Raw genomic sequence first — 72,089 nt, forward strand, 5'->3', positions numbered from 1 at the left:
CCTACAACACCGCCGGAACTCGAGTTATTCTTCTGAACCCAAACACTGTGAACATCACAGCCACTGACATCACTCGTGTGGTGCGATGACTCGCTTCTTCCACGTCTCTCCTCTACTGGAAAAATCGCAAACATTTGGCTTGTACAGAACACCACGATGTTGATGAATGGAATCCTCTCCTCTATTCTTTTTTAAAAATACTATTTGGCCCTGAAATCTCTAGATACAGTTATGAGATAATTTCTCATATGATACGGAAAATGTTTACATTAATTTTTAAGATTTTCATCGGAATGAAAATTAAATTAAAATGAATTTTAAAATTAATTGAATTGAAAAATTAATTCAGGGGTCACAGACCTCCTGAATGGGTCTGGCGCTTCTCGGGGTGTTTGTAGACCCCAGTTTGAAAACTTCTGGATTTGCGGTTCCGCCTTTCCTGTGAGAAGCTCTCTAACTGCTTCCCTCTGGCCCGCCTTGTCTCAGCTCCTCTCATGCCCTGTGGGGCTGAGGTCGCTGAAGGTGGAAGGTGCCAGGTCCAGGCTCTGCTCGTGCTTGTTTTGCTCCTCCTGGGTGGAGCCAGGCGCCCTTTACATGTGCAATTCAACCAAAACACCAAGAGCTGTTTAACCACCCAAGGGAATGCCCCCTGCCCCGCTGGGCGCCCCAGCTGTCTGTGGAGTGTCCCCACGTCTCCGGGCTGCGACCCGCCTAGGGAGGGGCCTCTGCCACACAACTGATCCTGGCCGGGGACTGGCTGCTGCTAACTGTGCCTCCACCAGAGGAAAAAATAAAAGCTAGCGACTCACACAACCGGAATAGCGACGGGAGACGTATTTAAAAACAGAAACACCTGCTTCAGAATTGCGACAGGAAATGAGATTTCAGAAATGCCACAAGGAAGCCGGTGAGGCAGCGGCCCCTCCCTCGTATTTCCCCTGCTTTTTGCGTCAGCCGGGGCCTGCCCCCAGGGAAAGCCCGGCCTCCAGCCCCAGGCCCGCCCTGTGGCCCCGCGTGGTGGCCACCGGGGCTGGTGCCTGGCCGTGGGGTCAGGGCTGAGCGTGGCCTGCCTGGTGCTGTCCAGCAGCCGGTCCTGCCAGGGTGGCCTCGGCGAGACTCCACACTCGGGTGCGAACCTCGCGGTGTAACAGAAACTCAGGGAGCCGGTCATGGAGGGAAGGCGGATGGACGGTCCCCTGAGACCGCCCCCCCCCACCCCGGGCCCAGCCTTCCTTGGTGGACTGTACAGTTCCTGGCAGGTCCTCTTGACTGAGGACGTCTCTTGAGAGGCCTCCACCGGCTTTTAGGGGAAGGGGAGGGGTGCTGTGTTCATTCCGGGGCAGAGGTCTCCAAAGTGGGGTACACACATCCCAGAGGATGTGGAAAATGATCTGTGGGGTCAAGGAAAGAAAATAGTCCATCTATTTAATGTTTTACTTCAAAAATGAAAGAGAAAGTTATGCAACGTTATTAATGCTGAATGCTGACGACTCTGGCACCCTGGATTGTCATGTGGGGGGCCCCAGAGAGAGAGGAGTGTTTGTGGGAGGGGGGAGTTGGGTATTGCAGCACCCTGCAACTTACATGAGCCCAGTGAACGGAACTGAGAGATTCCATTACCTGTTTTCAAGTAAACTAACTCCTACAAAAAGGACAAGTGGCTTTAAAACATTGTTGAAAAGGAACCTTGGACTGAAGATACCACTAATATGGAAGTAGCAATGAGCAGCCCAGAATGGCAGAGCTGACCCTTCTCCCGGCCCTACTCTGAGCTGGTTGTCAGCCACGTTATGAGGTAGAAACAGTAGTGCTTTAAGCAGATCTGACACAGAGTTGGCCAAAATTGAAATTATCTGAAAGACTAAATGAAATATGACTTTACGTCCATAATCATGCATGTTGAATGACGCCTGAAGTGCATATTGCGCCACGAGATAGTAACATTTAAAATTTTAACTTCATCTTTATCTCATTCTTTTAAATCTTTTTTTTTGGATGTTTTAAATTGTACATAATATAACAATACATTCATGCTCTGCATGACGACGTTTCAGTCAATGATGGACCGCATATGCGACGGTGGTCCTGTAAGATTAGTACCATAGAGCCTAGTTGTGGAGTAGGCTGTACCATCTAGGTGTGTGTAAGTACAGTCTACGATGTTCGCACAGTGATGAAATCACCTAGCGACGCATTTCTCAGAACACATCTCTGTTGTTGAGTGACACATGACTGTAATGCATAGATATAATTTATAAAATAAGATAAATAATCAGAACTTGTGTGGATGTATGAACAGCTTTTTGTCCCCTGGTAAGGGTGGGCAACACCAAAACTTGAGCACGGCTGATCTAGTGCTGCGGTTCTCAAATTTTAGGTGCCTCAGACTCTCCGGGAGGCTTGTTAAAACACAGGTCACTGGGCCCCCCGCCCCAGAGTAGCTGATTCTGGAGTTCTGGGATGGTAGGTGAGAACTTGCACTTCTAACAGGTTCCCAGGTAATGCTGATGCTGCTGATCCGGGGCCAGCAGGTCTATAGAAATGACCACAGTCTGAGGGGAAGAAGCTGAAGATGAGTGAGGCCCACCTCTGCCACACGTCAACCTTCTTCTCAGTGAAGACAATGGTCCCCCTGAAGACCAAAGATATCCCTCCCAACCTGCTACCCTGCCTGGAGGTTGCCCTCAGAGATGGACTCCTAAGCCTTAGGCCTGGCTTTGCAACCACCTCTACAAAGGGAGGAACTAGAAACAGCGCTAAGGAATAGGGCAGGAGTGGTAAGATCAGGGATAGGAGGAGTAGGGGCTTTTAGTCCACCTACTGGCCTCACCCTGAGGACACAGGGCTTGCAACGCTCAGGCTTTGCTATCAGAGAGATCAGATGGACTCCCTGTATTAGTTTTTGACCTCAAAACTTCAATAAGGTAACATATGTGCAACAGGGAAAAAATATTATTATTTTTCATTCTCTTCCTACCTTCTAAGAAGCGTAAGTGTTGGCAGCTGAAGACTCTTGTCCGCTGGGCTCAGTGGAGTGGTGGGTATGTAAGTGTGGAGGAGCTGAACTGCCCTGCGAGGGAAGGGGCGCGTGGCAGGAGCTGGGCGGGTTGGAGACTGCTGGGAGAGGGAAGGAGGAGGAAGCTGTGGTCAGCACCGGGGAGACACGAGAAGCAGCTGAGAGCGGTGGGGGGCTGGGCCACATACTGCCTGCCTCTCTGTCCCCTACACGTCATCACCATCTAGGCCAGGGATGGGAGGCTGAGTCCAGCGTCCCACATCCGGTGCACAGGCCTGGTGCAGAGGTCCTGGGCCTTCCCCATCTCCCTCTGCCCTCCAGCTCCCTCCCACACGTATTCACATCCTGTTTTCATTTTTTTTAATATGCATTTTTATAGGGGACTCTTGAAAGCCAGAAGCAGTGACACATCAAGGGATGTAGTTTCAATGGCAAGATTTCCAGCACAGGCAGGGCAGGAGAGAGTCAGTGTCCCTTATATTGGGCCCCAATCACATCCATATACATGTAGGCCACTTACTTCTGAGGGAAGGCCTACTGTGATATCAGTTTTCTGCACCTGCCTATGTTGGCTGCCAATGAAAAATGTTAGAATTCCAGCCCCAGGCGTGCAGCCTGCAGGGAGGAGGGAACAAGCCATATGCACCTCCTGCCTGGCCCCCACCACAGCCTGTGCCAGGTGTGAACCTGCTGAGGCAGGAGTGGGGGGCCCCTGGGCTCCCTCCTTCCTCAGCACTCCTTCTCATGGGGCCCAAGCTTTGTCTTTAGGGTTAATTATGGAGCCTCCTTTTACCCACGACTTAGAGCCCATAAAGGGCTGTGAGAACTGTGGAGACAGGCTGTGGAGCCTGTGAGACCTGGGTCCAAATCCTCGCCCCACCACGAGCCTCAGTTCCTTGCTCCGTAAAGTGGGGTGATGAGGGTGCTGACTGCGGACGGTCACAAGGATGAAGTTAATGTGTGCGGAGTGCCAGGCCTCTGCATGCTCCCCTGCATCCTTGCTATGTACTAATGCAATTTGACTAAATTCCAAAATCCCCTGGGGGTTCCTCCACTGAAAGCTAAACTTGGAGAATGTAACCCTGGTGTTCCTGGGGCATCCGAAGGTAAGAGACACTTATCATTCATTCATCCATGCAACAAATAACCATTGAATGCTGATTGCATGTCAGACAACAAACTAAAAAAAAAAAAAGAACAGATAGTGATAAAAGCCTTTCCGAAAGCCTCCCTGGGAAGGCTATCCATGCAGAAGGGCCTCAGGGCTCTGGTGGGCCTCCCTGGAGATGGTGCTACTGGGCGGGGCAGGCAGCTGGCACTGCCAGTGGATGGAAGCCCATTTCCACCCCCAGGCCAAAGAAGCAGCCGCAGAACCACAGAGGGTTGCCAGGCCTGAGGGCCCACAATGACACAGAGGGGAGGCTGAGGCTGGAGGGGCTGGCCCAGCCTGCTCCTTGCTCTGGGTGGGTGTGAGGCTGCTGGTCCCCGGAGAGCCCTTCTCTGTGCACCTACCCCCTCAAGTCGTCCTGGTGCGCTGGAAGCTTCTGAGTCAGGGCTTTGGCATCAGACCCAGATGCAAACCCTTCTCCCCTGCTCTGCCTTGGGAAAGTCATTTTAGTGCTCTGAGACTGTTTTTCCATCCTTAAAATGGTGATAACTACATTTTCTTATTCACTCCGCTCAGGAGAACCATACGAGATAATAAGAGGAGCTGCTTTCAGGATGATGACATCTTACACCCACTGTCTACCACGTGGCAGATCAGTGTCCGTCTACAGAGGCAGCCTCCTCCTCAGATGGGCTTTCATATTTTAAAAACAACAAAGCAACACCAAAACCCCTTAAATGTAACAGCAGCATAGAGCAGTCTGACCTTTCTGCCTCGTTATGGTGAAGCAAGGATCCTCGCAGCTCCATGTGGAGAGAGGAAAAAGGAGCCAAATATTGGTGCAGCTGTGCGCCAGAGGGGGGAATAGCTGGCTCACCCTCCGCCGGCCAGTGGACAGCAGCGTAAAGACACAGTGGGTGCCTCAGATGCAGTGGCTGTACAGATGGCCCAGTGGGCAGCTATATCCTTCTATATGGGTCCAGGAGACTCAACGGCTGGACTGCAGACGGCAGTGAGCTGTGTGCACCCCCGACCTCCCTGCCTGCTCACTCAGTTTCCCCACCAATCCTTTCATCAGAAACTTTACACGCAAAGCACCTTAGAGAGGAGTCTGGCCCTTGGCCTGTTTTTGTGTGGCCTATGAGCTAAGAATGGTTCTCACACTTTTAAATGCTGTGAAATTCTTCTCGAAAGAATAATAATATTTTGTGATGTGAAAATCATATGAAATTCAAATGTCAGTGTCCATAAATAGTGATTTGTTCACTTGTTACGTAGTCTACGGCTACTTTCATTCTACAATGGCAGAGTTGAGTAGTTAACAACAGAGACTGTACAGCCTGCAAGACCTAAAATATTTATTACCTGCAGAAAATATTTATATGTGCAGGAAAAGTTTGCCGATCCCTGACTTAGAGAAACCTTCCTTCCAGGAGCATTTGTGCTTTAATTCACACTCCTGCCTTAAACAAAGAGATGAAGCTCTAATGGTGGAATTTAGGGATCTATCTATGACAGGTGGCTTCCTCTGGTCGACCTTTCCAGGGGAGAGTGTGGGGAAAATTAGAGCCAGGTAAAAAAGACACAGCAGGATGGAAAATAGAAGACTGGAGTTTCTAATTCCAGCTTCAACTAACTAATAATTATGTGATTTTGAGCAAAAAGGCTTTTCAAGTGCTGGTGCTTTTCTCATCCATTCAAGATCTGCCTTCTTGACCTCAGACAGGAAGATAACAGCTGTGAAATGCTTTGAGACCTAAAGGGTCTCAAATGCAAAGATCAGCCAATTCTAGAGCATCCTGAAAATGTTCATTTCTTCCTTCCAAGGCAAAGTGGCCATAGGTGTGGCGACCCTATTCTCACCCCGAGTCAAGATCCCGGTTTGACAACAAGTCTATTATAGATCCTTGGCATTTGTGCAATTGACATTTCAGTCATTCCCAAGCCACCCAGCAGGTCCCTGACCAGTGTATCTGTCATTTTGCTGAGGCACAGATCTAAGCTACTCACCTGCTACTGTGTGAACCTAGTGGATGGCCCAGCATCCTCATCCCGGGACAGCTTACTGTTCTCTCCTCATTATAACACATGTAGTAACTAATAAAGTGATTAAAAACTTCCTTTGTAAATAAATGCTCTGTATTCATAATGCAGGCTGTCTCAAAGACCCCAGGGGATTATTCATGAGGGACATGGGTCTCCAGTAAAGTAATTATTTGCAGTCAGGAGAGTCTGGCCTGTGGCAGGCATTTCTAGACTCTATCTAACATGCTTTTAAGAACCCCAGAAAGTGGTTTCCTTTTATGGCAGTCTCAGTTTCCGATTCCTAGAAATAGCTGATTCCAATGGCACCTGATGACCACAAGTCACCTGAGGGGGCCTGAGGCCAGGGATGGATGACAACTACCTTTTATTTGGACACCAAAGCACACTGCAGCCTGAATTGCAACCACACCTTGCCATGGTCCCAGAGCATGCAACAGAATTTGCACTTGGTGTGTTTATTTCCATTCCACTAAGGGAACACGTGCGCTCTTAAAAATGCAAAGCCACACCCGAATCCATGCCAAAGACACTTGCGACAAATTGCATCACCTGGATTTTTTGTTTATGATAGCTAGCTCATGTTGGCAGTGCCAATTGGCCAGTTGTGTGCTATTTTAAATCCTTCCTGCTCCTTTTCTCATTTGTGACCAGGGCACACAAAGCTGCCCAGAAAGAAGGAATTCAACCAGCATTAGAAGAATGCACTGAAGTCCCATTTCCTAAACCCCAGGGGGAGATCTGAGCGAGAGGGGAGGACTCAGGTGGCTGAAGACAGGGTCCTTTTCATGTATCTGTTTCCCCAGGCCAAACACTGGGCTCAGCAGACAAACGTTAGCGGGAGGAAACAACGGAGGGTGGCTGAGTAGCAAGGAGAGGCCTGGGAAGGGGCGTGGGCACGAGGGGGTGGAAGCACTTCCTGAGGATTCATCCTGGCACAGAGTTTTCAGCTGCCACCCCCAGAGCCCCATCCCTCTGCCTGGCCAGGTCCAATCGGCCCTGGCAGAAAGGGCTGCGGGAGGGGCCAGTCATCACCCTGTCCTTACCAGAACCCCCATCCCAGGCCAGAAACCTTATCAAGCCAAGCTGCTCTCATCATTGGACCCTCCAGTCAAGTATCTGGACTTCTGGGCTGAAGGTCACCTTTTTTCTTTGATGTCTCTCCCTGGTCAGTCCCTGAAAAAAATACATTCTTTCCTTCTCTCTGTCTCTTCCCCTTTTCTGAAATGGCACACGGATCCCACTCTAAACCCACACAGGGTTTGGGCTGGCTGGGCTGGCTGCCCTGCGTGCTGACACCTCCATGTGGCCAGCCCCCTGCCTGGCTTCATTTGGAAGCAGACGACTATACCGCTGGCTCGCGTCCCCGCCCTGAAAGACTATTCCTCAGGTCATACTGACACATCTAGTCAGGATGGGGGTTTTCTGCAGGCCCACGTCCCTTGTCCCTTGTAAGGCCTCCAGGATGTCAAAGCACAGAGTGTGTCGTGGGGGTGATGGGAGGGGAGGCAGCAGTGTGGGATCAAGTCTACCCAGAAATATGCTCAGTAAGGTAGAATAACAGATACACTAATCTTCAGGAGAGTCTGATTACTCTGAACACCATGGAACAGGCGGGTATTTTTTATGAATGAAATATTTCACACCCAGGGGACTCTGTTTTACCATAGGTAACGTAAGCTGTGAATTCAGAGAGCTTTAAACGCTGAAACCGTTCTGAGAAAAGTTGAGTTCCAGGTTGGCACTGTGGGAGGTTGTTCCAACCAAGTGGGCAGCGTGGGCTCAGCTTCCTCCATCCTTGTTCTGGCATCAGAGCCTCCTGGTTTCCAGTTCCAGCAACCTCGCTGAGCCTCATTTCCCCCTCATCTGCAAAACAGGGTAAGTGTTCTGCCTCACAGGACTGGCGGAAGGTCAAAAATAATCACATCTGGAACTCGTTCTGGAAGGAATAAAAAGAAAGCGAGGCTTTTAAGTGAGAGTGTCAGAAGCCCCCAAGTGTGAGGATGCTGCAGGAGCAGCAGATTCTCTCCCTGGCTTGGGCCTCAGGACCCGCTGCCCTACTGTCAGGGTTTCCCCCATCGGTGCTGTCTTTCCTGGTCAAAGTAGAATGTTACTCACATGGAACTTCTGTTCGTCTTTTACAAGCAACTGCAACTGTGCAGCCTATGAAGTCCCTCAAGGACCTGACCGTGGGGAAGTTCACGTGCCTATTCAAATGCAAAAGGGTTCCCAGAAGCCCAAGGAAGATCCTCAACTGCTGTGAGGCTGGAGGATTTCCTCATGAAATCCAGCATGAAGGGTTCTTAAAGATCTAGATCCCACCGGCCTCAAACAAAAGCAATACCACCAGAGGGTCTGCGATATGGGATAAACATCTCCCAGGCGCATTGATTTTACTCTTGGAAGGTAAGCAGAGAGTTATTTAAGATATTTCAATATCAAATATGGATGTTCAGAAAATGCAAATTGTTCATTGATCAAGATTAAATACAAGGCTTCGAAGAAATTCCGGGCTTGCAGCTTAAAGCAGCAGTCCGGAAGTCTGGCCTTGGACTCCACCGCACCTCCTCACCACACACGGCCTCGCCTGGCCCACCCTACGACACCAACTGAGTCAGGATCTCAAGGGCAAGGTCCAGCATCAGGGCTCCTAGAAAGGCTCCCAGGTGACTCTAAAGTTCAGAGGGAATTAAGCAGCGCGGGCTCAAGGGTGTTTTGCTCTTGAAACTCAGGGTAGGAGGTGGAAGGGTCTGGAGTGCACACCCTCAGCACTGGTTTCTGGTCCCTTTGTAGATGAGGTAGTGATTTCTTCAAGATCTGAGTGACATAGTGACAGATCCATGGAGATTTGCTGGATCAAACCAGTGTTAACATGAAGCCCTGGAGGATGGGGAAGTCGGCCGGGGTTATCTCCAAATGGCCCTTGCTCTACGCAGCGTGCTGAGACACTGGGTACAGACTGGACACCGAGGACCAAGCACTCGCACTTAAGGTGTCTCTTTCCATCTTTTGATAATGGGGAGTAAACTATCTAAGGATGTTTCTCAAAGCCCTGTGAAAGTAAGACAGCATCCCCCCGCCCCTCCTGGGGCCTGGAGGTGATGCTTCTGAAGACCTCCGGTTCCTTCATGGAACCAGGGTCAAATGGGAAAACCACAGAAAAATGAGACTTCCAGAAAGATGCAGATGTCTTGTTTTCAAATAAAACCTTGGTACCCAGAACATGGATTCTTAGGCAGCTTAATTCTTCAGTTTGTTCCACAAAAAACATAATATCTTTCACCAAATAGATTCTGAAGCAACTTGATGGAGCTGCCAGCCTCAGGGACAGTCTGTCCCAGGTGGCGAGTGCAGCAGAGGCAGGGTCTAGTTAGATATAAAGCATGCCCCCGGGGCACAGTGGCCTGGCTCCTGGCAGCAGAGCCATCTCGACAGTCCCTGGAAGTGCAAGAGACAACTTTGTAAAGGGGGCCTGGGCCTCAGGAATACTGACTGTGGCATTGCAATTGGAAGGCAAGCTGCTCGAGGGCAAGGGAGCAGTGCAGAGCAGGGGGTGAAGATCACGGGCACGAGAATCCCACAGACCAGGGCGGAATGCCAGTTGTACCCCTCACTGTGTGACCTTGGGCAAGTTCACTCATCTTAGATGGTCTTCTCACTGTAAAAGAAGGGGGTACCACTTCCTTCACTGAGTTTAAGGATGAAGTGCAACTGTATATAAAACATTTAGCAGCATGCTTAACTCAAGTACTCAGAAGTGGTGGTTATTTCAGCCATTGAACATTTTTCTGTCATTTGCCCAAAGAATGTCTAGTACCTGGGACTTGCTCAAGTTGACTGGCTAAATGAGGGCTAGTCAGTTGTCTTCCACAGCAGTGGTTCTCATTAGGGGGGGCAATTTTGCCCCCCAGGGTACACTTGGCAATGTCTGAAGACACTTTGGATTGTCACAACCAGGTGTGTGTGTACAACTGACATCTAGTAGGTGGAAGACACGGATGCTAAAACATCCTACAATGACAAGACAGCCCCCCGCCACCCCAATTATCCAGCCCCAAACGTCAGTAGTGCTGAGGATGAGAATCCCTGATGTAAAGGAGAAGCTTCGATCAGCCCACTCAGATCGGGGGGCAGGGAAGCAAGCAGGCTTGTAAGTCTGGGATCTGGCAGCAAATGAAAACTGTCAACATTCCTGGAAGAGGAATCTTCCTCTCAATTAGGACACCTTTAGCAGTTATAACTCACAGGGTTAAGTTACAGAAATTGGATTCAGAATTAAGACTCATAGGTCAGTGGACTGATTTAAATAGCTTTCTGGTAAGACGTGAAAAAGCAATAGAAATTAGAGGGTCAGAATGGAAAAGCAGCTGGAGGTTGAAATGTGGTCCATGAAAAAGAGCATCACATAGTGGTCCAATAGATGAGGTCCGTCCCCCATTTTTAATTTTCTTTCTAGGATAAGGCAAACTACATACTAAGAGACTATAACCACCAAGTAAAGGGAAGTTTCCATGATTCTGTAAAGACTAATTCTCCAGAAAGCCAACAAAGTTATCCAGCTGGGCCAGTATCTGCTCATGCTATGGCCTCAAAGACGAAATTAAAAACCTAAGTGATAATCCTGACTGGACCACAGTTTCAGCCAATTCTGACACTGCATTTGCTTGGCAGAGCACTTTAGTGCCTAGCATGAGTCCAGAAATCAATTCTGAAACAAGAATTGGTGTCTTAATCTAGGCCAAGTCCTTCACGGACATGATAGTTTGAGAATATAAATTAACCCTATTATATTAAGAAGTGCTATTGAAATCTTTTGATTGGCATGCCCAGGAATGAGAACCACCAAGTTAAATGAAAACATGCTCACACCTGAGTTGTAAGCAACTCATGAGACATTTTCTATGAAATCTTTCTGAAAACATTTTTAGATTTGGGGATTTTTATTTTTACCTTAAGCCAGTTACTTAAACTCTTAAGCTTCAGCTTTTTTTCTCTGCAAAATGGAGATAATAGTCCCTACACCTCTAGAGCTGTGGCGAAGAGTAAATAAGATTATGCACCTGAGCTCACTTTGTACTAACTGGGTCACCCAACTGAAGGTTGTGTTCTAAAACCTAACGGCTTTTTACTTTTACTTTACATTGCTCTTTAGCAGCACTTCAATAGTATTTTTTTCAGGGTCATGCTGGGTTTTAAAAAGAACCACAACAAGAAAGATGCTACCTAGGAAAGCAAATTATTTATTTCACAGCATCTCCAGGTTTTAGCTTCTTACTTGAAATTCATACAGTCCCTACAGGTAATTATTTCCATTTTACAAATAAGGAAAATGAAACTAGAAGTACATAATCTGCAAAATATGGGATACGATGTCTTCTGAAGACAGAGAATAAGGGAACTTGAATTGAAACAGAGTCCAAAGCTGGAAATTAAGCTATGTAGGCCTAGCCCAGGAGCAGTTTCCAAGAGGAAATGACCAGAAAAGCATGGGAAATGACTGAAAAATCAGATATACTCTGAAAGGTGGCACACTCCATTCCCTTCAGTGCTCTACTTGGATTTAAAGACTCAGAGAAGACAGACTTGGAGACCAACTGACTCCATCTGTTACCTGAAGGGTTTACCTAAGGGTATCCAAATGGTGGTGATGGTGGAAAGGACAGCAGAAGGATGCTATTCCTGGGGAAAGTTTTAAAAAAGACAGGGGGCAAGACCTGAAGGGAGGTCACTGAAAAAGTTGAGGAAATGGAATAGAATATCAAGAAAGGCTTGCCTACTAGTAAAGAAAGTAAAAGATCAGTTTTGTAATCCTTGACCATAAATACAATCTTTGACATGAAAATATATTTTCCAAAAAGTAGTAGGAACTACCTGCTTGGGAAGAGAAAACAAGATATGATCCTGACTCAAGAGTCCTCACCACAAGCTTCTAGCCATAAGAATAAGATCTCATTGGTTTTCATGTGGTTCAAGAAAAGCCACTGGGAACAGGCCAGGAAAATTAGACACTTTTGGAGTTCGCTTTCTCAACATCAAATGAGATGGTGGCTCTCAGAATATGAATTCTGAGAACCTTCATCCATCAACTGGAATGACTAACCTAGGAAGATCTGTCTAGCCTCCAGATACTGGAACTTCTAGAATTAAAAAGAAACATCCTAAGGAATACCATTGGGTGACTTTATAAATGTGCAAAGTTCCCAAGAAGTACAAATTCTGTATGTACAGAATAAAAGGAAAGTTGCTATTTAATCCAAACACAACCAAGAGCCCATTCATGGTCCATTCTTGGTTTTTATCAATAGCCAGATACAGAAAAAAAAGTCCTTAACTGAGGTAGTAGACTGTTTTAAGCAAGTAGCTTTAAGAGCTGCTACACAATTATTTTCACACATACACAATTCTTAAAATTATTTCCAGCAAGTTCTTGTAGACTCCACTAACAAGAAGAAATGAAGCAGCCCATCTCTCCATTTTTTCTCTGTGGTTTAAATAGTCTTAATTTCAGAAAATTTTACTCCATGAATGATGCTCAGTAATGAATTCTTAATAATAATAGACATGGCTATTTCTTGTTAACTCTTATCATATATTTTTTTTTAATTTTATTTATTTTTCCCTCAAAGCCCCAGTAGATAGTTGTGTGTTGTAGTTGCACATCCTTCTAGCTGCTGTATGTGGGACGCGGCCTCAGCATGGCCGGAGAAGCGATGTGTCAGTGCGCGCCCGGGATGCGAAGCCGGGCCGCCAGCAGCGGAGTGCGCGCCCTTAAGCGCTAAGCCACGGGGCCAGCCCTATCATATTCTTTTAATTGTCACCTAATAGTGAGCCTCAAAAACTTTAAATCTAGGTATTTTACAAATGTTTAGCATTAGCAAAATCCATAAGCTATCAAGTATTCCCTCAATCCTTTTCGAAATCTTAGCTTTCTAGTTTTAGATTTATCTCTCAAGTACAATGCCTAGGTCCCACACTTCAGCACTTTACATCTGTGATTCAAGTAGACTTGAAACAACTCCCCCATGTAAGTCTCTTCTTATGACGCCTTGGTAATTCCCCTGAAATTGCTGGAACAGATGATATCACAAGTTCCACTGTGTTTGTTTTTGATCTTTGGGAATGACACGGAACAGACATAAGCCTTGGTGCTTTAAGATAGAGAAATATCTACAATTTATTTTCCAGTTTTAAACAGTTACTACATTCTTATAGTTCCCGGGTCATATTAAAAAAACCCTCAAATTTTCATTTTGAATTGAGGCTAACTATTGTCGACTTATCCAAGAACATTCTAATTTAACAGAACCTCCATGACTGTCTCTGGAACATAGGTCATCTCTCTATTTTGAGGTTTTGTACAACCTTTGAGATGGCGAGACTGACTTTTCCCATCTTGATCTTCAATATTAATATATGCAGTAAATTATGCATAACACCGCTAGAAGCTTTGGGTAAACATTAAATGTTGCTGGTAGGCATTGAACAAAGATTTATATAATCTTGTCCCTCATTCACTGTCTCTTCTTAAATTAGGAAGCTTCTTATTACTAAGCCAGTTCTTTTCAGTTTGTTGTGTATTCAGCTGAATATCACAGCTCAAGACTTTCATATTTAAAAAGGTGTTTATGCACACACTCTTGCAAAGATTAAAGATTTATAATTTTAAACACAAACGCAGCAGGAACTCATTAGGCAATCAGGTTACAAACATCTCCATTTTTCATGAGACCTCTAAAAAACACCCCGAGGGCCTAGGAATGTGTAGTTTCTAGTCAGCTGTTTTTTTCTTTTGCCTTCCAATCCCCATCTCTGATCAATGAACTCTATTTACCATTTAAAATATGTAACCACTTATCCACCCTAAGGAAGTTCTCTTGCACTGGTGTACAAATGCTACCTTTAAAATATAAAGCAGATAAACATTAATATGGAGGCAGCATAGAAAAATCCTAAAATGGCAGGAAAATTTAACATTCTTTCACAATTTTCCATTATTTCACATGGTCAGCTGGTCACTTAATGAGAAGAATTACTCTGAGATCACAAGTAGGAAGATATAGCAGTTTAAAGAGATCAACTATTCTTAATCTTTATTAAATGGATCCCCTTATTAGGTTTCTCAATGTCCTGCCCTATATATCATCAGTGCTCCACTGCCCACAGGTACTTAAATCACTAATAGAAAATGCTTCAAGTATGGAATAGCCAGAAAACAGAGTATTACTGTAACCAGCAAATTATGCTGTGGAAGCAGAGACATGGAAAAGATGTTCACAACATACTACAAACATCCCTAACCCCCATTACTTATGAAAAGGTTTGGAATGAGAGAAGTAGAAGTTTAAGGGAGGAGGGAATACGTAGCAGATTGACAACGAGTGTCTGTTTTTAAGCTAAGAGATCCACTAATAAGGAACAACTTGAAGTGTAATAACATATCTGTACTTATTTTCTAAACCTAATTATTCTAGCCTTCTTCACTCTTGCTGAAAACCTACTTTGCAAGGGAATTCTTTTGATAAAATCCTTTATAGAAAGAATTACATATCATTACAATTCCTAAGCTGTCTAGCCAAACCGAATGTTTTCAGTTTAGCATCTATCCTCCAAGGTTATGAAAACGGACTAATATCAAGTCTTTCTCAATAGGTTTGCCTAATTCTTGATTATTCACATTGCAGATTATCCAGTGTGGTGTGGTGATTCCCTGGTAACACAGGTCTCCAGGGTTCTTGCAGCCTCTCTCACCCAATACTTCCATAAACAAGAAAAGTAACGCAGGCACTCGAGGAAAGTAGATCCAGACTAAAAACTTGGATAAGTGCTTATTAGTTTTGCTAACATTAGTTTCAGACAAAGTTTAGGCTTTCTCTGGCAAGGAAAGCCTCCAAAGTAGATTATTTTCAAGGTCCTCTGAAAGATCTTGACCTGTTAGGTAAAAGTTAAGAAATTCATATTTGCTGGTCATTCAAGCTATGCTGGAATTGTATAAACACTGTAACATACCTAAATAACGTATACTTCTGGAGGCTAATTCTAAAATTAGCAAAATAATTCTAGAGCAATGATGTTTTCCATCATGAAATCTATACACTCCAATCTTCTAAGATTGCCTAAGAATTTGACCAAAACCTACAATAAAAAGACTTACTATGACTGTGTAATACCTCTAAGTACTAAGAATTTGTTTCTTTAAAACAATCTTAGGAATGTGTTTATTCTTGCTTATTAACAAATGGCAACAATTTATTCCAATCAGATCAAATACATTTCATTAATGGAGTAATATTTTTATCAACCACAAAACCTTTCAGAAGGTACTTAGCAACTGAAAGTTAAAAACTTGTACCTTCATATTAGAAAAAAATTAGTTTTACAGATTTGGTGATAAAAATCTGTAACAAAAGATAGAAACTGAGTAGAATCTAAGTTGGATTCAGGATTTTAGTTAACGTTAATGTATAAAAAGTCACTCACTATTTTATTTACAATTAGGTTAATAGTGATTGTGGTCAACTACGCAAACATGCAACTGAACAATCTAGCAACTAAACAATCTAAAACTATCTATCTAAATCTCTAATTTTACCATAATGTACCACTCATTTAAAGAAAAATCTAAATTCAGATAGAAGCATAAGTGACACATTCAACACTAAGAACACACCTAAAAAAAAATCACTACCAGAAAGAACACAGGTAGCTGGCTGGGGAGAGGGAAAACTTTGTAAAAGGAAATTTTCAATTCTGGTAAACAGCTATCTTCGAGTCTAAACTAATGATTACATGAAAAACACCAAGGAGAATACATTCAAGTTAATGGAAACAAGTCTTTATTAAGTAACTTTTAATATCAGAAAAATAAAACTCTTATAATTCTCTTTACAGCAAATATATAATATCAGTGCTTTGGCCATCTTAAGTTAAAGGCCCTTTATCATAAAATATATGGTTTTAAACTTTACTCAAATTGAATTTATAATCCCTATGACTTCCCTACATATACATAACAAAAGAGTGTAGTAAAATTAGCAAATACTAAACTATATTGATAATTTATCATTCTTAGTTTGTGGTTTTTAGAAACAGTACACGCACCTAATATATGTCGATTCCTTGGCTTATTAGTTGCAGTGTACAATGCAACAAAATACAAAATACATGCTTGGTGAACATTCGTTCGTATCTACAAGACGGCAGCTAAAGATTAGGTTTCAATACTGACATTTAACTATCCTACAAGCAATTAGCATTACATCATAATATGCCATCAAGGCAATTTTTTATACTGAAAAAATCAAAATAAAAACCGTTATTTGTAAACTTTTATACGAAATGTAACTCTTCAAGTGGAAATAAAAAATAAAATTTGTCTATTTACTATTCAATACACATAGGATTTCAATTTTGTTATACTGAGAAAAAAAGCTCTTTTGTGTTGGGAAAATAACGCTTCAAAAAATAATTAGTAGAAAAACCCACCAATATAATGTTTTGTCCTTTCAATGCCAGCATAGATTTGGGAACATACTGAGGATGAAGTGATCGACATCCACAAGTGAAATGTAAAAGCGTATCTTAAAGAAATCTTTCCTTGTGATTGGAAATAGTTTTGAAATGAAGTAAACTGATTGGAGGTCGTCACAGCTGCTTTTGTGAATTACGCTAAGGGCGTTATTATCCCTGTCTCCCCCCTCCCCTAAATTACTAAAAAATAAAAATATATTCATAATGTGCAAGACAAATATGGATTGAACATAAAATGTTTCACATTTTGAACTATAGTCTAAAAATTAATCAATAGCTTGATCAGACTAATGAATGGAATGTTCGCATCCTCAATTATTAGCCAATATAGGTGCATCCCAAAGCCTTTCCTGAAATGGGAAGACCCAGGAGGCCATTTCCACATTCACCGAGGGAGGCAATGGGTAGGAATTCACAATGGACAACACTGCATTCCTGATCCACTGATCATACCAGCCGTGAGCACTGTGGGCGAGATGAAGGTCAATGTAGCAGTTTTTGTCCCAAATTATAACCAGTGATTGAGTAAACTGCCATCAGCCCTGTTATTACCAATAAGTAATCACAATGCATTAAAAAGTTACTTGCAATCCTGCAGAATTAGGCATAAGTTGTTGTAAAATAAAAAACAAACAAACCTGTTTTGTCAAAACTGGCAGTGTAAAGAAGGCAGCACTGGAAGTGTCTGAATCATCTGTAATGCCAAGTACCCTCCATAAACTCTTAATGTGGTTAGGCTTTGGGACCCATTGTTTTGAAATCTTAGACGTATACACTTTTCTCATAGGCTCACACAGCCTATGATTATCTTCACTCAGCCGAGTTGAACTTCAGCTTTAGCAATTCTTATACAAGCTATGTCTCTGGGTCTACAGGATAGTATTAATAATTCAAACCAAACTAATAGACAAGAGACCACTTAGGTTTAGTGTTACCATAGCAGCCTTTTATAAGTTTACTAACAACTTTAGCCTAATCCCAATAAAGCCTGATAACAGTCATAAGAATTCATTAGGAAGTTTACTGGGGGTACCATTATACCCATGCCTTTATGAGTCCATATAGAGATATAGTATTTATGTATATATATATATAGTTAAGAGTGAATTTGGATTGCCTGAGTAACAGCTGTCTGGCAAACGGGACATGATGGCGTTCTCTTTTCACAGATCTTGTTGGCACATTCCATGCAGAAGAGGTTGTGGCCACATGGAACTAGGGCAGCAATAACTTCATTCTCAAAGCAAATCACACAGTCGTGCTTTCGTCTTGATTCTGGAGGTGAGCTAGAGGTGGAACCACCATTGGAAGAGGAGTAACTATTGGTACCATTAGAAAAAGCAGGGATGTATATTGGAAGGCCAACATGGTTGCCTGTACTAGGTGGGTCGCTCCTAACCCTCCGAGCAAGTGGGTGTTCAATGCTCTCAGGAAATGTAGGAGACAGACGAGGAGTAGATGGCTGACTTCCTCTACGCTGAGTCTTCATGTTACTAGAAGGATCACTCCCAAAGCCAGAGAGTGGGTTAACTGGTTCAAAGGGAGTCCAGATAGTTTGAGTGGATGTTGGTAAAGAGTCAAAGGCAGGAGAATCAACTGCAAGATCTTCTGAGCCTACAGATGGTAGTGTATCTCCAAACCAAAAGTTTCCTGTGCTAAATGGGCTTGTTGGACTAAAGTCAGCCAGCCTATTGCTTCCGAAGTAGGAATCTGTGGAACCACTTCCCAGAGAACTGGAACTATCATTTCGATAATTGGATATCATTCTTGCGCGGCTAGGAGGAACTGGATTGGAGGAGAGCCACGCAGAGCCAAGAGTGCCACCTTCAAAGCTAACATCGGTACCGTTGTAATGGAAATCATTCTCTTCATTGAGCTCAATATAGTTTCCCGTACGCATGGCAATATGCATTTCTATTTCTTCTCTTGCTCGGTCAACATTTTCAGGCATCCCTGTCACTTCAAAGACAGGCTCCTTATCTCTGCTCGGAGTTACTATGTATGTGTGGGTCTGCTGCTGTATTCTTTTTATAGTTGCTCCTTTGGGTCCAACTACCAATCCTACCACACGATAGGGGACCCTGACTTGAACGGTGGTTTGACCAGGCAGATTAGGACTACATGACAACCCTCCCAGGGCAGGGCCATTTTTGTTTCGAGATGCACGAATCATGGAGAAGTGCTCTGCAGCTGAGAGGATTTCTCTTTTGGCCATGGCAACATCTTCTTTCCGTCCAGTGACAACAAAAATGGGCTCTTCACCACGAACGGGTGTCTTGATGTACGTGTTTGTCTTGGCTCTCAGTGCTTTAATTTTACAACCTGTTAGAAAGAAAATATTTCATAAGAATCAACATCTACTTCAACAATATTTATAAAGACAAATCACAAAAAGCTCCTTTCAAGCTAAACAGTTTGCTCCTGGGCAGTTTTTTTTTTTTTTCTTTAAGTTTTAGAGTTTTTCCTTTGTCATTAAAAACTTATCACTAGATGATGATAAAGCTTTCCTGATCCACTAGTGCTCCTAGATCCTGAGGTATACGTGTCTGGTGGTCTTTCATTTGGGAAGGGGTGGCACCTCTACTGGGAGGTCTTAACTCAGAAGTCAGGCTTATTGTTTTCTTCCTCTCATTATTAGTCATTGCAAATGATGCCTTAAGTATTCTATATAGGCAAGCTCTACAATGAGTGGGTCTGACTTTCAGAACACCAATAGTTTACTACCTTGCAGAGTGGTGGTGGCAAAGAAAAACCATTAATGTACAAGTGAGACATTATATCTAGTGTCTCATTTAACATACACATTTCCTCTGTAAAACTCAATAGATGACAACAGCAAAACACTCATGGCTAGTAGGTCATCTCACTTCTGCTCCCATTGAGTTGTTTTAGGCTTACTAAAAATCAGTTGTGTTTATATCTGTTTATGCTAGTTGTACTCATACATTAACTAAATTAACTATTACATAAACCAGTGAAATACGAAGCAAAACGATGTACTTGTATGAAAGTTAAGTTGGTTATTTTTGAAAATTTCAATAAAGACGAGTACCTTAAAGAAAAAAAGATACTGTAGAACTATGTATGGGTGAGACAACTGTAAAAGCCAGGAGTAAACACCTAAAATAGAATGACTTTGCACACTTACTGTAAAGTTCTTGCTAAATTCAAAAGAACCATATTGGAAATTGTATGAAACATGGGCACTGGATGTGGTTTTATTGAAGAAGGACTACTCTGACTGGCAGACCCATTCTTAAATAAAAGGCTTTGGCCCCAAATCCTAAGTATATTTAAGTTAAAATAAAATATCTACGACACATATGCATAACTATACATAATTCTCTAATCAACTTTTTGAGTAATCATCCATTATCAGCGCCAACTGTGTAAGATTAGAGGGCTTCAAACTGTAACTTAAAATGTCAAATATACAACTAAGGCATAAAACTCTGGGGTTATACTTTTCAAAGATCTTAATATGAAGCTTGCCAGAACAGATGTGTTCTCACAAATGTATCATGCTATTCCTAGTTCCTCAAAATAAAGAAATTAGGTGCTGTTGAAGATACATGTCACGATTTGGGCAGGTCTTTTTCTTAAACTTTCCCTTCTTTTTTTTTGCCCCCAATAAACTCATAATGTACAAAAACTAAGTCCTTATATATATCATTTCTAATGTGCATAACTACAATAGCCACCCCCCACCATCAAATAGGTCTCCTTGTCTCTAGTGAAGCCTCATTCCAATCCATTCTCTATATTCATTTTAGTCAAATGATGCTTTCTAAATAAAGCACAGATCACACGATCACTTCTTTGCATAAAGTGCTTTAATGGCTCCCTTTACCATAAAGATAAAGTCCAAACAATATGGCACTCAAGGCCCCTCTTTACCTGGTACCTGATCACTTCTATAGGTCTCTCTCTACCACCCTCCTTTTCCCTTCCTCACCTGTTAAACTCTGCAGTATGCTTCCACCATACTAAACTCCCATCCATGCTCCCTTGCTTCCATGACTAGAATGTTCCTTTGTCCTTGCCTTTTTACTCCCAGCTCTGCTTGCATAACTCCTGCTAGCCCTTCAGATTTTAGTTTAGATGACTCATTCTCTAACCAAGCTTCCTCTCCCTCAGGACTAGTTTGTGTTCTTCCAGAACATTCCCAAAGCACTGGGTGGTTGACGCGAAATATCTGCTATGGGATGGCCATACAACATTTGTTGTAACAGAGATCACTGCTTTTTATATAAGAACACTGGGCCTTTCTTATACATATTGCTTTGCATCTAAGCTTTTTCTTGCTGAGCTTTTCAAGACTTTCATATTCTGGCCCCATACTGCTAATCCAACCTTGTTGAAGGGAGTTAATTATGCTAACTTCAATTACAGCATATTCAACATATTCGACCTACCGTTGAACTTTTGAATCTTAACCACAAACGAAGATCCTGTTCCCCCTTCTAACAAACTGTGGAACTTATAAAGAAATGGCTGCCTTCTCACTGCTGGATTCTCGGTACCTATCATGAAAAACTTTCAGTCAGGTTTAGTCTAACCTGAAGGCTATATTCATTTGAGAAGACTGGGGTGGGGTGGGGGACGGGGGACGGAAACCAGCTAAAAGCAAAACTGCAAGGAAAGCACTTAGTACAGTAACTGGATGAGGTAAGAAGGGCGGGGGGGGGGGTACGGGGGGGTTGTGTGGCTTGGGGGCTATCAAGAAATTACTACAATGAGTCCAATTTATGCTACTGTAAAACATGAAAGTTTTCATTTTGTGCTACTGTAAGTTTACAATGAACTACAAGAAGATTAAACTGATAGTGTAACTTTTGAATATATGAAAATTCTATACCTGCTTTTGCTCCATAATAGAAAGTGAATTGGGAAACCAGAGCAATAAAGCTTTGATAACTGCTTATCATTTATACAGGCTGAATCTCCAGGAGACTCCCCCATTCAGCACAGTAGGTGTTGCTTGGGGCTGAGAACTGAGATTACTTTCCATTGGCCAATATGTGACTGAAGGATAGCCGTCTAAGAAATTCTGAAAGGGGTGATGTGAACGCATAACTGTTCATACTATACACTCAGGGGAGTTTTTGTTGTTATACAAGAGTTTACACTCTGGGCTAACAAGAAGGCAAAAAGGCAACCTACCAGAATCACATTCCCAACAAAGAGGGTCCTGATCATCCCGCAGAAAAATACTGGGCAATTTCTATTAAGGATAAAGGGAGAACTAGCCTTAGGGTCTAGGGTCGGCCCCTCTCAACTCTTACTAATATTGACCATTAGAAAGTTGAATTAAGAAACTTGTCTAAATAAATACTTCTGAGACTATAAGCAACTGTCACTTGCACCTTAGTAGAATACTATGTGTTTAATATCTAGTAAGTATATTAACCAAGAAAACATGCTTAAAGGTACACAGAACACTACCTGGCCTATGGTTAGTACTAATAAGTAGGTGTTTAATATATGGCTCATTAGGAAGATAGAAGATGAACATTTTGAGCATGGACCACCTCTGAGACAGGGGTCTAAGACAGGCCTACCCTACCCAAATGGGTCACGTGCTTAGGTTTTGCAGCTCAGGGGAAAGAAGTAACAGGAAGATAGCAAAGCAAACCCCTTTTAAGCCAGTGCCAACAAAAACAGAAGAAAATATTCCTTCCCTCTCCCAAATTTTATAAAAAGTTTTAACACAGTAGCCTAAACTCAGATTAGGACTATAGGAAACCTCATCAATCATAATATTGTTTCTATAGAAACCTACATATATTCTGAGTTCCAAACAACCAACACATGATTTCTAGAACATATATACATTCTAAAGTTGAAGACAATTTGAATAGGCAGAGTTCTAAATAGGTTACACAAGCTGAAGGAGAAAAAGCAAACTGATTTTATTATTTTGCAGGTGGAGGACGTAAAAAGCTTCTTACAGTATTTTAGATTGAGTTTCTATCTGAAAATTCAAAGATATTTAAAAACTCATGGAAGAATTTATCATCTTAGAGGGGCACAAAATTCAAAACCATAAAAGTACTGATAAGTTAGACTGCACTTTTTTAAAAAAATTGCTGCATGGCAAAAGTCACCAAAAAGCAAGGTAAAAAAAATTAATTATTTATAGCTCATATCACAAATGGCTAATTTCTCTCTATACACACTCATACACTCACCCTATAAATCAAAACACCAAAACAATAGAAAAAGAGGTAAGAAACAGTTCACAGAAAAGGAAATATGTAAGTGGCTCTGAATATGAAAATTCCCATTTTCATGTGAAATCAGGTATCATTTCCTACCTATAAGACTGTCAAATATGAAAAACAAATATCAAAAACAGTGCAAGTAAGAATGGGGCAAAGGACCGTCAATTTAGCTGCTGAGAGTATCAACTGCCTGAAGGCAGGTTAACACAATTATCTATGAAAATTACAACTGCACGTATCCTTCTGCCCCTACAACTCCACTTGTAGAACTGATTCTGTAAAATACTTGCAAAGGTGCAAAATAGCCTTTGTATTATATTACCTACTTATTGTATTAGTATGAGGCTAGTACAGCTATATAATGGAATACTATGCAGTCATAAAACTGGTTGATTTGGGGGGACAGGGTAGGAGGGAGACAATTTTCCTTGTACACTCATTTTTTTAAAAATAAATTTTGAGCCCTACAAATGCATTATTTTTCAAAGAAACATAATTAAATTAGAAAATTAAAAAAAATTAAATATAAAGAAATGATACATTTTACTAGACTTAGCATGTCAATTAGACTTTTGACCAGTATTGAGATTATTTTAAATTGTATGAACAGTAGGGCAAATGACTTCATAACCTCAAAGCTGAACAAGGCTTTTTAATTTTAAGAGGTAAGGACTAACAATTGTTTTCTTATAGCTACAGATAAAAACCAACATATGGCAAGCTGTACACCATAGAGGTTAAGAACTAGGAGAGCACCAACAACTTTCATAGTTACAATTTTATTTTGATTTGGAAGTAAATTCCTCAAATAAATAAAGTCTCCAACTTACTTCCCTGGTGTAGGAGCCCATTTCCCCTTTCTATATCACTGTGGCTGCAGTGGCATTTCACCTTAAAACCCTCTAGCTACAGCCAGAATTCTGGTCCTCTCACTCCTGGTATAGTAAAGGGCCTGTCTTACTTCCCCAGGGTAAAGAGAGCCTTCCCTACCAGCTGCCTCAGCAATTAGAAGGGAGAGGTCCTCTGTTGCTGGGAGGAGTTGGAAGGAGGAATAGGAATTGAAACAATTGTATCTTTAGTGTGTCTCAAACCATGGGTTGCTACTTCAATTTAAAGGGTTGCAATCAGCATTAAAAAAAAAAAAAAAGAGGGCCGGCCCGGTGGCTTAGCAGTTCAGTGTGCACGCTCTGCTACTGGTGGCCAGGGTTCGGATCCCGGGCGCGCACCAACGCACCGCTTCTCCGGCCATGCTGAGGCCGCGTCCCACATACAGCAACTAGAAGGATGTGCAACTATGACATACAACTATCTACTGGGGCTTTGGGGAAAAAAAAAAAAAAGGAGGAGGATTGGCAATAGATGTTAGCTCAGAGCCGGCCTTCCTCAGCAAAAAGAGGAGGATTAGCACGGATGTTAGCTCAGGGCTGATGTTCCTCACACACACACAAAAAAACCTATAAAAAAAAAAAAAGAATTCAATGTCTTCTAAATGTTTCAGTGATGTGCACAATGGGTTGCAATATAAAATGTTCTTTCGGGCCAGCTTAGTGGCTTAGCAGTTAAGTTCCCGTGTTCTGCTTCAGTGGCCCGGGGTTCGCCCATTTGGATCCTGGGCGCGGATCTACTCACTGCTCATCAAGCCATGCTGAGGCGGTGTCCCACAAAGAAGAGCTACATTTCTACAACTATGTACTCCGGCTTTGCAGGGGGGAAAAAAAAAAGGAGGAAGACTGGCAACAGATGTTAGGGCAGGGCCAATCTTCCTCAGAAAAAAAAAATTCTTTTGCTGAGGGGATCACAGAAATTTAAAACCACTAGACTAGATCATCTTTAAGGCCACTTTTTAATTCCCTGAAACATGTGGAATGATGTACTTATAACAAAAGAACCAGATGTAGAATTACAGTCTGCAATGTAGATGTAATTATGGTCCAAATCATTCACCTTAAAATAGGAAGATTATCCAGATTATCTGGGTGGGCCTGACCTAATCATGAGTCCTTTAAAAGTTTTCTCCAGCTGGTCTCAGAAGTAGCAGTCAGAGAGAGATGCTCTGCCTAGTCTGCAAGAAAGCAAACAATCCATGTTGTGAACAGCCTATGAAGACCTCATGGCTAGAAACTGCAGGTGGCCTCTAGGAGCTGGGAGCTAGAAGGAAAATGGAGGCCTCAATCCAGAAATCTTTTTCTGTTCCTTAATATTGCTTATTATCTGCTTTAGTTTTCTAAAGCTGCCATAACAAGTTACCACATACAGTGGCTTCAATGTTACAAATTTTTTTTTTATAGTTCTGTAGGTTCATAAGTCTGAAAGGTTCTCAACAGGGCTACAATCAAGGTGTTGGCAGGGCTGTGTTCCTTTCTGCAAGCTCCAGAGAAGGATCTATTTTCCTTGCTCATTCAGGTTATTGGCAGAATCAAGTAGCTTACAGTATAGGACTGAGCTCACTGCTTCCTTGCTGGCTGTCAGCTGAGGGCCATTCCCAGCTTCTAGAGGCCATCCACATTCCCTGGCTTGTGGCTCCCTTCCTCTATCTTCAGAGCCAGCAATGGAGGCTGACTCCTTCAAATCTCTCCCCTTCTCATATCTCTAACCCAGCTGAGGATGGGTGTCTGCTTTTAAGGGCTCATGTGATTACAGTGGGCCCACCCGGATGATCTCAGACAACCTTCCCATCTCAAGGTCCATACTTCACATACATTTTCAGTTTCCAGAGGATTTGAGCATAGGCACAGTTAGAGGAAGGAAGTTTATTCTGCCTACCACATTACTATTTTCCTTTCCTCCAATTACTTTCCCTTTCTTCTAAGTCACTGGCTTTTGAACCAAGGAAAGTATTTGGCTCATGAAAATTTTAAACCCTATTGGGGGGTGGGCACAAGGGGTAAAGAGGTGCATTTATATGTTGACTGATAAATAATAATGTACAACTGAAATCTCACAATGTTCTAAACTATTATGACATCAATTAAAAAAAAAAAATTTAAACCCTAACCCAGGGATAGTATCCCAAAGCCCAGGGCAGTGGCTCGACTTAGAAGGATCAGGAAAAGTTTGGAGACTGCAGGCATCGAAATAGGGTGAAGGGATAGAGCTAAAATTCAAAACATGTAGAAAGAAACGTATAAGCTGGGGTGTTGGGAAGGACAGGGTGTTTATGTCAGGAGGTGAGTGATTTGGCAGGAGATGTACAAGTAAAAGCCGGCCTCCACTTGTCCTAAGGGCTTTGCCCTGGTGTTCCTAGCTAAACTTCTCCTTCTCTGGCTCAAGAACATTCACCAATTGTGACGTAAAGGATCAGCCTAATCCTTGAACTTACTTATTCAAATATTAAACTCCCTATAAAGGTGCAGGTGCTAACTCCAGGTGATAAAAAAGAACTATCATAACTTCTGCTCTCAAGGAGCTCACAGTCTAGAGAGGAAATAGTCATGCAAACAATATTGATATAATTGCTTTAATGAAAATAGACATACAAAGCAGTGGGAGCATAGAAAAAAAAAGATGACTGTATTGCTTACAGTAAAGGAAAGAAGGCATCAAAGGCATTTGAACTTAGGCTGGAAGAAAGTGGTTTTGCCAGGTGAGGAGAGCTGAGGGAACTACAAGTGCCAAAGCAGGAAATCAAGAGTACAAGACGGCAGTCAGGAGACAATACCGGCTCAGGACTGTGGGAGCTGCAGGAGGGCACTGTGGGAGCTGCAGGAGACCTGGAGGGCAGAAGGGCAGCGGAAAAGGCTAGATGGGGAGGTGGACGTCTTCAATGTCAGGCAAGGGAGTTTCAACTCTATCTTGCGGGTGCAAAGAATTTGTTTTCTTTTTTAAAGAAAGAAGCCCTGAATTTTATGTGAAGTGTTGCTGATTTTTGACAAAGAGGATTTTGTTTCCCAGAAATTAAATTCATTGTATTTTCCATTCACTTCATAAATTAGCTACATATATATTACAAGGTGATTTAAGAAAGCCAAAACCCTTACAAACAAACACCAAAACTGCATTATGTCTGTATTTTCACTTTGTGTCATCCTTGGGGTATACCTTTCTTCAAAACTTCCCCCAAACAGTTTTGTTTTGAAGGAGAAAGGATCTTACTGGGAAATGAGTGTACACACACACACACACACACACACACACACAAATACACACACTTGAATGAAAATGAGGAGCGGGAGTGAAACTCCTTGAGTAGCTCTTTTTACCTTCAAGAAATTGGGAAATCTTTGGTCTGATATCAAGATCCTTCCCCCTGGCACCCTACCCCTCTCCCCACTAAGTGGCCATTAACCTACCTTCTCCCAGACTTTATCATCTAAACATGCCTTGTTCCTGTTCTATCTCTGCTCCGATATTTCCCTGAATAACCCAGAAAACCCTCCTACTATGTCCCCTCCCCTCCTACATCTTCTGAGTAACAAACACGGTCATTTGGAAAAGATGAGATTGTATGTGTGAAAGGCTCTATGAACTCAAGACTAATTCAAACATAGGTATGACTCTTATTATCACAGCTCCCACACCTGAATCTTCCAAGGTCCGGTTTAAAGGAAATAATGTTAAGGAGCCAAAAACTGATTACCCGCAGGCCTGGGTTCGAATCTACCCTCAGTTACTTGTGGTTTCAATGTTAGTCAGGTCATTCACCCTCTAGGTCCTCTCCAATACTAATATTCTTTGACCAAGTCCCTCTTCTCCTAGGAAATACAAGTCACCTCTTCTTTCTGAAGTCTAAAAAGCACAATCAAATACCACCATATTTCATATACATATATCTATTCTGACTTTCCTCAAGGAAAGGCAGGTTGAGCAATGGTCAGGAACACAAGACTTTGGACAGATCACCACTAACCAGCTTTGTTAATTTTTTTTTTTTTTAATTTTATTTATTTATTTTTCCCCCAAAGCCCCAGTAGATAGTTGTATGTCATAGCTGCACATCCTTCTAGTTGCTGTATGTGGGACGTGGCCTCAGCATGGCTGGAGAAGCGGTGCGTTGGTGCGCGCCTGGGATCTGAACCCTGGGCCGCCAGCAGCGGAGCGCACACACTTAACCGCTAAGCCATGGGGCCGGCCCCAGCTTTGTTAATTTTAACAGGCCACTAAACCTCTATCTCTCCTTCATAGGCACAGAACTATAATTAAAGATACTTCACTCACTTGGTTGTTGCAAGGATTAAATGAAATCATGTATTAAAAACGCTTTTTACAAAAGCAGAAAGACAAACACCATAAGATCTCACTCATATGTGGAATATAAACCAACACATGGACAGAGAAAACTGTATTGTGGTTACCAGGGGCAATGGGGGTCGGGGGTGGGCACAAGGAGTGAAGGGAGACATGTATATGGTGATTGACAAACAAAAATGTACAACCAAAATTTCACAATGTTATAAACTATTAAGACATCAATAAAATATGCTTATTACAATGCCTGTTATTCAAGTAGGTACTTAGTAAAGGATAGCTTTTTTGATTATCCAATACCCCTCACCCCCCTGCCACCACTACTTCAAGTATTTCATGAGTAAACTGAACCAACAGGCTTAGCTTTCAAATAATAAAAATTTATAGCACAATTTTCAGTTTTCCAAACTTTCCTGGATACATTCTCATTTAATCATCAAATAGAGTGCTTTAGGAAGGGCAGTGAAGAGCTTAACTGAATTGCTCAAGATCTCCCAGTTGGAAAGTCAGATCTCAAACCCAAGTTGTCTTAATTCCGCACGTCTTTCACTATTCCACACTATTTTTCTCTAAAAGCATTAGAGGAACACAATATTTCATATGTTTCATGACATATTAGAATTTAATGAGGGGGGGTCATGTTATTGAATGATTTTATATAAAATAAGGTCCTTTTCCTCTTGGAATAGTCTAGACAGACTACCCAAAGCTCCTTTAACTTTACAAGGACTCAATTTCAGTACTATATCTTCAAAGACTGATGAATATCAGCTAAATCCCAATAAGGGAGTGTTTCTTATGCACACAACTTAATCCAACATTTAAATAAATTGTTTAGATTAGTAATGCAATGTATTCCTAAATGCACAATGTAGAAATAATAGCTTTCCTTTCTAGGGTTCAAGTGCCCTTCTTGTAGCCCTTCTAAGTCAAAATTCTCTGAAATTTTTTGTTAAGAATACTGTCTCACTATGACAGCACTTCAAGCAGCTTCATTTATGTGATTTTAGTTTTGCTTATTACCAGTATTCATATGGGCATCTAATGCCTTAAATCAAGTAGGATCTACTTCCCCTAAGACCAAAGCTCCAAACAACTTGAGGTTGACTGGCACCTTAGGTAAAGAGTTAGGGATAAAGGCAAGAGGGAAGAAAACCCCAATTACCACAATATAGAACCTAAAAGGAGAAACAATAAAATGGCAAGTTTCTAATCCAACAATTCAGTTCAATAAAATAAACAGCAAGTATCTACTTTGTTTCAGGTACTTGGACATCAAGGATGCAAAGATGACTAAGATTCAGTCTGCCCTGCTGACTTGTATCAACTTCAAGCAAAGAAAGGATCTGGTGTCTACCAATGTTCATGTACAGATATTGATCTGTCTTTTTCTCTTCTTATACTGTTGGTTATGGTGGTGTTCAAATCTTCTATATCCTTGCTGATTTTTTGTCTGCTTGTTCTACTAACTGAGATAGGAGCGCTGAAGTCTCCAATTTTATTAGCTTGAGACCCTGGGTAAGTTACTTATATCTTCATAAATCTGTTTCCTTATCTGTATGGTAGAAATAAGAATGGACCAAATGAGATGATACACTGCCTGAAACACTTAAATGTTTGTTATTATTTTTAAAAAATCAAATGAATCAACTTTCTATAGGAAGTTAAAAACATTTAAAGAATTTATCTCCAAAAGGTAAAACTTATATTTAGGTTGTGAAAAGCATGTTAAGATGTTACCAACTTTACAAAACTGGGAGGAGATATGTTGAAGTCAATCTAACTAAAATTTGAAACCTGGTTTCCTTTGCACGATTTTAGGGACTCTTTTTAGAGAAGAATTAGAATATAGGAACTACAAGAGATAATCTAGTGCAATCTCATTTTATACACGAAGAAAACTGAAGCCTAGAATTGCCCAAAGTTATAAACTAATGACTCCTAAATACACCATTTGCTCAACCTTCCCTATTCTCCTAGTTAGTTCTTAGGAGTGGAGAATTCCCTGCATGTACAAGATATTTTTACAAATAGAGGTTAAACTAAATCTAAAATCCCCCCTCCTTTTTCACTTAGTTTAGACAAGAGGATTGAAATACTTAATAAAAAGGCTCATATTTGGCCTTTCACTAAAGCCACAACACCCAGAAGAGGGTGTAAATTAGAGATGAAGGCAGAACAATTTTCCTAACTGGGGATTTTTAAATTAGGTTCATGTCCTTTAGAGGACGTTAATAGAAACCTGAGAATTATCTCTGTTTGGGTACCATATAATGGAATCAGATTCATTAGTAAATAATTCTCTTCCAGGGGCCCACCCACTGACGTAGTGGTTAAGTGTTCGCGCTCTGCTTCAGCGGCCCAGGGGTTGCAGGTTCGGATCCCGGGCACAAACCGACGCACCGCTTGTCAAGCCATGCTGTGGCGGCGTCCCATATAAAGTAGAGGAAGATGGGCACAGATGTTAGCCCAGGGCCAATCTTCCTCGGCAAAAAGAGGAGGATCGGCATCCGATGTTAGCTCAGGGCTGATCCTCCTCACAAAAATAAAAAATTCTCTTCCAGACTAGCTTAGCTCTTTACCAGCAAATACATTTCAAAAGCTCTGATTTGAGATAAATTTTAAGACATACTGTAAATTTCCGAAAATATAATGTAGAGCTTTTAGTTAGCGGTATGCCCTAGGAAAAACTTACTAAAATGACAATTTTTCATTTCAACTAGCATTTGCCAGAGTACAAATCGAGCAGTAAAACAATTTATAAACTTTACCCTACCTCATATATAATTTATTATCTCTATACTTTCCATTGTACAGTGAATTTATACTAATGACATCTCCTCAAACTTGATCCTCACAACAAATGGGGGGTGGGGAAGGGGCTGGGAAGAACAAGTGGATGGAACAGGTTTTTTCCCCACAAGAAACTGAGACTCTGTAAGGTTAAGAGATTTGTCCAAGGTCACAGGCAACAAATGGTGAAATCAGGTCTCTAACAAGTTTTCTAACTCCAAGTTCAATGTCCTTTCCTGCAGTATACTAAATGGCACTGGTAGAAAGGCAGAAGATACGCCAAAGGGGAGGGGAGAATGGTACAGAGAGGGAGACAGTAATAAAAAGGTCAGCCCGAAGTGCAAATATTTTACAGTGGTAACTGTTCGGGGAGATTTTCTAGTTGTTTGACACTATTCCCTCTCCAACCCCCACTTGTTGTGAGATGAAACTTCCAACCATATTGAAGACCAATTACTTTATGCTAATCTTAAACCACATCTGCAGTGTTTATTAAAGAGTTTTCTTCATTATTTTAAGGACTAGTCTCATTATTCCAGATACAACTTTACTTGTGGTCAAATCAGGCTTTCCTGCATACAATGAATCGAAGTTTCTGCTTACTGGACGAAGGCAACAAACCACGCCCACATAAGTTGTTCTGAAATCCCAAACACTGGCATGAAAGAGGTCCTAGAGTTATGCAGTGTAACTTAAAATTCTCAAAATCAGTCATGGAATGAAGTCTCGAACTATTCAAACAGCAATAGGCTGTGCATACATTCAATTTAGTATATAGTTGGGTTTGGTAATACTAATATTAGAAAATTATTTTAAAGGCTTAAGTATTAGATTTAATCTTTATAAATGTCTAGTACATGGTACCTAATGGTAGCATGGGAAAAAAGTTAAAAGTAAATCCACAAATTATGGTATATAAGCCATTTGGAAAGCATTAAGATGCAGTTTAATAAAAAACACATCACTTTAGAATCACCTGAAGATCAATGGGGTTTTAAAATAGATTATCCATAATCTATTTGGAATTTCCTAAAGGAGTTTTTAAACTGCAATTACACTTACCTATTTAGTATCTTATGAATATTATTATCTATTTTTTTCATTTGGAGTTTAACTTTAAATTACAAATTCTACATAGCATAAATTACATTTAAAAAAATTCTGTAACACTTCCATGGATTATAAAACATTACTGTGATAGTCATCATGGCTATTCACTAATATTCTGGCTCTCTCCTGTGGGCACATGGTTGTAATGCACTTTCTCGCCCACCTGAAATTAGGTGTGGCCAGATGACGTGCTCTGATTAATGAAATATGAGCGGATGTGATAATTATTACTTCCGGGTCTAACATTTAAAGACCAGTGTGTGCTATGCCACTGTCTCTCACTGCTCTGGCACAGGGGGAGACCAGCCAACACTTGAGATGGTGGCTGCTTCATTGGCGTAGGTCCCTAAATGACTAAAATGAGCAGAGTCCCTGGTGAATAAGAAATAAACCCTTCTTGTCTTTTTAATAACAGTCTATCTGACGGGCATGAGGTGATATCTCATTGTGGTTCTGATTTGCACTTCCCTAATAATTAGTGATGTTGAACATCTTTTCATGTGCCTGTTGGCCATCTGTATATCTGCTTTGGAAAAATATCTGTTCAGATCCTCTGCCCATTTTTTAGTCGGGTTGTTTTTTTGTTGTTGAGTTGTATGAGTTCTTTTTTTATTTTGGATATTAATGTTATAAACCAATGTTACTTCAATTTAAAAAAAGAGAAATAAACCTTTTTTGTTTTAATATTGAGATGCTGGGGTTCATTTTTATCACTGCATAATTTAAGCCTATCTGGACAGAAGTGCCATGTATCTAACAGGCATTCAGAAATCAGTTGGTTCTAGTTCTATCACACTAGAAGAACATAATGTGTGAAACTGTGCTAAAGCTGAGAAAAGGTGAATGAGATTAAAATGAGTGGTTGAAATTAATTTCAGATTTAACTTAACAAAAAGTAATATGTGCTTATCACTTAGTTTCATATGTGTCCATTTACTTGTGTATCCTTCAGTCTCTAGAGGTATTGTACATATGATTATAGCCAGCTAGCCAGCTGCAGAAGAGCAATCTAAGCCTAGGAAGTTTAAGTGACTTGTCCAAGATCATAAAGTGAGTTATCGGCACGGAGTAATCAGAATTTAGGAATTTTAATTTCTGATTGCTGGCTCTTTCCATTACACCAGAGCAGAGACTGTTAAGGGCAATTTGGGCTAGTTTACAGTATGTATTTTTATATTAAAATATACATTCTAAAATATTTTTGTATTCAGTTTAAGGCAAAAGTATCAAATTCTTCCATCTGTACAAATATCATATTCATTCAAAACCAAATCCACAAAATATTAAGCACTATCTTATAACTCAATGCTACCTTTCCTTGAAAACTGAAGATGTAAAAACCACCTAGAATTCCAATCCATAAACACTGTTGGAAATTTTTTCAAATAGAAATCTCTAACACAGTAATGGTTCTCAAATACTTGACTCCCTGGATCATTTTTAGGTTGTTGGTAACTAGGGGGTAGAAAATACACCTTTGAATTACCACTTTATTTTCCATTTCCTCTCTAGTGAGTCGAAATAGTTCATTAGCTGAATAAGGCAGGAAGAAAAGGCAGTAGATTGCCCACCCATTTGCAAAACAATTACAATAATTGAACCTTTCCCAGTGGTCCCAGAGCTAGTACAAACTATTATCAATTAAATTTTAAAGGCTAGAAAACTTACAATATTTAATTTTCAAAGCTAGCATGTATATACAAATAAACTTTCTGAACTATATTAAATTTTTAGTGAATTTTTAGTTAGACACAAACTAGAATATTAGAATGATAACTGTGCTTTCTGGGTATTAGAGACACCAAAATTTTATTAAGCAAATTAATTTGGATAGTAATATATTAAGTTATGCATACTAGAAATACAGTATCCCAACTCATGATTAGGGCAGAAATTAACCCAAAATATGATTAACCTCCCAAGCAGGATGCTTCACTACTGAGGCAGCAAAGTAGAGTGAGAACTTTATCTCTGATGACAAACTGGTCTAAATCCAAGTTCCATTATTTGAGCAAGTTATCTTTCAGAACCTCAGTTTCTACATCTGTAAGATGGGGATAACTGCCTAGCAGGGTTAACTGGCACTGAGAAAACACCGAACAAAGTACCTGGCAAAGAGAAGGTCAACCATCCCCACTCCCCCATAAAAGAAAAAGACACTACTTTAGCATTATTCTGAAACTGTTTCTCTTCATGAAATATGTATTTCTTCTTGAAGAAGGAATTTATGTACAGCAAGACCAAGCTTTCTCTTTTTCTCCTGCATAAACAGGCATACACCTTATTTCAGTTGTGTTAGAAATTCAAGAGCGGTTCCACTCTAAGAAACTGGGAAAAATTGTCACAAGGCCGCATTTAAGACAACTTGAAACAAGGTAACATACTAATTGTTTAAAAAGTGACAATATACACAACTCTGGGGATCACTGGAGACAAGAGTAGCTCAATAAAGAAGAAAAAAATTCCAAAAGGGTCTAGCTCAAGGATAGCTGAAGTAGGGTGCAAGACGGATTCACTGGAGTGCAGAAAAAAAAAATTAAAACCCCAATTTCCGTTCTTACCTCATTCTTTAAATTTTTAAAAATGTATAATACATCAACATACGTTTATTCACACATATTCAGATACTGGAAGTACAAGTTAAATTTTTTTGACAGGGTGTACAATTAAAAAAAGCTGGAGATGACTTTCTAGACTACGAGGCTAGAGAACACACATATACCATCAATTAAAGTCACTAACAAAAATAGCTGAAGACGCACTTTAATCTTAACTAGTAATGTAAAACTTTGGGATATAAGTATTTAAAACAACTGAACTTACGACAATCAATATTTATTTATAATGTAGTTAAGAATGAGAATAGAGTTCTACTTTAATTCACTTTTTAGTCTAACTGGATATCAATGACTGTACAAATTGGAACAAGGTCTGTTGACTTAAACCTCCTGTTAGCCACTGTGAATGTGTCTTGCAGATACTACATTTTAAAAAAGTTAGGTCTTAAATCTGTTGTCAGGTTTACTTTCTATGTCCATATTATAAAACTTTTTGGTTATCAATAAGCCTCTTTAGTTCCTGGCTTTATTTTACAGTATTGTTGGTTTCAAAATGAGATGCAAAGCTTAAAAAATTGGGTCAATTTAACATTTGCAAATGACCATACGCTACTGGGGATTACAAATATGAGGTCAAAACTCTGTCAACTCTCATCACTATCAAAAGCAGTGGTTTGTTTTTTTGAAAGACACCGGAACCAGAGGCCATCTACATGAGTTGCTAGTCTATGTGACTCAGAATTTCATTTGTCCTACTATTTGCTTCAGAGCTGAAGTCATAAATGTCTCCATTTGTGACATAATTATTTCCAAAACCAATTAAGAGATTTTAAACAGAAAATTACGACTTCAGGTAATGGATAAAATGGCAGGAATGGATAATTCTTAAGGATGAAAATTTAGTTCAACAAGTAAATTAAACGATTTGCCCTGTTTATTCACTTAGGGAAAAGGGGAATTATCACACTGTAAAAGGATGCGAACATTAGAAGCTGTCTAGTTCTCCGGAGGAGTGGGAAAATACTTTACAGGTTTTATGGTGCTGCTGAGGGGTGGGGGTGGCAAAGGGGTCAATGATCCACTAGTTGAGTGGCTCAGAACAGGAAAAGGGCAAGACTTTCTGCTCTTAAGATAAGATAGGGGATGATGACATACTTTTAACAGTACTGTCAACTCTGGGAAAATATTAAGTGCAAAGGGAATAGTCAGCAATTTATCTCCATGTCCTAAGACATAAATAGATTCACATTTCCTTATTAACCAATAAGCACAGCCCTAAAAAGAAAAACTAAAGACTTTATCTCATTTGCTATCATTTAATAGATGGTACAAAATAACAACTTGGAATGAATTCAGTTTACTTTTAAATAGTGGATTTGTATAAAGATAACAGTTTGTGCAATTAAGGACCATTGTATAGTGCTTTAAAGGGTATAATACAGAGAAGGACAAAAGTTTGTATTAAACTAAATATACAAAAGATATCATTATCTTGTCCCTTTGTCAAACTGGCATGTAAACGTTCTCTTCCTTTGTTATCCTAAACTGTCACCATAAGCACACTAAAGCAACTTGTGCTGAGGAAGTGGCATCCTAGCATGCTGTTAAGAGTTTTTCATACTGTGGCCTGAGCACACACCTTCCCAGCCCCTTTTCACCACTCCTCCTTCAGACCCTAAGTATCAAAAGAACAACACAACTTTCCAATCACACCTAGAGATTATTCCTCCACACCTTTCCTCACATTGTTCCTCCGTTTTTCTTCCATCTCCATTTGTTAAAGTCCTAACCATTCTCCAAAGCCCTCCTGGGTTGATGTTCTCATATGTATGACTTTTGTTTGTCACATGCTACAGTTAGTGCCATTAACTACATATTAGTTTAGTGGTATTCCACTGTTTATTAGACTGTTAGCTTCTTAAGGGAACAAGTTTGTCTGAATCAACCTCACATTCCCAACTGCCATAAACTCAATGCCTGGCAAAATACACAAGCTTGATGCATAGCAATTCCTCAATGTTCTTAATTGAGTGGCCAACGCGTTCTGGGTCTATAAATCAAGATGTTATAACTTTATTCTATGTAAGGTGAAATAGTTCTCTCCTGGAATAGTATCTTAAGTGTGGCAACAAACAAACAAACAAACAAGGCATGCGAAACTTATTTACCAAACCATAAGAACAAACTCTCAATTGCATGGCACTAGCTTTCAACAGTGCTTTTAAGCACCAATCATCAGGCAGTCTGAAATACAGTATCTCCTTTATCCAGAGTTCAGATGGGTTTTTCTTATTAAAATCCTAGAGGTTAGAATGAGCCAACTCTGATATCTGAAACCACCATTTCGACAGACCTCTTATTTATGTGTACTTTAGACCACTTGGGAAAGATGAGATCATTTAAGCAGCAGCGCCATCATTTCTCTTTATTTGACCCCAAGAATGCTCTCAACCTAACAGTCAAGAGACATGCATCAAGCAGGCTAAACCATCTTGTAATAATGCAGAGGCAGGTAATATTTACTCCTTTAATAAACGGGGAAAATGCTACACTAAACAGCATAGGACCTTCTCTAAAAATGTCGGATACAGAGGTACTCCGGGCATCCCCTTCCCCCACCTTCACAAATCTACTCCTGGAATCTGAGACATAGGTCCTTTGTCTGAACAATGTGGGAGGAGTCTGTCTGCAGTACTGGTGTGCGGGCAAGTGAAGAAGAGAATTTACTGAAAACTGTATAAAGGCATAAAGTTCCTTAACTCAATTACCTTACTGTCCGATTTTTCTTCATCATGTACACTAGAGTGTTCAAAAAGGTAGCCAATGTGCCTTTTCGAGAGCTAAAATGTATCAAAAGGAATACAATAAGATCAACAGAGTTAGGCTGCTCTTCAAAAGCCAAGTTTCTGAATAGCGGAGGGGCGGAGGGGGGTGGCTGTAATACCCACCACTTGAACACCCCCTTCCCCTCTCGGATGAGCTCTAGAAAGAGCTATAGAAATGGCCTCCATTTCTGTCAGTTTCTTCATCTGGACAAGCTGTTGTAAGGGAAAAACTGAGCGTTTTTAGAAGACAGCTGCGCAAACTTGCAATCTCGAAGCTTTCTGTGCACAACACCGAATCCACAACCGACCCGACCTTTTACCACCTCACTGAGGTTTTTGGTGCCACGCCAGCCTGGTGTTCCACGGACTCGGCCCGAGTAAAGTGAACACCGCCGGATCGGGTGGCTCGAGAAACTCAACACCTTTTATCATGCAAAACGAGCGGAACGCCGTGGGTTTTCGCAAGGTGACCCATCTTCTCATCCCGTGGACCCTGGGCTCCTCCCAGACCCCTTCGCGGTGGACTTGGGGCACTCGCCGGGTTCGCTTTTTCCGCCCCAAGCTCGTTTCTTTCGACTCCCCACCCACGCCCGGGGCCATGCCCAGCTGGCCCCCTCTCCCCGCACTCACCCTGGCGACCGACAATCTCAGCGACGTGCTCGGAGCTGGGCACCGGGACGCACTCGGTGGTGTTGACGCTCTTCCTCCGGAGCAGGGCAGCCTGCTCCCCGTTCAGGGCGGCCGCTGCAGCCCCGCAGCCGCCGGGGCCGTAGGCGTGGGACAGCATCGCCGCCATCATGCCCTGGGCATCGTCCCCTCCGTAGAGCACCCCCGCCGCCGCGGCCGCCGCGGCCGCCTCCCGGGCATCGAAGCCGGCGGCGGGCATCAGCACCGACCCCAGGGACCCGCCTGGGATCGGCTGGGTCTGGGAGGCGGCGGCCGCGGGCGGCGACAGCAGCAGCAGCGACGGCCGGTCCTCCTCCTCTGCCTCCTCCAGCTCCTCCTCTTCCAGCAGGTCTCCGTCCAGCTCCGCTTCCTCCCCCTCCTCCTCGTCCTCCTCCAGCTCCAGCTCGGCCGCCTCCGGGGCCCCAGGCCGGCCGGGCGGAGCCCGTTCCTCCGGAGACAGCCCCGCCGCCCGCCGGGCCTGGCCCTGCGCCGCCGCCGCCGCGGCCCGAAGCGCCGGGGCGCCAGGCTCCGCCGGGCTGGGGTCGTCGAGGCCTAGCGCGGCCAGGCGCTCCCTCAGCAGGAGCCCGTCCCCCTCGAGCTCCGGGCCCCCCGCGGGCGGCGGCAGCGGCGGCGGCGGCGGCGGCGGGGGCGGCTGCGGCAGGGGGCCGGGGCCGCCGCCAGGGCCAGGGCCGCGGAGCTGCCGCTCGGCATCGCGGCGGCGCGCTGTCAATGGCGGCGGCGGCGGCGGCGGCCGGGTCAGGCGCGGCGGGCGGCGAGCCCCATGGCGGGCAGGGCCCGGGCCCTGTTCAGCGCGCAAACACCTTTCCTCTGGGGAGGCGGCGGGGCCGGCGACCCGGGCTCAGGAGCGCCAGGGCCGCCCGGAGACCGGAGAGGGCGGGGTGGAGGGGCAGGGGAAGGAGGCAGAGGTAGGTAACTAGGTGGGTGGGTGGGGACGGCAGCGGGGCGGGCTGGTGGAGGTGGCAGCGGCTCCCCTCTCAGGGTTTCTTTTGTTTCATGGCCTTAACCAGCCCCCGGCGCGCGCGGCGGCGGCGGCGACGCCCCACGCCGCTCTCCGAATGAAGCCGGCGCTCTGATTGGCCGCTTTTAGTCTCTGGGAGCCCGCCCTCTCCTCCCCACAGCCTCCTAACTCCTTTCCCTAGCCCCACCCCCCACCCTCCTCTCGGGCCCCGCCCCGCTCCTTCCCAGAGCTTTCTGATTGGGTGACCGGGATGAGCCAGCCCCCAAAGCCTTCTCCTTCCGTTCTCTCCCCTCCCCCCTCCCCACCCTCCCCTTTCCCTAGTGGCTCACGAGGAGAGGGACTGTGATTGTTCGCTTTACACGTCACTCGTTGTGACGTACACAGGTGGGGGCGGGGACAAGGAGGCAAGACGAAGGCGCTGTAGCTGAGGCTGAAACTAGGGGCCGAGTAGAGGTTTTCGCGCAGGCGCATGCAGTTGAAGTGCACACCTGGGTTTCTTCTCTTTCCGTCATCGCTGTTGCCCACCTGGGTTGGTTTTTAGCTCACTGGGGGAGCAGCCTTGGAGTGGCGCGTAGGCATGAGTCCGGAGGGCGTTTCCCCAGGTTGAGGAAGAGATTTCCCTCTTTCAGGGTAAGGGCTTAAGGAGAGTCATCGAAGGAAGGGCCAGCGAAGTGTTCTCCTACGCAGCCGCGGGGGTGGTTTCCTGAGCCGCGTGGCTCCTGGGCCTTTCCTGCACAACCCGGGAATGCTCCTCCCTCGGGGCAGGGTCCTCCCACGCCCAGCTGGCCGGGCTTCCAATGCAAGGCCGGTCGGTTACATCAGGAGCCTTAAATGTTGAACAACAGTTCTTTGGGGCTTTTCAAAGAAATTAAATCATTGTTTCCTCCTCCAAGACGCTCTTCCCACAGTGTTATCCAGGTGATCCCACACAGTGGCTATCTTTTCTAGGGGTTTATTTTTAAATGGCTTTGTTAAAAACAAAGCCTATTACTTCCCTCCATCTTAGACTATGACTCCCCCCCCCTTTAGTACCAGGTAGTCAGTCTTACCTAGGTTAGTCTTAACCACCAGCGTAGTTCTATAAAGATATAATGTGAGCAACGTAGTTAATTTTAAGGTTTCTAGTGGCCCCATAAAAAAAGTAAGAAGAAACAGTTTTAATAAATAGACTTCAATATATTCAAAATATTATTTCAACATGCAATATAAGAGTAATAACTTATAGTTTTTTCACACCAAGTCTTTGAAAATGGTGTGTATTTTACACTTCCATATACTCACAGCATGTCTCAATTCAGTTCTCTTTACACTAGTCATGTTTCAAGTACTGAGTACTAGCAGCTCTAGACTTCTTGATTTTTTAATTATAACTTGGGACCCTTTCTGTATTGGATTTATTGATTGTATCTTGCTGCCTCAGGCTCATTTCTTGTGAGTGAACTTTAATTGAGCACCTTCTTTTCTAAATTGTCTAGGATGTTACGAAGCCAGTAGTCCAAGAGAAGGCTGAACTGTCTTGTTTATTTTGTGCCCTTAGGGCCACGTGCCCAATCCTACAACTTATCCTACCCCTCAAATCAGAGGCCTGGAGAATTTTAGCTAATGCTGAGTCTTTCCTGTTACTCCAAGGTTTCCCTAGTCCTCATATAATCCTGTATGTTGCTTCTCTAACAATTCATTTGTAGCAGTAGGCTCTGGAGCAGTGATTTCAACCCTGACTGTACATCAAGATGAAGAAGGGCTTTAAAAAAAGATAAATGCAGAGTCGAGAGAGGCAAACTGGGATATTTGGATTTAGCAGATCTGGAGTGGGTCCTGAACATGTTTTTAAAAAGCCACATAGTTTCTGAAATCTCAGCCAGGGATGGGAACACTGATCTAGGGTTTGAGTTTTGGGTTTACAGAAGGAATCTTGCTATTAATTCTACTGAAAAGGGACCTTTTTCTCCCCTACCTTCCCAGTTAGGCACAATTTTCACTGATTTACTACATCTACTCCTTTTTTGTGATATGTCCCAAGGATATAATATTTCATGGCATCTTAATAAAGGTACTGAATCTTTTTAAACATATCAGTGAATAGCTTATGTAAGTAGACATTTACTTATAGAATATACAAATATGCTTACTGTTTGATATTTCAGTTTTGTTTTGTTTGAGGAAGATTGGCCCCGAGCTAACATCTGTTGCCAATCTTCCTCTTTTTCTTTTTTCTCCCCAAAGCCCCAGTACACAGTTGTATGTCCTAGTTGTAGGTCCTTCTTGTTCTTTTATGTGGGATGCTGCCTCAGCATGGCTCGACCAGCAGTGAGCAGGTCCGCGCCCAGGATCCGAACCTGCGGATCCCAGGCTGCCAAAGTGGAATGCATGAACTTAACCACTACGCCACCTGGCTGGCCCTTGATATTTCAGTTTAAACAATCACCATTATTTGAAGGGTAGCTCTTCTAGCAAAGCAAATCTCATCAAGGGAGAAAAAAACATACAGTGGCCACTCCCAGGATATATTGATCACTGGAATTACGAATGAAACTCTCAGAAGTTCCTTTTTCCGTCTGTTTTCATGAGTTGTCATTTAATGCTCACTCCTTGGTCCTAAATTCTCTTCCCAAGGACTCAAAGCAAAAGCCGTATGGGAGTGATAGTTCACCATACATTTTTCTTTTGGGAGAGGGAGATGTAAAGAATAGATTCATGTAGCTAAGATCCATTCAGCTAAGATTTTTAAAAATGCTAAATGGTTTAATTTAGGTGTTCATAACATAAAAATTGCTTTCTGCTTCATTCTCACATAATAATTGAGGTTTCATAAGTTCCCATACACAAATGTATACATTCATGCATTAATTTATATTTGATCAATATTGTGACTTATGAACAAGGCAGGAGATATTGAAGCTCATGGGTCTTCCTATTTGGGTCTAAATTTATTGTCTGGTATTAAATCTTGTTTACGAAGCAAACTTAAGATTTGCTTTTTCTCTAAATATATGACTGGGAGTCTTTCATTTAAATCCATTAAACGACACAATCCTCCTACCCTCCCCCAGCCACACGACACATTAATTTGCAGCTGAATAGGGTTTCTCTTTCATTCCTATGCTGCTGTTTATGATAGGTTGATACACTAGGGCAAAAGAGTTGCTTTAGGGATTTTAGGACAAAGAGAAAACTACAGAACTGGCTACATTTTATCAAGTAACAGGCTGACTGCTGAACTAGCTTTTTAAATCTATCTAATTGCAATGATATTAAGGTAGGAACAATTGCAAACTAAACAAAGCTTGACAAAGATGTTTGTCCTAGTAAGAAAACTGAGATAATTAGACAACAATTTTGAAGCAATGCTGTTAAGATGGTCACAAAAGTGTGGTGAAAGATTCCGCTAACACTCTTACCTAGAACCTAAAACTAAAACATCTGCTTCGTTTTAAGGCAGGATGCATTTCTTTAGGGTAGGAAGACTCCGCAGCAGTACCCAGCTCCAAGATAAATCTTCCTATAGTAGACAATGAAGATGTCCTTCTCCTTGAAATGGCACCCAATTGCCTGGAAACAGAGTCTCATACCTGGAATTCCAGGCCTTCTACACTCTGGTATCATTCCTCCAAGTGCTCAAAATTGTTAAATAAATACGCTTAAGTCTCTCCTATATTAATAAACAGAAACTCTTCCTTAATGGCACAGCTCCCTCCTGTCACCATTCTTCTCTCTTCCAAATCAACTGCTCCAATAGCTGTCTGCTCTCATTTACTGCACACTGCCATGCACCAGTGGCTCTTGCTGCTTCTTTGAAATTATCCTCATCTTGTCACTGACTCCAATGAGCACTTTTTAGCCTTATCCAGCTTAACCTTTCCATGGCAGGATTTGACACCATTGACTGCTACGTTTTTTTAGGTTTCTTTTCTTTTTTTTTTTTTTTGAGGAAGATTGGCCCTGAGCTAACATCTGTTGCCAATCTTCCTCCTTTTTTCCCCCTTTTTTTCTCCCCAAAGCTCCAGTAGATAGTTCTATGTCATAGTTGTACATCCTTCTAGTTGCTCTATGTGGGATGCTGCCTCAGCATGGCTTGATGAGCGGTGCGTATGTCCGCACCCAGGATCCGAACTGGCCAACCCCGGGCTGCCAAAGTGGAGTGCATGAACTTAACCGCTACACCACGGGGCTGGACCCAATTGACTGCTTAAAGCACTCTCTTCCTTTGCCTTCTTTCTGCTTTCCCTCCTACTTCCATAGTCATGCCTCAGCTTGCTTTGTAGGCTGTGTCTGTATCACTCTTTAGGTATTCATCAAGGATCTGTCTCAGGTCTGCTCTCTGCTTACTTCATACTCTCCACCTGAAAATCTTATCCATTCCCAAGATTTCTGTTACCTTGTTCTCAATTTTCAGATCCCTATTGTCATTCCTGATCTCTCCATTGAGTTCCAGATCCATAAATCCCACTGTTTTACGGATGTCTCCACTTGGCAATTCAAATTCAACCTCAATTTAAGCTTCCCAAACTGAAATCTCAGTTAAAATCTGCTTTTTAGCTTAGTGTTAGATAGCACCACCATCTACTCAGTTCCTCTGACAAAAAGCCTGGTAGACATTCTTGACTTCTCCTTTAACCTCCACAGTCAGTAAAGACCAAGGCCCGTGGGTTGTATCACTTAACTCTCAAATCTAGCTTTCTTTCTGCATCTTTACCCCATTACCATAGTCTAGGCCACTATGCTTTAGATCATGAACTATGACAGTAGCCCCCCAAGCAATCTTCTTACATCTGGTCTTGTTGGCCTCCAATTCATTTTCCATGCTGCAGTGGGAATGATTTTAATTCAAGTTTACTCATTCACTTCTCTGCTTAAAACCCTTTTTCTTGTCCTTAGAATAACATGCTAATTTCTTAACATAACTTATACGGTCTTCTGCATCTGAGCCCTGTCTACCTCTTGAGCCCAATTTCGTGCTGTTCTTCCTCTTGTATTCCTGGCCTCAGCCATAGAGGCCTTGTAGCAGCCATTCATATATTCCACACATTCTTATTATTCCTCCAGGCTCTTAGCTTAGCTAACTCCTACTTGTCCTTCAGGGCTCAGCTTATATATCACATCCCCTAGGATGTCTTTCCTAACCTTCTAGGTGAGGTTAGTATCCTTGTAGTAGGCTCATGTTGCATCCTACATGTCCCTAGCAACACTCTTCACACCTTGTTGTTTAATTGTCCCTCTTTCTCTGTTTTCATCCTTATAAAGCTAGCGCCTGCTATAGTTCCTGGCACATAAGAGGGGCCAGTATGTACTTGCTGACTGACTAAATGGATATTCTTGCAAATAAACTCAATACTTCAGCTAGTCTGAGCTTTTGACCATTTTTCAAACATGTATTGTAATCTCCCATCTTTGTGCCTCTGCTTGTGCTCTTTTTCTGCCCAGATTACCCTTACGTTCTATCCCACCCTCCCCATCTCTGCCTATTTTAAAGCCTCAGCTTAAATTCGACTTCTTCCAACATACCTTCCTAATCAATACAAACAGGGCTAGTCCTTCTCTCCCTCTCCCCAGGAAAATGCACACGAAGGTAACATTTTGCATATATCATTCTGAATGCTGAAACAACCCCCTAAAGTCTATCCATGGATCCCTTTCGGTTTCATAGACCTGTGATGCAGACTGGCTAGATGTTCACTAATCCATTTCCTCTTCTTCCTGAGCACACAAATAGACTACATTTCTTGGCCTCCATTGCAGTTGGGAATAGCCATAAGACTGAGTTTTACCAAGTGTACAACAATTCTAGACCTAGCCCTTAAAAATCCCTTACACATTATTGTCCACATTCTTTTCCCATCTGTGGTATAGATGAGCTTCTACATAGATAACTGTAGAAGCCACTTGTTAAAGATGGCAGAGCCACAAGATGAAAGGAGCCTGAATTGCCATGTGGAGGAAAGGTGTTCTCCAATATACTTGTTTTACACTTTATGTGATAGAAAAAAATATTTGTATCAAGTTTGAAGAATTATATATTTTTGTGTACATTTGTTACAAGAGTTAACCTATCTTAACTAATATAAAGTGCTGAATTAAAAACCTCGGGTTTGTAAGGGAACAGTGAAATAATCAATGGTTGCTGGGGTTAAGAGAGAAAGAGGAATGAATAGGTGGAGCACAGAGGATTTTTAGGGCAGTGAAACTATTCTGTATGTAACTATGATGGTGGACACATGTCATTATACATTTGTCAAGACTCATAAAATATACAGTACCAAGAGTGAACCCTAATGTAAACTATTGACTTTAGGTGATAATGACGTGTCAATGTAGGCTCATAGATTGCAACAAATATACCACTCTGCTGCAGGATGATGATATTGGGGGAGGCTGTGTGTGTGGAGTCAGGGCATATATGGGAACTCTTTGTACTTTCTACTCAGTTTTGCTGTAAACCTAAAACTGATTAAAAAATAAAGTTTATTAAAAACAAAACCAACATTTTCCTGCACATTTATAGTATTTAGTTTGAACTACTCATATGTTCTGATCACAAACTGCCTGGGACTATCCCATTTTGTACACAGAATCTGGTAATATTTATTTACATGTGGATCAATCCACCAAGATGACACAGCAATCCCAAATATGTATGCACCAAACAACAGAGCTTCAAAATGTATGGAAAACAAACAAACAAAAACCAAAAACCTGATAAAGCTGAAAGGAGAAATAGACAAATCCACAATTATGGTTGTGGCCTTCAACACTCCTTTCACAGAAATTGATAGAATTGTTAGACAGAAAGTCAGCAAAAATGTAGAAGAACTGAATAATACCATTAGCCAACAGGATCTAATTGATACTTATAGATTGCTCCATACAACAACAGCAGAATACACATTCTTTTCAAGTGCCCATGCAGCATTCACTACATAGATCATATCCTGGGCTGTAAAACAAATTTCAACAAATTTGGAAGAATTGAGATCATATAGAGTATGCTCTCTGACCATAACAGACTCCAACTAGAAATCAATAACAGAAAGAGGACAAGGAAATCTCTAAACATCTAGAAATTATACAACACACTTCTAAATAAGTCATGAGTCAATAAGGAAGTCTCAAGGGAAATTAAAAAAAATGCCTAGAACTGAATGAAAATAAAAATACAACATATGAAAATTTGTGGAACACAGCTAAAGCAGAACCGAGAGAGTAATTTGTGGCTCTAAATGTTTATATAAGAAAAAAGGAAAGAAGGAAAGATCTCAAATCAGTATTCTAAGTTCCTATCTCGAAAAAAAAAAAAAAAAAAGAAGAGCAAAATAAGCCCAAACAAGCAAAAGAAAAGAATTAGTAAAGATAACAGCAAAAATCAATGACCTTGAAAACAGGGAAACAGTGGAGAAAATCAATGCAAGAAAATGATTCTTCAAAAAAAAAAACAATGAAATTGATAAACTTTTAGCAAGACTGACAAAAGACACAAATCACCAATATCAGCAATGAAATGGGATAGCACTACGGATCCTGCAGCCATTAAAAGGATAAAAGTAGAAAACTACAAACAACTTTATACTCATAAATTTGACAACTCAGAATAAATGGACAAATTCTTCAAAACCCATCAAAATTCAACGAAGATGAAGTAGACAATCTGAATGGTCCTATAACAATTAGGACATTTAATTCATAAAGGAAAAGCTCCTGAAAAAGAAATCTCCAGGAACAGATGGTTTCACTGGAGAATTCTACTAAATATTTAAAGAGGAATTAAGACCAATTTTATACAATATCTTCCAGAAAATAGAAGAGTAGGGAATACCTTGCAATCATTTTACGAGGCTAGTACAAATACTAAAACCAGACAAAGACTATACAAAGAAAACAAAACAAAACTACAGACCAAAATCTCTCATGAACAAAGACACAAAAATCTTAACAAAATATTATCAAATCAAATCTAGCCACATATAAAAAGAATCATACACCACCACCAAGTGGGATTTATTTCAGATATTTAAGACTAGTTCAATATTTAGAAGTCATTCAATGGAATGGGGATCAGCCTAATTTACCAGGCAGTCTATTGGCTGGTTCCTCTTACTTAGGGCTTAATTGGAAACCTCTGCTAAATGTTGTCCCTCAGAACACTGGTCCTCAAGGGAATATGAGTGACTCCTAGTTGGGAAAAAAAAAAAACCCTCCTAATACTTTCATTCTTTCTCTTAAAATTTTTTTCGTAAGATTAATTTTTTCTTAAAAGTATATTTTTTAATAATTTAACTTTTAGAAACAAATTTGATGCTCATTTTGCAATACTGGAGGGTTAACTTCTCTGGGTAAGGAGAACATGGAGGCATTTCTTCTTCCAGTTTTTAGCAGAATATTTGAACTTTGACTGGGAAAAACTCCTCTTAAGATTGAGCATGAAATATACTTTCCATATCAATCCAATCTCTGACTTCTTTATTTTGGGTCATGTGTAGGAGTTGTTGAGTTTACAACGGATAGAATGAATTTTAAAATATGCCAACTGTTCACTAGGACCTGGGTTGAAACTATTAACTTATTTTATTCAGGTCCCTGCGTAATTGTGATAGAGATATTGGTCCCTGGGGTCACATTTGCACTAAAGTCATTGCACAGCAAAACTTCCCCAAGGCTACATTTTTATGTTCCATTTTCAGACTGTTGGTGCCACAGGAGCAATTAAAACTTGTGAATAATGTCTGTTTCCCCCTTGACAAATAATGTGAATGGCCTGCAGTCTGTTCATATTCATGACAAGGGATTTAACAGGCTATTGTGTTCCTAACAATGTGGATGCAAATTGTAAACATTTATCATCTCCAAAGTTTCATGCAATTTTCAAAGCAATGTCAGTAGAAACAGATGCTCTAACCCCTCCTTCCTCAAATAAAACAATCTTTAGGTGATTTCTCCACATTTTCCAAAAACATTTTGTCTCCCAGTAACTTCTATTTACTATATCAAATAATATTATAAAATCTACTAGAAAGTGAACAATAATGGATAAAAAGTTTAATATAATATCCTCTGAAATTGATTTCCTGTCTCTTCAGATACTATGAACTGTTATTAAGGTACATCAATAACCTCCCATATTCTGGAATGTAGTAATAAGTTTCTTCTGCATGTTTATTAGGATGTAAACTACACATATGCTAGTGAAAATTTCCCAATATATTTATCTACAATCTCAGAATTTTACAATTGATATTATCTTCACTCATGAAAATCACTGATCTTAACAGGAAAATCCAAAGATTTGAAAGTCTTAAAATCGAATTAATATTTTGCCAAGCAGGGAAAACTCTTTAAGAATTATTATGTCTCCTAATACAGCAGCTTAGAGGAGATAGACATGGTTCAACAAGTATTGACTAATTTCTTCTTACAAGGCCTGGCATTAAGCACATGGAGAATAGAAAGAAATATAAATCATGGCCTTGACCTCAAGAGGCTCGCAGTCTAGTTGGCAGGATGGTCAAAGGTTACATGAGCATAATATACATGAGCATAAAAGACAATAATCTAATAATTAAATGGATATCAGACTAGCACATTTTAGGCATTTTGAAAGAAATACTATTTTTGTGAGATAATCAGGAAAGACTTTATGGAAGAAGTGAAATTAGGCAGACATTCAGGGAAGGTGAAATCTGAACAGGTGAAAAGGAGGGGGAAGGCAGCATATTGGTGAGAAATAGCCCAAGAATCGAAGGCAAAAGAGAAGCTTGCAGGGGCTGGCCCAGTGGCATAGTGGTTAAGTTCATGCACTTTGCTTCGGTGGCCCAGGGTTTGCAGGTTCAGATCCTGGGCGTGGACCTACATACCACTTATCAAGCCATGCTGTGGCAGGCATCCTACGTATAAAGTAGAGGAAGATGGGCATGGATGTTAGCTCGGGGCCAATCTTCCTCAGCAAAAAGAGGAGGACTGGCAACAGATGTTAGCTCAGGGCCAACCTTACTCACCAAAAAAAAAAAAAGAAAAGCTTGCATGGTTGGGAATAGTGGTGGTAGGACTGGGAGGTGAGGAGACATGTTTGGTTAAAGTGAGGGGTAGATATGGCAATGAAAGGAAGGAAAGCCCAGAAATTGCCAAAGGTTGAGGTGTTTAGACTTGACTCTGAGGCCCATCCACTGTGGGAAGGTTGGCCTCTTGTGTAAGGATTCAGGCAGAATAGAGGTTAAGTCCCAGCTCCACCACATGTGAACAACAGGTTACTTAGTGATTTAACTTTGAACCACAGTTTGCTTTCTGTCCAATGGAGATTATATCTACCACGCAGAGTTGTGAGGGCTCCATGAAATAACATTTTCATTGTCACATTAGCTGTCATCTCCCTAGTAAATGGGCAGGGCAGGGAGGCTAAAGTAAGGGCTTGTGAAGAGGAAGATGACATCGTTAAAGGGATGGATGTAGTGTTTTGGGAATATTAACTTTGTGATGGTGCATAGGATGAACTGAGGAAGGGAAGCATGTGTGCAGAAGTGAGAGGAACCAAGAAAATGAGCTTGTTAGACCACACACAAGGACACAGGGCCTTGAACCAGCCTTATTGGCGATGGCCAAGCCAGTAGAAATGATGAAGTGAATGTCAGAAGAGAGGAATGAAGAGATTTGGTGAAGATAGAGCCAAATGTGAAAAATGAAATCCAGAAGAAAAATGTATTGGTTTCAGGATGAAGAAAGAAGTATCAAACTAGTGGAAGAAAGTATTAAGGAAAAACCTCTAATGGACATTTGTTTTTTGTCTGTTTCTGTTCTGTTTTGCTTTGTCTACTCAGTGTCCTAACCCACTCTTTCCTTTGGGTTAGCTGCTCTCTTCTCTTTTGATGACATTTCCTTTATCTGGCAAATCAGAGTCCTTAATTTTCTTGGCAGAATGATTGGTCTGGAGGTAAGCATGTCATGTCAAGAAGGCTGGGCCAGCCAGAGTTCTTCCCCAGGATTTTTCTACCTGAAGATACATCCTCTTGGCCTTCTGGGTATAGAAGCTAGAAGGATAGCAATCTGGAGAAAGCTGATGGTAGGAATACGTGAAGCCAAATGGAGACCACAGGAGATTAGGGGAGAAGCAGAAGGACAGATTTAGAGGTTTGGTGATGTTGAGATTAGTTTCATTTCCTAAGAGTCACAGATTCCTGATTTCTGTAGGATCCCTTTTTAATTTCTGTGAGCTAACTACTATCCTTCTAATAAATTCCTTTCTGTTTAAGCTAAATTATGCAACAGGGACAACAATAGATTTGACTGCACAAGAGTTAAAAGTTTCTGCAAGCCAAAATATTATAAACAAAATCAAGTCAAACAAATTGGGAAACATTTGCGACAAATATACAATGTGACAAAGAGGGTAACTATTCTTATTTCAAGGAGACAGTTTATACATCAATAAGAAATTCTTAACATTCCAAGAAGAAAATGAGCACAGGCCGTGAACAGACCATTTACAGAAGAAGAAATACAAAGAGTCAATAAATAAGAACCTATCTCAATAATAATCAAAGAAATATAGATCAAAGCAACAAGATATGATATTTCACTAATCAAATTGCAAAAGTGAAAATATGTTAATAATGCTTGGGTACAATGAGTATGTGTGTGTGGTTATTCCACTTTTCTTGAGGGCTTTTCTCTGCTTTATGTTAAGAACCTTAAAAATATTCATAACCTTTGATTGAAACATTCCCCTTCTAGGAATTATCCTAAGCATATAATCAAAGATGTGCACAAAGATTCACATATAAGGATGTTTATTGCAGTGTTATTTTTTTATTTTTATTTTTTGTGAGGAGATCAGCCCTGTGCTAACATCTACCAATCCTCCTCTTTTTTTTTTTTTTTTTTTTTTTACTGAGGAAGACTGGCCCTGGGCTAATGTCCATGCTCATCTTCCTCCACTTTATATAGGACACTGCCACAGCATGGCTTGCCAAGCAGTGCGTCGGTGCCCGCCCGGGATCCGAACCGGCAAACCCCGGGCCGCCGAAGCGAAGCGCGCGCACTTAACCGCTTGCACCACCGGGCCGGCCCCCTGCAGTGTTATTTTTATTAGCCAAATTGTAAATATCTAACTGGGTGATGGCTGAATAAATAATGACGAATGGACGGTCAATATGAGGAAAATTATGAGCCAATAAAAAAATCACATTTTTGGATTATAGTTCTTTGACATGGGAAATGCTCCCTATATATAATAAAGGAAACCAGGTAGGATGCAAAATGATGTGATATGGTCCCAACTATTATTATTTTATGTGGGTATGTGTATGTATATACGTATTAGGATGCAAAATGGGACTTTATCTGCTGTCTTGAACTGTTGGCCAAAGCCCAAAGCTGAGAACGATTGATAACAAGCATCCTTACATTCTCAAGAAAGAGACTAAGACACAGTCTCACAGTATTTACTATAAATTGAAAAAAAAAAAAAAAGAAAAGAAGGCTATTAATCACTGTTACCACCAGAAACAGTCTATATAAGAGATTTCTCAGACAGGATTATTCCAAGTGAATTTATAGGGGTAGAGTGTAATTTTGGGAAAGACCTTGGAGACTGCTGCTGCCCTGGATGTATCCAAAGGTGGGAAGTTGGTCGGAACAGTCCACAATGGTAGGGCAAAGAGAGAGAGAGGGCAGCAGTAGGAAGAGGCCTCACTTCCACCCTTGGAGTAAGGGTATGTGGATTATCCCATGGGGCAAGTTGGCTGGGGTGAGGAGAACGAAAGACCAGACCATTGACTCCTTCTCTGTCCAAATTCCTGAGCTACAGAGAGGCCTGGGCTCAGAGAAGAGAGAAGCATTGACTTGCTCTAGATTGAACTGGACTTTGTAGTTCCTGCACATGAAATGGTTCCAAATATCTGAAAGTGACAGGAAAGCTATGGGCTCTGCCTGGATCATGGCCAAGGGCAGAGAATGGAGACCTGATGAAACAAGCTTGAAGGCAGTGGTGGGAAAAAAAATCACTGCTTCATCTTTGTACTCCACCTAGCCCGTCCTGTTTAATAATCACTGCTAAACGCATGGATCAAGGTTGGGAAAAAATACATCAAAACCTTGTCTGAAATCATCTCTGAGTGGTGAGAGTATAGGTGTTTTTTGACGCCTTCTTTATTTTTTTCCGTATTTTTCAAATTTTCCACAATAAAACATGTATACTTTTATAATAATAATAATAATAATAAAAAGGTGTAAAAAAGAAAGGTGGAGAGGAAATGACTCAAGAGAAAAGAGAGAACCAAGATCAAGATTTTAAAAGGGAAATGGAGGGCCGGCCCTGTGGCTTAGCGGTTAAGTGCGCCCGCTCCGCTGCTGGCGGCCTGGGTTTGGATCCTGGGCGCGCACTGACGCACCACTTCTCCGGCCACGCTGAGGCCGCGTCCTACATACAGCAACTAGATGGATGTTCAGCTATGACATACAACTATCTACTGGGGCTTTGGGGGGAAAAAATAAATATAAAAAAATAAATAAATAATAAAAGGGAAATGGATTGTCTCCTACGTAGTCTAATGAGTCTCACATTATATCTGTCTGTTGAAATGCCTTTTGTATCTCTCCCTCTTTTCATTTTCATGCCATCACTCTAGTGCTGACCTTTCAGACTGCAGTGACCTCACAATTGATATATTTTCCTCCTATCAACTTCCACATCACTGACAGCACCATTGTCCCCAAACATGTTCTCTCTGGACTCTTTCATTGCTTCCCAATTGTTCCAAAACAACCCACCCCAGCTTCAATCAGGCCAGTTTCTTCACAGTCTCTTCTAAGGGCTAAGCTTAACTCTACTTGGGCTCTTGTTAATTTCCAACATCCAGAGTGACCTTTCAGTCTATTTAAATTATAATTGTTTCCTGGGGCTTGCCTTGGTTCCCACACCTTCTCTCACTTCAGATAGCAAGAGGCACTTGGTTGGACAGTTGGTTACATGTTAAACAGAGTTCTCTACTTTTTCATACATGTAAATTGAATAAAGACTTATAAAACTCCACAAGTGATGGGACCATGCAGCGTACTTTTGTGTGTATATTCCCATGTCACATATGACATTGTTTAGCACATAATAGTCTCAGAAAATATTGTTGAATTGATTGAATCTAAGTAGTTATCACGGAACTATTTAATCTGTTGATTCATTACCAAAGCTACTAGAATTGTAGCACTTAAAATAGCCGACTGGTTTCTTTTCTGAATCTGGTAAACTTTCTAAGTCATCTTTTCTCTCTTTTCACTTCTGGTATGTGGTCATGTGAAAGTAATTTGACATAATATCTAAAATGTAGAATGAGAGAGTAGATTTAGGTAAGAGAAAACAACCCTTATTTAAATCCATTTGGGGGGCTGGCCTGGTGGCCTAGTGGTTAAGTTCGTGAGCTCCGCTTCAACGGCCCAGGGTACACAGGTTTGGATCCCGGGCGCGAACCTATGCACTGCTTATCAAGCCATGCTGTGGCAGGCGTCCCACATATAAAGTAGAGGAAGATGGGCACGGATGTTGGCTCAGGGCTAATCTTCCTCAGTAAAAAAATAAATAAATAAATAAGCAAATAAATCCATTCATACTTGCAATGAAAAGAAACTTTCATATTATTATTCACATTACTATTACCTTCATATTACTATTGTCATTTAAAAATTACTTTTTGGGCTGGCCCCGTGGCTTAGTGGTTAAGTGTGCGCGCTCTGATACTGGCGGCCCAGATTCGGATCCCAGGCGCGCACCAACGCACCGCTTCTCCGGCCATGCTGAGGCCGTGTCCCACATACGGCAACTAGAAGGATGTGCAACTATGACATACAACTATCTACTGGGGCTTTGGGGGGAAGAAATGGGGAGGATTGGCAATAGATGTTAGCTCAGAGCCAGTCATCCTCAGCAAAGAGAGGAGGATTAGCATGGATGTTAGCTCAGGGCTGATCTTCCTCACAAAAAAATAAATAAATAAATAAAAATTACTTTCTGAGCTTCCAAACAAGAGTTATTAAAAATATAGAAAACATTTTTATCCCTTCCCCTACTCCACCACCTAGGAAAATATTTTTTCTTCACCTTTCTGAATAGATCCAAGGAAATAAAATAGAGGCACATACTTGTTTTCTCCAGACTTAAATTTTTTTATTTGTAAGTAAGTTTACCCTGACTCCACACAAGCCAAGTATTAATTAAAGTGCAAATAAGAGAGAGAGATTGGACATAGACAAAGGTCAAGTGTTCTGTCAAGTCTACAAAAGGGCCATGTCCAGTGGGATGGACAAACACTACGTATTTCTGTGAGCTGCATATTTCAAAAGGCCATGATATAGCGTGTTAAATTTAATTTGATCTCATTAGCAAACACAGTACTGATCACAATACTGAGCTAAGTTTAGTTTTTAAAAGCTATTTTTAAACTCCTTATCTGACCTCACATAGAAACCCACCGACACTTTTCCCTTTGTTCCTACCCCCTCTTCCACTAGAACACCAACTTGATGGCTCTCTGCAGCAACAGTGCTGTAGCGTAGACCAGGCCTGTCTTTTGGGATGAAGTTCAGGGAAGCAGCCTGAGTCTCTGGAAGACCTTAAAACCCAGAGGCAGCTGGGCTTTTTGACCCCCAGCCCCTCTGAACTCTCCTCCCTATACAGCCTCGTGTCACCTCCCAGAGTCACACCCTTCCCGCTCCCCCACCCTTTGGTTAAAAATAAAACTCTCTAGGCTCCTGGCGTTTCCCTACCATTGTGTTGGCAGACTATGGAAGGTGAAAGCCAGGCTATTCCTGCTGGTGGCAGAGGCAGAGGTATGTTCACGGCTGGAACTCAGAACTCATTTTCCCATAGAAACTGTGGTGTACTGTTAGGTATGTTCTGGAGTGCATTTAGAACTCCAGATGAGGTATGTGAGTCAAATGGACTTTTATGAGTTCTGCTGGGCACGTACCTACTCCTTTTAAGGTTGTTTCCTTAGGAATATGGCTTTGAGTTCAAAACAGTTGACCATAAATTGTCTTTGTGTAGAGTGAGACCCAGGGGCACAGGCCTTAATTGTTTGTCTGCTATGAATTTAGACAGGTGTGGGCCCCTTTGAGGGGCTCAGCTCACTCTACCCCTGCTCCAGGACCGAGACTTCTGAGCTGTGAGGGGAACCAGGAGCCCCCTTAGAGCGAGCACCCAAAAGGGCAATAACAGACCTGAAGTGGGAAAGGGTGCACGTGAACTTGGTGCAAGGACCATGGCTGGGGCAGGAAGGGCAGGAGGCTCAGGGAAGGTGGGGGTGAAGGATTCCAGAAGGTCTTCCGGCATAGCCCCTAGAGACTTTAATAGTGTTATACTGTTAGGTTCATTTCTATAGACTCGTGCCAGAGTCCTTGCAGGAGGGTTGTAATAAAAAGCAAGTGGGGCAAAGAACTGTATCTTTAGAGTTCCCTAAGAAATGGAGGCTAGGGATAGAGTGATCTTGTGGCATAGAAATAGAGTATGTCACAGATATGTGTGTGTGTGTGTGCGCGCGCACGTGTCAGCAGCATTCCGCTGTTCAATTGGAACAAAATACATTTCTGGTTATAGCCAAGACCATGCCAAACTGGTGATGACAGGGAAAGCAGGAATCCTTAGAAAATGAAGAAAGAAATGGAGGCCATCATAAAGTAGGAGAAAGAATGATCATCAATTTATGATGTCTTATGAATTTATGAATCTGTGTGGGGTCCCATAGGATCAGAAGGAAGAGGTTCAGGAGTACTGGGATCTACAGATTGAGATGGAGGGGTCTGATCTCCATTTACCAAATAATTGCTGTTCTTGTCACTCTTTTGACTGTGCCCTGGGGAAATTTGGCTTCTTTTATATATCCCTTGGCATTTAGCACAGTGCCATGCATAAAGTAGCCCTTAATAAGTGTTACTGACAGTCTTAACAAATAGAACTAAATAGAATAAAACTAAATAAATGCATTGAAGTTTAGACAAAAGGCAAAAAGCATCATGTACTGCAATACTGAAGACATACTGCATAGGTTTGGAAGCTGATTTCAGTCTTTGTTGGTTATTATGATAACTGTTGAGTGTGCCCAAGTCTTTGCCTTCAGATGAATTCAATAGAATTATGAAAAGACATCAGTCTTTGCTGTGATAGTTTAAATTTGTTTTTATGGTCTTTAAAAGTGGTCTGCTAGGGCTCTAAGGCTTCTGTTTTAACTGAGAGTGTGATGGATGATAGTGTGGAGGGAGAGTTGCTGGCAAAATCTCAATGGTGATGATGGCAGTGGTGGTGGTGGGTTGGGAGGAATTTTTGATGAGCTGTGTAATGTATATTGTAGCTATTGACTCCCGTAGCTAGAAAGAGCTCTTCCAGGCATTGGGAATGGAGTATGACTGCAGAAACTGGCCCTTCTATCAAAAAAATTCAGCCTATATGTTACATTTTGGCACATGAGTTGGGAGTGGGGACAGAGGACTGCCTTGGTTTAGTCTATGTAGCAGACAAAAATGTATGCAACCAAAGTACTTCGTAAATGCCAAATGATCTAACTCATGAAAAGTGCCCATTCATCATCCTTTGATTTAACAAACATTTATTGAGCTCCTATTTTGTGCCAGGATCGTGGTCAGCTCTCTGGAGGTGCTGGAGATGGCTTCAAGTTTCTGTGCTTTTATGACTGTAATTCCTCAAGAGCAGAGACTTAGACCATCTCATTCTTTTTTTCTTTTTTCTTTTTTCATTCCTGTGAAGTCTCTCTCCCGGAATTTTTCAAAGTGGCAGTAGAAGGTGTAGCTCTCTTTCCTCTCAGATTCCAGAACTGCTGGCAGACATATGCCTTGCCACTTGAAGAACCTTGAGAGAATGAGCCCAAAACAAAGGAAAAGCCAAGTGGAGAGGGATAGCAATGAAGAGGGAAAGAGAGACGAGGACAGAGAGCAAGTTCTGATGAGTTTAGAATTTAACCGTGAAGATCTTTGCTACTCTTCCTTTCCATCTTCTGGTTTTACGAATCTATGAAGTCACCTAAAGTAGTTTGACATGGGTTTCCATGCCTTGCAGCCAAAGGGTCCTGATTTATACAAAGGTTCAACAGTGAACCTATCATCTTCCTCTCCCAAACCTGCACCTCTGTAGGAAACCTCCCATGTTCTGGTCAATGATTCTACTCACCATCTTGTCCCCTCAGGTCAGAAACCTGGGAGTCATTCTAGAATCCTTCCTGCCCATCACCCCTGTCAGTCAACGATAATCACCTAGTCCTAATGCTATTGCCCCTAAATATCCCTTGAATCCATCTCTTTCTCCCCATCCCTACTGTCACTACCTTAGTACAGGCTCTCATGAAATCTTGACTGGGGCTTTGCAATAGCCATTTACCTGAGCTCCTACCTGGGATCCTTACAGGATTCATCTTGTAAAATTCATCCTCCACATAGCAGCTACAGTAAGGTATCTGAAATGCAAACCTAGCTTTATCGGTACAATGCCTAAGTTTCCCACAACCCAATCCTACCTTCTCCAATTTCTCATTATTCATTTTACACTGTGTTGAGCAACAAAAAGCTGCTTATTTTACACACAAACCAAGTCCAGGCTCTCATCTCAGTATCTATGACAGCTTTGATACTGAGGAAGAGAGGTGGTCTACTTCCGTTGACTTAATCTTCAACATAGGCTTCAATGTTTCATTTTGTACAAGATGAAGCCTAAATTTTGCAGGTTGTCATTTAATGCCTTCCCTACCTTTTCAAGCCTCCACCCCCCAACTAAAACTCCATAAGAATCATTACTTCAGCCAGGCTATTCTATAATACAGTTGCCTACGTACATCTTTCCCCCTCTGGTTGGTTGTTTGCACAGATCTTTCTGCCTGCAGAGCTCTTCAGTTCTTTTCCTTCCATTCACTTGTACCTACCCTCAAGGCATTCCAACCCCCACTGATTTATTGTTCTTCCAGCCTTTCAAGTTCTTATTGTTTGCAGAAGTCTTTTGATCACTTATTACGTATTGCTTTATATTAATATTTGACTCTTCGTGAGTATGTCCTGCCTTTGCCACAAGTTTCCAAGCTCAGTGAGGACAAGGAACCAGCCTCAAGCCTCTGAGTATACCTTGCACATTGTTTTGTATATGAGGGGTACCCAGTATATGTTTGTGAATTTTTTTCTACTGGATCTATTCTCGTCTCTTGAGTCATGGCAGCTACACATTTTGGTGAGTTTTTAGTAAACGGGTTCAGAGAAGACAAGGCCAGTAAATTTTAACTTCCAAATGTAAAAGTTATTTGAGGTCAAATTCCTCAGTTCCCACAAAGGGGATAATCACTTTTGTGAGGTCCCTAGCAACAGTATTAAGTTCTACTGAGCGAGTTCCAGGAGTCTGTAACTTTTGTGTCCATGAAAATTATAATTACTGAGTACAATTACAATGCTGTGGAAATCATGAATATTATAATTCACACATCTGTGAAATTGCCATTTCAGAGCTCATGAAAGATACAAGCTCAAGACAAAGGAGAACAAGAAAATCTTGGAACCAGATTCGGGTCACAATAAAGAAGTTACACTATATTAGTCTCGGATTATAATTTTTAATTCTCTTTGCATACATTCCCATTTATTTCTGAGTGTTTCATCTTAAATTGGAGTTCATGAACACAGTAACTGTTCTGGTATTTCTATATATTTTATTTTTCTGCTCTCAAGATTCTCTCTCTTATCTGTTTTCATCGTTTTATTATGATTATAATGAAAATTTTGGTTAACATCCTGATCATCTTGATATATAAGACATTTTTCTTCTAAAGATCATAGACATAAGTTCCATTTCATTTATCCTCCCATAGAACTTAGTATTCTTTCTATTGTAAGTGACATTTACTTGGCTTATGCTAAGAGAGAATTTATTGATTCATCTAAGTTGAAAGTGTAGGGCTAGATCAAGCTTCAGGCACAGCTCAGTAAGAGCTAAAAGGATGTCATAAATATCTGGTTTCTCACCATCTTTCTCTTTTGTCAACTGTTGCCTTTAGTCCTAGGCTTTATGTAGTAGCACGATGGTAGCAACAGCTCTAGGCCCTATGTCTCCCTGAGTTTCAAGACAGTGGGAAAGAGTGATACTCTCTTTCCTAGAAGTCCCAGCCAATAGATCTCATTGGCTCTCTTTGGTTATGTGCCCACCCCTAAAGCAATCACCATGGCCATGATTTACTTAAAACTGGTGGGGAGGCATGGTAGACACCCCCTGGCCTCAAGGATATAAACTGCTCCACCAGAACCTCATGGACTGATAGTGTGGGTGGATTGATATTGATCTCTTAGAAACCTACTTACCGAACTCTCAGGACCAATCAACCTTGTTGACCACACCCTCTTTTAATAATATATTTCCTAGGCTTTTGTGATGCCTCAGTCTCCTGGTTCCTCTTTTATCTGGGCACTGTCTCCTTTCTCTGGTCATTAAATGTTCAAGCCTCTCAAGGCTAGGTCCTAGGCACTCTTCTAACTGGCCTCTATTCTAGGTTATTTCATTCATACACAGGCTTTAATGACCACCTAAAAACCAAGAATTTGAAATTTCCTCTGCAACTCAGAGAAAACTCTGAACTCTATACATCGATATCCAACTGCCTACTGACTTTTCATCTTGGTTCTCTTAAAGTCGCTTCAAACAAATATGTTCAAACCTACATCCCCTGTCCCCCAAATAGACCTGTTCTGAGCACAGTGCTTTCTATCATGGTGAATTGAATCACTATCTGTCAGTTCAGCAAGCTGGAAACCTAAGCACCATCTTTAACATGGCCCTAACCTCTCCTCCCCATTGCATAGCTGATCTATCACTGAGTCCTATAAATTTTACTTCCTCAATATCTCTCAAATCCTTCCACTTCTCTCTATCTTTATAGCCACCTCCTTAGTCCAAGCCATTATCTTCAATCATTTAATTACCTCACTGTTTCTCAACTCATTGTCAATGTATTTCTGCCTTCTTTCAATCTATTTTTTATTTTGTAGCTAAAGTACATTTTTTCAAAATGCAAATTCAATGGCTTTCCATCGGTCTTAAAATACAGAGCAAAATCCCTACCGTAGTTTATAAAACTTTGCTAATATGGCTTCTTCCCAGCTCATCATCACCACAACTCTCCACATTTCCCTCTTGCCCTTTGCATTCTGCCATAGTGGTCTTCTTTCACCTTCTCGACACACTGTGGTAGACAGAATAATGGCTGCCCAAAGATGTCCACATCCTAATCACCAAAACCTCTGAATGTTACCTTACATGGCAAAAGGGACTTTGTAGATGAGATTAAGTTAGGGATCTTGAGATGGGGAGATTATCCTGGATTATCCATGTAGTTCCAATATAATCACAAGGGTCTTTATAAGAGCAAAGCAGGCGAATCAAAGGCAGAGAAAGAGGTATGACGATGGAAGCAGAGATCAGAGTGGTATGAGAAGGAAACCATGAGTCAAGGAACACAGGCAGCCTCTAGTAGCTGGAAAAGGCAAGGAAATGGATCTTGCCCTAGAGCTTCCAGAAGGAATAGAGCCCTATGGACACCTCAACTGTAAGACAATAGATTTGTTTTAAGTTGCTAAATTTGTGATAATTTGTTATAACATCAATAGCAAGGTAATATACTCACCATCAAGCTGAATATCTTCAGTTTTCTTTCCAGATTTGTTCTCCACTCTTCTCTATGCTGCTCTATGCCCTGAGGCTGACTTGTATGCATCAAGGAGCTCTCTTACCTTCTGGTCCTGGTTGGGCTTGGCCATTGGGAATTACACACAGGAGATTTGAGGGCAGAAGGAAAGTGAAGTTGTTTATTTCCTCTACTACCACCTTGCTGGATCTCTGTGGGCTGGTTGCACTCCCTTGACTGAAGGCCACAGCTCCTGTCAGATGGCTCTGCTATACAGCTACCTGTTCTAGGTTCTAATAACTAACTGCTTTAATCTCTTGCCCCATTAAGCTAGGGTGGTGGTGGTAGTGGTAGTGGTGATGGTGGTGGTGATCAACAGTTGTTTGCTACTGCTACCCTAGAGTACTGCACTATCCTATGCTATTTTCCCTACACCCTGGCCTCATCTTGTTAAAAAGTCTCTTTATTAAACACTCCTTAAAATTTCCAGTTCAAAGGGGCCATCTGTTTCCCCACAGGATGCTGAGTAATACAGACCTCGTTATTTTCCCCTCTGCCTCGGGGCCTTGGTACATGCTGCTGCCTTTGCCGGGAAAGCCCTTCTTCCCATCTGTCCTCTCTTCCTGTATTAATCTTCAGATTCTTAAATAGCACTTCCTCAAAGTCCTTCCTTCCCCCAGACAAAGTCAAGTGTTACACAACCTCATAACACTATGTATCTATACTCCATACTTCTTATCACAATTATAGCTTTATAGTTGTTCATGTGCTCATTTAATTATTGTTTATCTTTCCTTCTAGAGCTGAATTATTCCATATAGCAGCCACTAGCCCTAGGTGGCTATTGAGCATTTGAATTGTGTGGCTAGCCTAACTGACAAATTGAACTTTAAATTTTGTTTAACTGTAATTAATTTAAATTTAAGAACTAATAATAAAGTTATCAGAAAACTTTTAAGTATGTTTGGAAGAACTTGGGCATGTGAATCTAGTTTATCAATGAAAATTTATGAAATCTAAATACAGATAAAATATTTCTGATAAAAATTTAGTGTCTGAATAGAGATGGGCTATATATATAAAATATACATTGGATTTGGAAGACAGTAAAAAAAAGAAGGTAAAATCTGTCATTAATAATTTTAAAATCTTGGGGCCGGCCCCGTGGCTTAGCGGTTAAGTGCACACTCTGCTGCTGGCGGCCGGGGTTCGGATCCCGGGCGCGCACCAACACACCACTTCTCGGGCCATGCTGAGGCCGCGTCCCACATACAGCAACTAGAAGGACGTGCAACTACGACATACAACTATCTACTGGGACTTTGGGGAAAAAGAAATAAATAAATAAAATTACAAATAGGAAAACTTTCATCATATTTAAAAAAAATAATTTTAAAATCTTGATTAGATGTGGAAATGATGATGTTTTGGATCTATTGAGTTAAATAAAATATATCATTAGCATCAATTTCACCGCTTCCTTTTTACCTTTTTTAAACATGACTACTAGAAAATTTAGATTTATATTTGTGGCTCACCTTGTTATTTTTCTTGGAAAGTGCTTCTCCAGACTAGAGCATAAGGTTCAAGAGGGCAATTTTCTCATCCTTTTGTCCCTTTTCACACTGCCCGATGCTTCTTAGTAGATGCTCCACAAGTATTTAACACGTGGGTAAATGAATGGAAAAGCATGTGTACTCTACCAGTGCAGAGTAGCCTTAGGGAGCACCTCATCTTGAGTATTAACAGATTTCTAGTCCGTGTCACTCTATATCTTAAGAGTCCAACTTTTAGGGGCAACAATGATAGAACTTGTAAGTTTAATGAGGTTCCAGCATGTTTCTACCTGCTGGAAGTTAAGATGCCTACAGCCTGGCAGGTATAGTAACTGTGTCTTAGCAACAGCAGACTAGACCTTATTTGGTGGTGGGGTAGGGTGTGTGCTGGTAGTGGTGGAGTAGACTTTGCTGCACTTGGCAGGAAGCAGGTTTCTAGGTGGTTTTGAGAGAAGGTGAGAGCCAGCTTTGCCAAAAAGTCTCCTGGTACTCATGTATAAGAACCAGGGCTGCTCTCTGCCGGCAATTTTCCCTTTCCTGCAATGTCCATGTTTCTTTTTTCTGACTCTCCTCTTCTTCTCCCCAGCAAGGCCATCCTTGTCATTTTACTCTGGTTTCTCCCAGCCTAATCCCACTCCCTACTCAAGACCCTGCATCCAACTGGAGATGTTTGTTTTGTGGACAGTAGACTTCTTCTTCCCCGAATTGACTCTTCAAAGGGAGATGGGGAAGCCTGGTCGGGGCAACAAATAGATCATTTGATTTTTGTTGGAAGGAAGTCAACTGTGTTAACAGGACTTTTGCATTTCAGGTCACACATCTCCATCTTTTCAGCCCAGGCACCTCTTTTCAACTTGCAAAATGGCATCCACCCATGTAGCTTATCTCTTGTCTTCTGTTGAACCGTTATCCCTTCGAGAAGAAATATATATAGACACAGGTAAGACAGTGACTTTACATATTTACAATTAAGGTCCCTTGAATGTTCACTCTGCCTGTCTGACTAGTAATGCTGTAAGGTCTGAGTCATAGGAAGGGTCATAGGGGTACTGCCTTTGCTGGCCCAGCCCTGCTGCTCTGCCCATCTCCCTGTATTTTTCACAGATCTCGCACAAGCTGAATCCACCAGCTTATTTTCATTTATTCCATCTTTACACTTCCTTTAGAGCAATGACCTACTTAAGTTAAAGGGAAATACAAACCCCCAAGGAAATTTGCTGACAGCTGTTTCCTGGGTAGAATTAGGTTGGGTATGTGTCTGAGAGAAGCTTATGAGCTCTAAGAATCCTTCTGGCTGAGGATGGACGTGGAAAAGAAGGGAGAGAAGGTTAAAAAAAAACGTGTTAGAGGACAAGTGTTTCTGGGGAAGTGATTGGAGGCTGATGACATGGCAGGGAGGGTTGGGTGAGAAATAGTTTCTCAAGGGCAGATCTAAACTGGAATTTCAATGTTCTATTTAGTCTCCTACCTCAGTGTCCTGCTCAGAAGCTCTACTCCTAAGGCCATGGGTTTAAGGAATATCAGGGTCTAGATGAAGCAGATAAAGCCAAATCATTATTAGAAATAAAACACTTTTGGCAGGCAGTAAGTGATTGCACAGTTTGGAAGATAATTTAAGGACAAAAGATGACAGGTAGAAACAAGTTCAGATCAAGAGCCTGGGACACTCGAGTTTTTATCTTGAATTTGGTAGGAATTGGCTGAGAACCTTGCGCAAATCATTTTGACCCTCTCTAAGCCTCCCTTTTCTCAAGTGTAAAATGTGTGGTTTAGGCGAAATGATGGCTAAGAAGCCTTTCAGCTTTTAAATTCCTTGATACATATACAATGATTTACCTATTGGCTAAGATAGCTAATGATCACTATTATTTAGTAAAGTTGTTAACAAGTAGTCCAACTGATTTATGTTTTATCCTTTTCCCTTTTTTTTGGTGGACATGTTTTGGAGGATGACCAAAAGAGGAGGGCACAGAGATCAAAGATCCAAACAAGCCCCAAACCAGACAATCGGCCTGTGAATCACGGACCACTGATTGACTGTGGACTGTAGAGTCCTTTCGGTGCCCTCTGGTATGAGTCACAGGCCTCACCATCCCTGGCATCCAATCCCATGTGGTGATCCTTTCTTTATCTATTTGTCTGGTATATGGGAGGACCAACTACTTCTATGACTAACAGCCCAGAAACTCCTGACTGAGCCCTAATGTGTATTTCGCATGCTGTTCTCATTCAATTGCAATGGTGTGAATGCAGTGGGCACTGAATAATGTTCAATGCTAAATTCCACAATAAACCATCTGCTGTTTACTAGAGGAACTGTCAAAGCTACTTGTAGCATGTAAAACTACTCTTCGGTCAGTTTATAAGCTTAAACTTGTAGTGTTATAGGATTTTAGAGTTAAAAGAGACTGGAATCCATCTGATCTAGTACTAATATGTTAGAGATGGAGTAAGGATGAAATAACTTGCCCAAGGTTGTGAGTTAATTAGTGCAAACTCAGGACTCGAAAACAACAGCAGATTTTCAGGTCTGTGGTCTTTCTACTATACTATATTGCTTTTGTAAGAACCTGAGTACATTTTAAATATGATTAATTAATTTTAAATATGCAATTCATGCACTGCAAAATTTAAAAGACACAAAGGGTTTAAAGTGAAAATTTAGTCTCCTATCTACTCTTGTCTTTAACCACTTAGTCTCCTCCCTCGTTGATCAATCTGGACTTTATTTTAGCATAAGGCGCGAGGTATGGATCCAACTTTATTTTCTTTCAGATGGCTATACAGTTATTTTACTAGCTGATAAGGTGTGTTTCCCTTATTAATGCTTCTTTTTTGGAATTTTTGTGTTTATTCTTGCCTGTTTTTTCTCTTGTATGAACTTGAGAATCAGCTTGCACATTAAAAAAAATTAGGCTGGTTTTTAAAAAATGATGCCATGTTAAATTTATAGATTAATTTAGGGAGATTTGACAGTGTTACGAAGTCTGCTATACAGCCTCAGGATACACTTTCATCCCTGAGAAAAAGAAACATGACAGGAGCAACTATCCTTTCTGCCTTTTGATGTGTTTCTGTGAGGGTGTGGTTTTCACACCTTCAAACACCACACCTTACCTCACACCTTATACTAAATACATTCCAGCCATAGTGGCCTCTTTGCTGTTTCTTCAACTCATCTGGCATGTTCTCTCTGCTGGAAACTCTGCTTCAACTCAGATATTTGCATAGCTCCCTCCCTTACCTCCTTCAAGTATTTGCCCAAATGCCACCACCTCATTGAGCCTACCCTGACCACTCTATTTAAATTGCTATTGCCTCTACTCCTAGCTCTCCTAATTTTCTTTATCCTGTTCTACTCTATTTTCCATGCTACTTATCACCTTTTAACATACTAGATAATTTACTAAATAATTATGCTTATTATTTGTTGTCTGTCTCCACCACTAAAACATAAGCCTCAAGAGGGCAGAGATTTTGTCTATTTTATTCACTGCCATATTCCAAGTGCCTAGAACTATGCCTGACATACAGTAAATGTTCAATAAATATTTGTTTAATTTAATTAAACTAAAGAAAGTATCTACCTAGTAAGAGATCTTATTAAATATCAAATACCTTTCAGCATCCATGGAAATAATCGTATGACTATTTTCTCTTTTCATTCTCAGACATGGTAAGTGATATATTAAATTTCCCAATAGCGAAATAGCCTTTCATTCCTGGAATAAACTCCAACTTAATCATGGTCTGTTGTTCATGTATGAGTTGCCTGATTTTGTTTGCTATTATATTTAGGTTTTTGAATTTATACTAAAAGTGAGATTGGTGTGAAGTTTTGTCATGATATCTTTGTTTGGCTTTGTTATCAGCGTTATGCTAGCTTCAAAGAGTAATTTAGAATTCCCCCACCAACTGTTTTTTACTGCTCTGGAATAGTCCAAGTAGTATCGACTTTATTTTTTCTTTAAAGTATAGTTACTTCTGCATTCTCATGGTTGTAATCTCTCGGATGTCAAATTTTCTACTTTATTATGCTTAGTATTTTATAAAGGTAGTTATATTATTTTTCATTCATACATTCAAAATTAGGCTAGAATTAATTACCTCAGGAAATGATCAAGAACAAATCATGTTACACCATAGATTCTTTTTTTTTTTATTGCAGTAACATTGGTTTATAATATTGTATAAGTTTCAGGTGTACATCATAATATTTCAGTTTCTGTATAGATTACATCATGTTCACCACTCAAAGACTAGTTACAATCCATCACCACACATGATGTGCCTAATCATCCCCTTCACCCCCCTCCATCCCCCTATCCCCTCTGGTAACCACCAATCCAATCTCTGTCTTTATGTGATTTTTTTTTTTTTTTATCTTCTACTTATGAGTGAGATCATACGGCATTAGATTTTTTACTTCTGACTTATTTCGCTTAGCATAATACCCTCAAGGTCCATCCATGTTGTTCCAAATGGCTGGATTTCATCTTTTCTTATGGCTGAGTAGTATTCCATTGTGTATATATACCATATCTACTTTATCCATTCATCCCTTGATGGGCATCTACGTTGCTTCCAAGTCTTGGCTATTGTCAATAGTGCTGCAATGAACATGGGGTGCATGTATCTTTATGCATTTGTGTTTGCATGTTCTTTGGATAAATACCCAGCAGTGCAATAGCTGGATCGTATGGTAGTTCTATTCTTAATTTATTGAGGAATCTCCATACTGTTTTCCATAGTGACTGCACAACTTTGCACTCCCACCAGCAGTGTATGTGAGTTCCTTTCTCTCCACATCCTCTCTGACACTTGTTTCCTGTCAGGTTAATTATAGCCATTCTGACGGGCGTGAGGTAATATCTCATTGTAGTTTTGATTTGCATTTCTCTGATAGTTAATGATGTTGAACATCTTTTCATGTGCCTGTTGGCCATCTGTATATGTTCTTTGGAGAAATGTCTGTTCAGGTCTTTTGCCCATTTTTTAATTGGGTTGTTAGTTTTTTGGTTGCTGAGATGTATGAGATCTTTATATATTTTGGATATTAACCCCTTATCAGATATATGGTTTAAAAATATCTTCTCCCAATTGTTAGGTTGTCTTTTTGTATCGTCGATGGTTTCCTTTGTTTTGCAAAAGCTTTTTAGTTTGATGAAAACTAAACTAGTTTGATGTCCATTTGTTTATTTTTTCTATTGTTTCCCTTGCCCAGTCAGACATGGTACTTGAAAATATGTTGCTAAGACCGATGTTGAAGAGCATACTGCTTATGTTTTCTTCTAGAAATTTCATGGTTTCAGGTCTTACATTCAAGTCTTTAACCCATTTTGAGTTAATTTTTGTGTATGGTGTAAGATAATAGTCTACTTTCATTCTGTTGCATGTGGCTGTCCAGTGTTCCCAACACCATTTATTGAAGAGACTTTCCTTTTTCCATTGTATGTTCTTGGCTCTCTTGTCGAAAATTAGCTGTCCAGAAATGTGAGAACACTGTCTTTTTAACCAAGTTTCAACTAACTTGAGAGTTTGGGTGACGTTGCTGTGACTTCTTCCTTCCTTCCTTGTTTCTGAAACAGCACATAAAACATTGATCAGCTTAAACTAGTTTTGCTTCCTTAAAACAGGTTGTTGATTAATTAAACCTTGCTCAATAACAGAGACAACACTGTGCATGTACCAGGCAGGAACCTAGGGCCCCAGCATGACCCTGGAACCAAGAATCTTCAGAAATGTTGCCACCTGAGCCCTTTAAGAGGTGAGAAGTCCTTCAAGAAGGAAAATCGGGCTTCCAGCACCCTAAGTAGCTTGATTACCATGTATGGACTGATTCGAGACTAGCCAATCAACATACATGGGCCCAGCTGTAGCTTAGTAGCCCCTAACTCCTTAAATTTCCCTCTGAACCTTGGATTGGGGAGACAGATTTGAGAGGTTGCCTCCTGTCTCCTTGCCAGTCGACCTCGCAATAAAGATCTTTATTTTCTCAAAAGCTGTTGCCATGATGTTGGCTTCTATGCACACCAGGTAGCCAGCCTTTGCTCAGTGACACTTCTTTCTTTTCTCCCTCTTTCCTTCCTTTAAAATATTCAAATCTTTGCTCTAGTTTTAGCTTTATTTTTTTGTGTAAGCATGTTAAAAAAGCTCCAACTCCTAAATTGTGTATTTTCCTTCTTGAATGCTCATACAATCCTAAAGCTATAAATTCCTTGTCTCCTACATGATAAAATGGAGACCCAGGAAGTTCAAGTGGCCTTCCCACTTTTATTGTCATGGGAGAGTCAGAATAGGTCCCAGATCTCCAGTGCCCTTTGCATTATACCACTGCTCCCCTCAATTGGTTCTGCAGGTGCTCCTGTGTGTGTGTGTGTGCGCGCGCACGCACGCGTGTGTGTGTGTCCCCTGTTCTGCTCTTCCTTCCAGGCCTTCTTCCTTCCACAAATAAATGTTAAATACCACGTGTGTGCCAGTCACTCTTCAAGGTGTTAGGAGTTATGAAGATGAACAAGGCAGTCTTTCTAGAAATTTATAATTTAGTGAGGGAATCAGACAAGTAAACAAATAATTACAATACAGTATAAAGATGGTGCATATAAAATGTAAATGGACAGAAAGCACAGAGGGAGGGAAGGAGTCACTAAATATGACTGGAGGCTCAGGAAAAGCTTGACAGAGTCTTGGACTCGGCCTGACAAGGAGGATTCTGCTCATGTTTGCTATTCCTTGAACTCAAATGTTCTATCAAGAACCCCATGCATATCTAAAAATATTCTCACACCAAGGCAGCTACTTTTTCCTAGAAAGCCTTGTGGTTGGAGGCCCTATGTTCTCTGTACTATAACTCTTAATGATGCCTCCATAACTCTTCCTTTCTGGTGATAAACAGAGAGCTCCAAACCACTTTGAAGTTTTCTGCTCCATCCTATACAGTTCCTACCCTCAGATCCTCTAGATAGAACCATCCCTTTGACAATATTCAAAATCTTCAGCAGTTCTCGGGAGGTAGGAATTTATTCTTGAGAGGGTGGAAAATGAAGATGTTTACTTTTAGGTTTAAAACCAGTGTTCTCTGGCAATTGGTCAAACTGTTTTCACCTAGAGCATTGAGGTTAACACTATTGATTTATCTATCCCAAGGAATATCCCAAGGAAAAAATAATATTTATTTTTATCATCATTTCTAAACTAGTTTTTTATTTAACACATTGTGAGTGCCTGCTGTGTGCTTATCTCTGGACAAGGCTTTGTGGGGATATAAAGAATTAGAAGATATGCTCCCCGCCCACAGGGGTTTTCGGTCCAGTTGGGAAGACAAGACAAATGGAATTCAAAGATAAATAATAAAGCAAGACACTGTAGAATATGTCTAAAATGGGTGGTATAGACAATTATTACTATTGAGTGCAGGAGAGGGAGTGATTGCTATAGAATATACCAGTTATTCTTTGCCCCTGATTTGTCCATCTGAAAGGCTGATGGCTAATTTTACATGTCATGTTGGCTAGGCTATGATATCCAATTGTTTGGTCAGACACTAGTCTAGATGTTGCTGTGAAGGCAGTTTTTAGATGATTAACATTGAAGTCAGTAGACTTTGAGTAAAGCAAATTATCCTCCATAATGTGGGTGAGTCTCATCCAGTCAGTTCAAGGCCTTCCGAGAAAAGACTGAGTTCCCTGAGGAGGAAGAAATCCTGCCTCCAGACTTCAGACTCAAGACTGCAACTTCAACTCTTCCCTGGGTCTCTAGCTTGCTGACCCTGCCTGCACATTTTGGATTTGCCAGCTCCCACAATTGCATGAGCCAATTCCTTAAAATGAATCTCTCTTTCGCTATACATGCATCCTATTGAGTCTGTTTCTCTGGAGAACCTGACTAATACAAAGCCCAGGGATTCTCATTCTCTTTCAACCTGATCCCTAAGGTAAGAAGACTTGGTACATATAGATGTTCCCACTGAGATACGATCTCATTTATTTCTTTATTCATTCAACAAAAATTTTATTAGCTATTAGTATAGTGGATTAAGAGTATAAGCTTTGAAACCAGCCCACCTATCTAGGTTTATTTTCTAATGAGTCTCACTTTTCTCATCTGTAAAATGGAGATAGAAATGATATCTACTTTTATGGTTATTTGCAGAATAACTGAGTTAGCAAAAACATGCTAAGTGCTTTGAACAGCTCCTAGTACGCAGTAAGCATTCACTACATGTTAGCTATCTTTATTATGATTGTATTCCAGGTACTGTGCCTGGCTTTGTAGAAACAGTGATAAGTATCACAGAGAGCTAGCCCTTAAGTTGCTATTTGTGGAGTGAGAGAAATAAATGTTCAGTTCCAATAGAGTGGGCTAGTGATTTTGATGTAGGTATGCACAAGGCCACAGGCCATTCAGGGGGGCATGGAGTTGGTGCTCAGAACCCTGAGTGGTCTGGACAAGGACAATCTGTGGTCTGAGCTGTGAAGGCAGAGGAAGTAACCTGTGGGGATGCTGGAAGCTGAGAAACTGTGGTGTATTCAAGGGAATTGTTTGCTTGGAGTAGAGTGTGAGGGTGAGCTGGTGGGAGATGAGATAGAAGAGATAAGCCTGGAGCCAGATGATGGAGGGCTTTGAGCGCTGAGGTAAGAGATCTGTCTGATCTTTATCTTGCTGATACTCAAGAGCCCCACATCCCCAAGGGTTCAAAGCCCTTTGAGGTATTCTAGAAGAGGAAGCAGTATGGCAAAACAAAGAGGCACAAACATACATATACACACATAAATGAATGAATAAATGAATAAATAAATAAATGCTTTTTTTTTTAAAAAATGGGATATCAATGAGTTGACCTGAATTTCAGATGTGTGATGGTCCTGTAGAGTGGTGGCTCTCAATTGGGGTGATTTTGCCCCTCAGGGGACATTTGGCAATGTCAGGAGACATTTTTGGTTGTCACATTTGAGGTGGGGAGTGCTAGTGGCAAGTAGTGGGTAGAGGCCAGGGATGTTGCTAAAAGTTCCACTATGCACAGGGCAGTCCCCAACAACTACAAAAATCATCAGGTCCAAAATGTCAATAGTGCTGAGATTGAGAAACTCTGCTGTAAAGAAACTGAGAAATAAGGTTGGAGGAGGAGGAGGTTATGTGCACCTTATAGTAAAGATTTAATGCCTCGAAAAGTATTTTGGATTTTATTGTACAGGCCATTAGGAAGCCAATGATCGTTTTTGAGTAGAGAGCGATGATGAAGGTCATGTGTTCTGAAAGATTACTCTGGCTGTTGTGTGTATGAAACTGAAGGAGTTCAGGATGTGCTACCCCAAAATATGCCACTTTGGTATATTGATAATTTTGAGCTGAAGGCACTTGAAAAATAGCAAATGCAGGGAGAAGCTTTCTCTGAACTTCCCTTATCTGCCTAGAGACAGGTCCTTCCACAGGAACTCAATTGTCATGAATCTCCTCCTGGGGGTTTTATCAACCAGGGAGGATTGACTCTTAACACAGGAGAGGAGACCAGACACCCAGACAAATTTGTCTCAAACTATCATATCTCCCATCTATTCTTCTAAGGCCCATTGATTTTTCCTAAAAACCATTTACTCTCCCCTATGTTGCCTACATCTTCCCTCCCTTTTTGCTATTAGGTTGGTATATAAGCTCTCAAATCTCATCACTTTTTTGGATATTCACTTTTTTTTCCTGTGATGCCCTCATGTATGTAATATTAAAAATTAATAAATTTATGTACCTTTTCTCCTATTAATCTGCCTGTTGTCAGTTTATGTCATAGAGCCAGCTATTGAGCCTAGGAGGGCAGAGGGAAAGTCTTCCCTCCCATCAGTACATTGGAGGGTAGGTGGGCCTGAAGGCAGAGGAA

At 41.2% G+C, this 72,089-nt stretch overlaps 1 protein-coding gene across 1 annotated transcript; it reads right to left on the bottom strand.

Annotated features, from left to right (window-relative positions):
* Positions 1–15,977: 15,977 nt before the first annotated feature.
* Positions 15,978–39,083, bottom strand: MEX3C (mex-3 RNA binding family member C). The gene is made up of 2 exons (XM_014781424.2): positions 38,019–39,083; positions 15,978–19,016 (listed from the first exon to the last, which is right to left on the bottom strand). The coding sequence occupies exons 1-2, from the start codon at positions 38,272–38,274 to the stop codon at positions 17,791–17,793; spliced, it is 1,482 nt and encodes a 493-aa protein (XP_014636910.1). The 5' UTR covers positions 38,275–39,083; the 3' UTR covers positions 15,978–17,790.
* Positions 39,084–72,089: the final 33,006 nt, after the last annotated feature.

Source organism: Ceratotherium simum, chromosome 14, assembly GCF_057802395.1.
Source record: "Ceratotherium simum simum isolate JZ-2026a chromosome 14, ASM5780239v1, whole genome shotgun sequence".
Taxonomy (NCBI): Eukaryota; Metazoa; Chordata; class Mammalia; order Perissodactyla; family Rhinocerotidae; genus Ceratotherium; species Ceratotherium simum.

Coding starts and splice junctions, on each gene's coding strand:
- MEX3C (XM_014781424.2), bottom strand. CDS start 38,274: ATGCCCGCCGCCGGCTTCGATGCCCGGGAGGCGGCCGCGGCGGCCGCG. Junction 19,017..38,018: donor TGAGATTGTCGGTCGCCAGG/GTGAGTGCGGGG, acceptor TCTTTCTAACAG/GTTGTAAAATTAAAGCACTG.